At 43.6% G+C, this 72,089-nt stretch overlaps 2 protein-coding genes across 24 annotated transcripts; one reads left to right on the top strand and one right to left on the bottom strand.

Annotated features, from left to right (window-relative positions):
• Positions 1–4,112: 4,112 nt before the first annotated feature.
• On the bottom strand, positions 4,113–51,524 carry anapc1 (anaphase promoting complex subunit 1). 23 transcript variants are annotated; one of them, XM_071380291.1, is made up of 24 exons: positions 51,339–51,524; positions 50,597–50,888; positions 50,342–50,497; positions 47,351–47,561; positions 45,785–45,885; positions 44,683–44,747; positions 44,331–44,453; positions 40,703–40,858; positions 40,192–40,467; positions 38,957–39,095; positions 34,920–35,065; positions 33,492–33,563; positions 28,990–29,120; positions 26,136–26,210; positions 25,575–25,609; positions 25,289–25,362; positions 24,997–25,179; positions 24,640–24,906; positions 24,385–24,503; positions 22,996–23,235; positions 20,349–20,619; positions 19,689–19,775; positions 18,294–19,570; positions 13,897–14,339 (listed from the first exon to the last, which is right to left on the bottom strand). In XM_071380291.1, exons 2-7 carry the CDS (start codon positions 50,618–50,620, stop codon positions 44,417–44,419), a joined length of 594 nt encoding a protein of 197 aa, XP_071236392.1. In that variant the 5' UTR covers positions 50,621–50,888; positions 51,339–51,524; the 3' UTR covers positions 13,897–14,339; positions 18,294–19,570; positions 19,689–19,775; positions 20,349–20,619; positions 22,996–23,235; positions 24,385–24,503; positions 24,640–24,906; positions 24,997–25,179; positions 25,289–25,362; positions 25,575–25,609; positions 26,136–26,210; positions 28,990–29,120; positions 33,492–33,563; positions 34,920–35,065; positions 38,957–39,095; positions 40,192–40,467; positions 40,703–40,858; positions 44,331–44,416. The 23 variants fall into 23 exon arrangements, 9 of the variants coding, with proteins under 9 accessions (XP_071236400.1, XP_071236392.1, XP_071236396.1 ...); XM_071380295.1 differs by adding an exon at positions 42,844–42,963 and having other exon boundaries at positions 50,597–51,524; XM_071380294.1 differs by adding an exon at positions 42,844–42,966 and having other exon boundaries at positions 50,597–51,524.
• A 4,775-nt stretch (positions 51,525–56,299) lies between these two features.
• Positions 56,300–60,162, top strand: vip (vasoactive intestinal peptide). Its single transcript, XM_071379708.1, has 6 exons — positions 56,300–56,459; positions 57,033–57,137; positions 57,712–57,816; positions 58,280–58,411; positions 58,559–58,661; positions 59,085–60,162. Coding segments are annotated over exons 1-6 (456 nt in total). The 5' UTR covers positions 56,300–56,457; the 3' UTR covers positions 59,094–60,162.
• Positions 60,163–72,089: the final 11,927 nt, after the last annotated feature.

Below are 72,089 nucleotides of genomic sequence, written 5' to 3' on the forward strand. Positions count from 1 at the left end.
GTTGCAGGACCCTGCCCTTTGCCCCCTGCCTCAGTCTGTGTTGCAGGACCCTGCCCTTTGCCCCCTCCTTCAGTCTGTGTTGCAGGACCCTGCCCTTTGCCCCCTCCTTCAGTCTGTGTTGCAGGACCCTGCCCTTTGCCCCCTCCTTCAGTCTGTGTTGCAGGACCCTGCCCTTTGCCCCCTCCTTCAGTCTGTGTTGCAGGACCCTGCCCTTTGCCCCCTCCTTCAGTCTGTGTTGCAGGACCCTGCCCTTTGCCCCCTCCTTCAGTCTGTGTTGCAGGACCCTGCCCTTTGCCCCCTCCTTCAGTCTGTGTTGCAGGACCCTGCCCTTTGCCCCCTCCTTCAGTCTGTGTTGCAGGACCCTGCCCTTTGCCCCCTCCTTCAGTCTGTGTTGCAGGACCCTGCCCTTTTCCCCCTCCTTCAGTCTGTGTTGCAGGACCCTGCCCTGTGCCCCCTGCCTCAGTCTGTGTTGCAGGACCCTGTTCTCACATAGCTCCAACAACAGTCTCATCTGCCACAGAGCAAACGTCTACATCTGTTCCAGGGTCAGTATCACCTGTGGCAAAAAGCAGTCAACACACACTAAGAGACGACATTGGAGACATACAACCGAGAGCACATTGAAGTGACGTCAGTTTGTATTGGGGAAAAGTCAATCTATGAAAACGTATCTAACACTAATACAGCTGAATTGGGAGTGGGAGCATGTACATCAGGGCTCCACAACCTTGTTCCTGGAGCGATAACGTCCTGTAGGTTCACGCCAACCCTAATCTAGCACACCTGATTCTAAGCTGAAATTAGGTTAGTTAAAACTGGGGTTGGCGCAAAAACCAGGAGGGTATCTCTCCAGGAACAGTTGGAGAGTCCTGAGGAACATGCACAGACCACTGTTACTATTGTATGAGGTGACTTCTATGTTTCTTACATGATCAATAGCAATGTAGGTGGGCAGCATCTCAGGGTTCTCCTGAGTGACACTCAGATCGAATGGCAAAGATTAAGGCCAAGTGTTGTGTTTTTGGACAAAGACAACAAAATAGAAGCTCCATTCAGTGCTACAACAGTAAATAGAAGCTCCATTCAGTGCTACAACAGTAAATAGAAGCTCCATTCAGTGCTACAACAGTAAATAGAAGCTCCATTCAGTGCTACAACAGTAAATAGAAGCTCCATTCAGTGCTACAACAAAATAGAAGCTCCATTCAGTGCTACAACAGTAAATAGAAGCTCCATTTAGTGCTACAACAGTAAATAGAAGCTCCATTTAGTGCTACAACAGTAAATAGAAGCTCCATTCAGTGCTACAACAGTAAATAGAAGCTCCATTCAGTGAGTGCTTATCAATTGAACAATCAAAAACAGAAACTGTGGAATTATAAAATAGGACAGTGAGGAATGTTTCAATAATTGCAATCAAATCATGAGCTAAAGGTTAGAACCAATCTCCTTCAATTTCACAGTGTATTCAAAAATAAATATTCCACATGTCCAATTACATATAGTGATATCTACCTGGTGGAAATGGGATTCAAGTGATTAACAAACGGATTCACAAGGGGAGCGACATAGGCAGTATTTAAGTCTAATTTAAACCCTCAATGTAAGCTCTGTGTTACAACGTTAAGTTGCAGCTGCACCACATAGCATCCACTCCGCTAATCAACATGTCTCATGCTATCCGAGGCTTTCAGCGAAGGAGACCAAGGCAGCATCGGAGGGGAAGGTCGAGATGGCCTCTGGCTGTGGGAGAAAAAATAACTGCTACAACAACAAGGTCTGCTGATCGTGCCTGACGGAGGCACTTGACGGTTTCCAATGAGCTATTGCATCTAGTGGGACAGGGGACATGTTGACTAAAAGGCTATTGGACCATAGGCTGGTAGGCTCACAGGGAAATATCCTGTCACACAGTGTCAAGACATATTGGTTGTTTTGCCGCCCCACAGTGATGTCACGTGCACTACTTTGTGCTATACTGGGATTATATCATTATCAATATCTAAATGTCTCATTCATGCTTCTTTCTGACTGGCCAACACAGATGTTCGAGACTCATTATGCTAGCTATGTGTTGATAGTTTAGCATTGATTTCATTTTCATTGGTTCAAGTTTCACAACCTTGCAACCTTAACATACAAATGAAATAAATGTGTACTGGTATATGCAGCATGCCATGTTGACAAAGTTATGCTTGTACGCTAAAGTATCATTGAATCTCCTATGTAGCCAATATCCAACATGTAGTACTGAAGTAGTACTGATGAAGTACATGATGGCATGTAACTAGTTAAAAGGTGTCCCAGTCAGTCCAGTTTTGTGTAAACAGAGGACCAGGATGTTTGTACCTTGAATGTGCGGACTTCTGAGTTCCTGTTGACGACGTTGGGGGATAATAGATTCTTCCAGTCCAGAAGGTCGACCTTATAGGGCACGCAGCTTCAGATACAGAACACCATCTCTGGACAGAATGGACATACAACACACATACAGTGAGGGAAAAAAGTATTTGATCCCCTGCTGATTTTGTACGTTTGCCCACTGACAAAGAAATTATCAGTCTATAATTTTAATGGTAGGTTTATTTGAACAGTGAGAGACAGAATAACAACAAAAATATCCAGAAAAATCCATGTCAAAAATGTTATAAATTGATTTGCATTTTAATGAGGGAAATAAGTATTTGACCCCATCTCTATCAAAAAAGATTTCTGGCTCCCAGGTGTCTTTCATACAGGTAACGAACGGAGATTAGGAGCACACTCTTAAAGGGAGTGCTCCTAATCTCAGTTTCTTACCTGTATAAAAGATACCTGTCCACAGAAGCAATCAATCAATCAGATTCCAAACTCTCCACCATGGCCAAGACCAAAGAGCTCTCCAAGGATGTCAGGGACAAGATTGTAGACCTACACAAGGCTGGAATGGGCTACAAGACCATCGCCAAGCAGCTTGGTGAGAAGGTGACAACAGTTTCTGTGATTATTCGCAAATGGAAGAAACACAAAAGAACTGTCAATCTCCCTCAGCCTGGGGCTCCATGCAAGATCTCACCTCGTGGAGTTGCAATGATCATGAGAACGGTGAGGAATCAGCCCAGAACTACACAGGAGGATCTTGTCAATGATCTCAAGGCAGCTGGGACCATAGTCATCAAGAAAACAATTGGTAACACACTATGCCGTGAAGGACTGAAATCCTGCAGCGCCCGCAAGGTCCCCCTGCTCAAGAAAGCACATATACATGCCTGTCTGAAGTTTGCCAATGAACATCTGAATGATTCAGAGGACAACTGGGTGAACGTGTTGTGGTCAGATGAGACCAAAATGGAGTTCTTTGGCATCAACCCAACTTGCCGTGTTTGGAGGAGGAGGAATGCTGCCTATGACCCCAAGAAACCATCCCCACCGTCAAACATGGAGGTGGAAACATTATGCTTTGGGGGTGTTTTTCTGCTAAAGGGACAGGACAACTTCACCGCATCAAAGGGACGATGGACGGGGCCATGTACCGTCAAATCTTGGGTGAAAACCTCCTTCCCTCAGCCAGGGTATTGAAAATGGGTCGTGGATGGGTATTCCAGCATGACAATGACCCAAAACACACGGCCAAGGCAACAAAGGAGTGGCTCAAGAAGAAGCACATTAAGGTCCTGGAGTGGCCTAGCCAGTCTCCAGACCTTAATCCCATAGAAAATCTGTGGAGGGAGCTGAAGGTTCGAGTTGCCAAACGTCAGCCTCGAAACCTTAATGACTTGAAGAAGATCTGCAAAGAGGAGTGGGACAAAATCCCTCCTGAGATGTGTGCAAACCTGGTGGCCAACTACAAGAAACGTCTGACCTTGCCAACAAGGGTTTTGCCACCAAGTACTAAGTCATGTTTTGCAGAGGGGTCAAATACTTATTTCCCTCATTAAAATGCAAATCAATTCATAACATTTTTGACATGCGTTTTTCTGGATTTTTTTGTTGATATTCTGTCTCTCACTGTTCAAATAAACCTACCATTAAAATGATAGACTGATCATTTCTTTGTCAGTGGGCAAACGTACAAAATCAGCAGGGGATCAAATACTTTTTTCCCCTCACTGTATAGAAGAAATGAGTCAATTTTAGATCACATGTTAGGATGGAAAAAAATAGTGATATTGGAAAAATCTATAGCTACATAGCACTATTATTTTGAACGACATTATAGTGAAACTTTGACTTGTAATTTAAAACAAATATTTTTTTATTTATATAATATTTTTGCTAGATAGCGTTAGCTAGCGCTAGTCGGGTGTACCTGCACAAAAACTCTGGTGTTTTTCATCCTATAGCTTGTTTTCCATCTTTTTAAATAGCAAGCCAACATGGTTTCAGCACTTTTATTTTTGCCTGACTGGTCAAAACTTGTCTTCTCATGCTCTCTCGTCCCTCTGCAGAATATGGTGAGCAGATTGTTTTGAAACATCAAATCTCAATAACGTTGCAGTATTGAATCGCAATACATATAGAATCGTGAGAATCGCAGTACATATTGTATCGGCACTTAAGTATTGTGATAATATCATATTGTGAGGTCCCTAGTAATTCCCAGCCCCACAAAACAATATGTGCTGCCATTAACAACCATTATTGCAGAATATCACAAACTCACATCAAAGAGTATGGCCCTGATAATTTATCACCCACTGAGATTTCATGATATGAATCTGAACATTGGGCCAGAAATGTTCACAAACATACAAGTGGTGGACTTACTGAAGATGTGGAGTTCCTTTACTTCAGGTCTATGGACAGCTTCCAGTATCAATGGTCCTTTTACTTGAATCTGTAACCACATTAAAACAAGTAGGTCAGCCATTCATCTTTGAACATTTAGTTTGAAAACAATGTGAAAAAGATCCTATGATTTTCTTGTAATAGCGGAGTTTGATCATCCTAACTGACCTTTCCCTGTACTGTATTGTAATAGCGGAGTTTGATCATCCTAACTGACCTTTCCCTGTACTGTATTGTAAAGAGGAAGGGAGAAAAGCGTATCAATTGCATACATGGACACATAGCATTACTCACTTTCTAACAAAAATCTTGAAATCTCAATTTTGACATGGACCATCCTGCTTAGCAGAATGACTTTGCAGCATGATTACATTTCATTTGACCTTATTGAGGAGCTGCAGCTCAGGCAACATGGTGGGGGCCATCAGTTCCGCTGTAATCTCCTCTAAACAGAGTCCCCTATGCTCTGAAGACATTGAAGAAATGAACACAGAAACACAGCCATTACACACTAAATATACAAAAGTATGTGGACACCCCTATTTCAGCCACACCCGTTGCTGACAGGTGTATATATCGAGCACACAGCCATGCAAAGTCCATAGGCAAACAATGGCAGTAGAATGGCCTTACTAAAGAGCTCAGTGACTTTCAACATGGCACCGTCATAGGATGCCACCATTCCAACATGTCAGTTCGCCAAACTTCTGCCCTGGGGCCTCCCGAGTGGCTCAGTGGTCTAAGGCACTGCATCGCAGTGCTAGAGGCGTCACTACAGATCCGAGTTTGATCCCCGACTGTGTCGCAGCCGGCCGCGACCGGGAGACCCATGAGGCGGCGCACAATTGGCCCAGCGTCTTCCGAGTTAGGAGAGGGTTTGGCCGGCCGGGATGTCCTTGTCCCATCGCGCCCATCGTGCCTCCTGTGGCAGGCCGGGCACATGCACGCTGACACCAGTTGGACGGTGTTTCCTCCGACATATTGGTGCGGCTGGCTTCCGGGTTGGGCGAGCAGTTTGTCATGTTTCAGAGTCGTGTTTCAGAGGACGCATGGTTCTCGACCTTTGCCTCTCCCGAGTCCGTACGGGAGTTGCAACGATGGGACAAGACTGACTACCAATTGGATATCACAGAATTGGGGTAAATTAATTAATTTTAAAAAAGCTGCCCTGGTCAACTGTAAGTGCTGTTACTGTGAAGTGGAAACGTCTACAAGCAACAACAGCTCAGCCGCGAAGTGGTAGGCCACACAAGCTCACAGAACGGGACCGGCGAGTGCTGAAGCGCGTAGCACGTAAAAATCGTTTGTCCTTGGTTACAACCCTCACTACAGAGTTCTAAACTGCCTCTGGAGGCAACGTCAGCACAAGAACTGTTCGTTGGGAGCTCCATGAAATGGGTTTCCAGGGCCGAGCAGCCGCACACAAGCCTAAGATCACCATGCGCAATGCCAAACGTCGGCTGGAGTGGTGTAAATCTCGCCGCCATTGGACTCCGGAGCAGTGGAAACTGCAGCATATCACCCTGCATCCCACTGCTGGCTTGCTTCTGAAGCTAAGCAGGGCAGGTCCTGTTTGGTCCCTGGATGGGAGACCAGATGCTGCTGGAAGTGGTGTTGGAGGGCCAGTAGGAGGCACCCTTTCCTCTGGTCCCAAAAAGATCCCATGGCACTTATTGTAAGAGTAGGGGTGTTAACCCCGGTGTCCTGGATAAATTCCCAATCTGGCCCTCATACCATCATGGCCACCTAATCATCCCCAGCTGCCACCAGGAGACTCAGGTTACGTAGGGACTGTTACCTGGAGAATGGAGGTCACACACACTTTACCTCAGGGACACCCAAGTAAGGTCCCGGAGGGCCATAGCGTCACTGATTTTCACCCTTTCCTTCTAATCAACTGAGTCAGAACCGGCACGAACTGACCAGACAAGTGAACATTGGCTAATCAATTACAATCAATTGATAAATTAACTACCAGGTAGAAAAGAAAATCAGCAATACTTCAGCCTGTGAGGGTCAGAGTTGAAATGCCCTGGTCTATATGCTGTTCTCTCACTATTCTTAACCACTCATCCCAGACAATTACCACCCCACTCATTATGGTCATTGACTTTTACAGCTGTCAGTAGAAACTCTGATGGACTTCTCTCCTCATGTTACACCACCTCCCTCTTGCTATTCTTGGAATCCGCACCCAAGTCATTATGGTGATTGAAAGTCGGATACTTTAGTTTAGAGCTCTGTCTGTCATGCTATTCTAGAGCTCTAGTAAGCTGTACCAAATGTGGGTTTTTCCAGAGATTGTGCGTCTTACCGGTTATCTGTGCTGTGGGCAGGAAAATGGTGGTAGAGCGCACAGAGCAAGGTAGCGATGGCCGAGTTGGAGTGTACCTGGGAGAGGACAAGCACAGGATAACAGAGCGCTACGTCAGACTCAGACATAGCAATAAATCAAAATCACAGTGTTGATGTTAGCACATATCATAATAGAGTCCCTTTTTTGTGAATAGGTCCCATGAACAAATGAGGAATTTGCCCTGTGCAAAACAGTTTTGAATTGTTATCTACCTGACGTCCTTTGTGCTCATAAAAGCTCTACTTAAAAAATAAAGGCTTCGGTTAAGTGTGTGTTTAGGCTGGTTCAAACCATTGTGTCGGCTTGGAGAGAGAAATCACTTGTTTAGATTAGTGTGGGTGAGGGGTTGCCTCGCCGCCTCTTAAAACACCAGCTGAAGAGATTAGTTCTCAACCCACGAGCTGCCACTCATCCAGTCTACATGGCAACGGATAAAGCGAACTGGCTGGGTGGGATGTTCTGGTTTTTACTATGTGTATTACAGGGAGAGGTGAAAACAACAGCACTATTTACTACATGAGTCAGCTTGATAACAAGACCCACAAACATACTGTAGAGTAACATAATGACTGAACAGCTGTTTATTTAGCGCCACTCAAATTCATTTTCAGAAACTTGTTCCTGAACAATATTACTATGTTTCAATCACACCATTCCCTATGCTGAGACTAAGCTCACTGGTGAACTCTGTAGCTACACAAAATGAGAAGAGAAGTGTTTCACTTCAGGTTTCATGATGAGCCAGACTGACAGGGCCGTATGGTGATTGGTTACTACGCAGAATGAAAGCGCTCTCCACAGACCACATCGAGAGAGAGGGCGAGCGAGAGATTGAAATAAAGACGCCATGTGTCTGCTCCCCTCTACAATCTTTCCTGATGCAGGTGTGTTGATGGCAGGAATAGGTTGAGAATACTACAATAAGGCCATTCAAATTGCGACCTTGAAGTTGTGGGCCTGAAATTGTCCACCTAAAAATATGGCAAGTCTAAAATCAAAGGGTTTGTACAGTAAATGTTGAGGACGAGTCAGATTTAGCATCAGTAATGAGTATTGTTACGTACAAAAAGACACCTTAGTCACTGCTTGCGTAGCCCTGGGATATTTGAACTGCATTTGTTATGAAGAACACTCACGTAACAGGACTCCTCTCCCACATCTCATTATACAGTGGCAAGAAAAGTATGTGAACCCTTTGGAATTACCTGGATTTCTGCATACATTTGATCTGCTCTCCATCTTAGTCACAACAATAGACAAACACAGTGTGCTTAAACTAATAAACAAATTATTGTATTTTTCTTGTCTATATTGAACACAATTTAAACATTCATATGTGAAACCCTAGGCTAATGACTTCTCCAAAAGCTAATTGGAGTCAGGAGTCCGCTAACCTGGAGTCCAATCAATGAGAAGAGATTGGAGATGTTGGTTAGAGCTGCCTTGTCCTATAAAAAAACTAAATTTGAGTTCGCTATTCACAAGAAGCTTTGCCTGATGTGAACCATGCCTCGAACAAAAGAGATCTCAGAAGACCTAAGATTAAGAATTGTTGACTTGCATAAAGCTGGAAAGGGTTACAAAAGTATCTCTAAAAGCCTTGATGTTCATCAGTCCATGGTAAGAAAAACTGTCTATAAATGGAGAAAGTTCAGCCCTGTTGCTACTCTCCCTAGGAGTGGCCGTCCTGCAAAGATGACTGCAAGAGCACAGTGCAGAATGCTCAGTGAGGTTCAGAAGAATCCTAGAGTGTCAGCTAAAGACTTAAAGAAATCTCTGGAACATGCTAACATCTCTGTTGACGAGTCTACGATACGTAAAACACTAAACAAGAATGGTGTTCATGGGAGGACACCACGGAAGAAGCCACTGCTGAAAAACAGCAAAAGTGCACCTGGATGTTCCACAGCGCTTCTGGCAAAATATTATGTGGACAGATAACACTAAAGTTGAGTTGTTTGGAAGGAACATAATACACTGTGTGGAGAAAAAGAAAAGGCACAGCACACCAACATCAAAACCTCATCCCAACTGTATGGTGGAGGGAGCATCATGGTTTGGTGCTGCTTTGCTGCCTCAGGGCCTAAACAGCTTGCCATCATCAACAGAAAAATGAATTCCCAAGTTTATCAAACAGTTTTATAAAGATGAATGGTCCAACATTCCTCCTGGCCGTTGTGCAGTTCTGATCCGCAACTACAGAAAATGTTTGATTGAGTTTATTGCTGCCAAAGGAGGGTCAACCAGTTAATAAATGCAAGGGTTCACATATTTTTTTCCAACCCACACTGTGAATGTTTGCACGTATAATTGTCTGTGTGTTATTAGTTTAAGCAGACTGTGTTTGTCTATTGTTGTGACTTCGATGAAGATCAGAACAAATTTTATGACCAATTTATGCAGAAAACCAGGTAATTCCAAAGGGTTCGCATACGTTTTCTTGCCACTGTACATGTTGTTCCATTATCTAGGTCTGTAGCAAAACATACAATCTACATCGATACAGATGACATGTGAAAGGTACAACACATAGGCAAAAGATAGTATGAGCAATATCTGTGTAGGCTATAACCATTGGAGAGGCTGGTTGAAACATCTCACCTCCCTCCTCCCAGGACGAGCATGCCCAGGGCCATGTGGTGGGTCATAGTTCTGGTCCTCTTGTGGAGGACGTGGCAGAGCTCCAGCACCTTCAGGTTACCAGAGCCAGCCATCACCATGGACAACAACATGCTCAGACACATCTCTAAGTTATAGTGGCCCGTCTGGCAGAAGAGAGAGCAAATTGGTTGTGGTGATTTTGATGCAAACTTTAAACTTGACTTTATTCTATTGACTTATATGGACATTATGGTTACATTGGACAGAAGCATGAGAGTAGTGCAACTTACAACTGTTGCTGATGTCAAACACTGCATGAAGTTCCTTGCGAAATTTTACTGTGAAAGAAACAGAAGGGTTACAGACGAACTAGCCAATTAACTCCAACTTATTTTGAAATGTTCGCTTCTTACCAAGCAGTCGAATGCGTCAGAGTTGGCCGAGCCAGCGAAGTGGAATCCCACAGTCATACAGGTTCCAGCAATTATGTGGTCATGGGCTTGCCTGAGGACAGGAGTCGTCCCACACATCATCATGTGACTAAACACACCATCTCTGTCTCTTATATCCAGCCATGCTGAGAGAGCTAGGAAAACTTGTAGTCAGTTTGTAGTCACGCTATGGTTTTCATGTTCAAATCCTCCGAAACCACTGGATTCCCAATGTTCTCTTGGATTATGTGGATGCAAAACAAAGAAAATATATTGTGTTAGCGTTGTAAAAACTGTGGGATACTAACTAATTTAATACTGTTAATGTGTAAATTGGTCAGGCTGCAGGAAATGTCTGAGGCTTGTTGCCAGTCACATCCTCTTGGCACTGAAGCCTCATTTGAGGACCGAAACGTGTTTCCTTATTAGCGTTGATGTCATTCATTATGACTAACTACCAACATTAAGAGCCTTGGAACCAACCTCTAATGTCTATGGACATCTACACTGTTGGCCTTAAGAACCCGATGCCGAACTCATAATATTATTACCACAGGTCCTGTGTAGAGGTTTGTGCTGGCAGTGACTTGTGTCTAATGAGCCAAGGTGTTTGTTGCATATTGAGGGGTGTTACCGGAGGCACATTGCTGCTTTCGAGTTGGGCAGAATCTCATCCCAAATGATGATACACCTGGCCAGTGTCTGAGGAGGGAGAGGAGACAGTGCCAAGCTTCTATATCCAAAGTCAAATTCCACAGCCACAAAGTCAAAATTGGCAACAAAAATGTGCTTTTAGGTCTTAAGTTAAGGTTAGGCATAAGGTTAGCAGTATGGTTAAGATTAGGTCAAATTTTAAGAAGATACATTGTATAAATGGGCGGGGTTTATGACTTTGTGGGTTTAGAAGTGAGTGACGACCTAAAATGTGTGAGTGTACAGGATCAGCCATTTTACTGAACAAAAATATTAACGCAACATGTAAAGCGTTGGTCCCATGTTTCATGAGCTGAAATAAAAGATCCCAGAAATGTTGCAAATCAAGTAAGGCCCGCAACCCCCAAGGAAAATGTGGCGCCCCACACCTAGGTTGGGAACCACTGACGGAGAGCTCCGGGGGTCTGGCTCAGTGAAAAAGACAGGTCTGTACTGACCCAGAGTACACTGAGATAAGGCAGGTCTGTACTGACCCAGAGTACACTGAGATAAGGCAGGTCTGTACTGACCCAGAGTGCAGTCCAGGAGGAACATGGTGTCTGGAGCTTTCAGCCTACCCGCGATAGACCTATGAGAGGGTGAGAAAGAGGTGTTAATGGAAGCCTGAGCCTATTGTCCAATACGGGAACAGAACCAGGAAAAACCTAAAAATGATTCAAAATGACTTTTTTCCCCAGTTATAAGCTATGTGTTGGAGCGCTGGGGTCAAGATGTTCTGTGAGGCACCATGCAAGATTAGATGGGAGATTGAAGAGTCAAATCTAGTAGAACACGGCATTACTTTTCGTTGAAGGGTATCTAAAGATGAGAGTGTGGTGGAATCAATTATCACCTGTTGTTGGTCTTCAGGTAGATCATAGCCAGGGTCGCTCCAGGACAGGTGACGTCCACGTTGATGACCAGAAACCCCCACACTTGGGACATTAAGTCTCTGGTCATAGTATTCTGTTAGACCATGGTTTTGTGCCTCCAGGAAAAAATGTCATATGTTAGATGGGGATCAACTGACAGACAGTAGGCCTACAAGGAAGGAAAGTTTTCTTGCTGGTTGCTAATTGTACTTCTCCATGATCTGGTAGCTGGGGGACTTGTGTTTTTCTCTGTTGATACTGGTGTGGGTGCCTCGATGCCCTACCACCATGTAGAGCTGCTCAGATACATTCAGGTTAGTCATACCTACAAGTCGGAAGTTTACATACACTTAGGTTGGAGTCATTAAACTTGATTTTTAACCACTCCGCAAATTTCTTGTTAACAAACTATAGTTTTGGCAAGTCAGTTAGGACATCTACTTATTATTTCACTTATAATTCACTGTATCACAATTCCAGTGGGTCAGAAGTTTACATACACTAAGTTGACTGTGCCTTTAAACACCTTTGAAAATTCCAGAAAATGATGTCATGGCTTTAGAAGCTTCTGATAGGCTAATTGACATCATTTGACCCAATTGGAGGTGTACCTGTGGATGTATTTCAAGGCCTACCTTCAAACTTAGTGCCTCTTTGCTTGACATCATGGGAAAAATCTAAAGAAATCAGCCAAGACTTCAAAAAGAATTGTAGACCTCCACAAGTCTGGTTCATCCTTGTGAGCAATTTCCAAAATGCCTGAAGATACCACGTTCATCTGCACAAACAATAGTATGCAAGTATAAACACCATGGGACCACGCAGCCGTCAAACCACTTAGGAACAAGACGCGTTCTGTCTCCTAGAGATGAACATACTTTGGTGTGAAAAGTGCAAATCAATCCCAGAACAACAGCAAAAGACCTTGTGAAGATGCTGGAGGAAACAGGTACAAAAGTATCTATATCCACAGTAAAACGAGTCCTATATCAACATAACCTGAAAGGCCGCTCAGCAAGGAAGAAGACACTGCTCCAAAACCGCCATAAAAAAGCCAGACTATGGTTTGCAACTGCACATGGGGACAAAGATTATACTTTTTGGAGAAATGTCCTCTGGTCTGATGAAACAAAAATAGAACTGTTTGGCCATAATGACCATCGTTATGTTTGGAGGAAAAAGGGTGAGGCTTGCAAGCCGAAGAACACCATCCCAACCGTGAAGCACGGGGTGGCAGCATCATGTTGTGGGGGTGCTTGCTGCAGGAGGGATTGGTGCACTTCACAAAATAGATGGCATCATGAGGGAGGAAAATGATGTGGATATATTGAAGCAACATCTCAAGACATCAGTCAGGAAGTTAAAGCATGGTTGCAAATGGGTCTTCCAAATGGATAATGACCCCAAGCATACTTCCAAAGTTGTGGCAAAATGGCTTAAGGACAACAAAGTCAAGGTATTGGAGTGGCCATCACAAAGCCCTGACCTCAATCCTATAGAAAAGGCGTGTGCGAGCAAGGAGGCCTACAAACCTGACTCAGTTACACCAGCTCTGTCAGGAGGAATGGGCCAAAATGCACCCAACTTATTGTGGGAAGCTTGTGGAAGGCTAACTGAAACGTTTGACATAAATTAAACAATTTAAAGGCAATGCTGCCAAATACTAATTGAGTGTATGTAAACGTCTGACCCACTGGGAATGTGATGAAAGAAAAAAAAGCTGAAATAAATCATTCGCTCTACTATTATTATGACATTTCACATTCTTAAAATAAAGTGCTGATCCTAACTGACCTAAAACAGGGAATATTTACTAGGATTAAATGTCAGGAATTGTGAAAAACTGAGATTAAATGTATTTGGCTAAGGTCTATGTAAACTTCTGACTTCAACTGTATTAGGTTACTGCCATGCATAAAGCATACAATATGGTCTTTTAGATGAGTCCTGAGGGAAGGGTAGTGATACATTGATACCCTTTTATTATTTATCAGCCTTTTGAAGTATGAAGAGTGCTTTCCATGCAAGACTGTTTCTTTTTTCCGCCGCTCTACATAAACAGTTGATAACTTCCTGCAAAACAGTACATCATATAACATTATTACACCACTACATATTTACAACACAAAATGTTTAAAACCACCATACAACAATATCACAACGTACACTACAGGTCAAAGGTTTTAGAACACCTACTCATTCAAGTGTTTTTCTTTATTTTTACTATTTTCTACATTGTAGAATAACAGTGAAGACATCAAAACTATGAAATAACACATACGGATTCAAGTAGTAACCAAAAAGGTGTTAAACAAATCAAAACATATTTTATATTTGAGATTCTTCAAAATCACCACCCTTTGCCTTGATGACAGCTTTGCATACTCTCGGCATTCCCTCAACCAGCTTCACCTGGAATGCTTTTCCAACAGTCTTGAAGGAGTTCACACATATTATGAGCACTTGTTGGCTGCTTTTCCTTCACTCTGCGGTCAAACTCATCCCAAACCATCTCAATTGGGTTGAGGTCGGGTGATTGTGGAGGCCAGGTCCTCTGATGCAGCACTCCATCACTCTCCTTCTTGGTCAAATAGCCTGGAGGTGTGTTGGGTCATTGTCCTGTTAAAAAACAAATGATAGTCCCACTAAGTGCTAACCAGATGGGATGGCATATTGCTGCTGAATGCTGTGGTAACGATGCTGGTTAAGTGTGCCTTGAATTCTAAATAAATCACAGACAGTGTCACCAGAAAAGCACCCCACACCATCACACCTCCTCCTCCATGCTTTACGGTGGGAAATACACATGTGGAGATCATCCATTCACCCACACCATGTCTCACAAAGACACAGCGGTTGGAACCAAAACTCTTAGCTCTTCACAGTCCCTGTTGTTGCATAATGTGTATTTTTACCTTCTTTTTAAATCTGATTCTACTGCTTGCGTCAGTTACTTGATGTGGAATAGAGTTCCATGTAGTCATGGCTCTATGTAGTACTGTGCACTGCCTAATAGTCCGTTCTGGACTTGGGGACTGTGACGAGACCTCTGGTGACATGTGGGGTATGCATGGGTGTCCGAGACAGCTCGGTACATTCAGCTTGTCAACACCTCTTACAAAAACAAGTAGTGATGAAGTCAATCTCTCCTCCACTTTCAGCAATGAGAGAATTAGATGCATGTCATTAATGTTAGCTCTCCGTGTACTTGTAAGGGCCAGCCGTGCTGCCCTGTTCTGAGCCAACTGCAATTTTCTTAAGTCCCTCTTTGTGGCACCTGACCACACTACTGGACAGTAGTGTCAATGCGACAAAACAAGGGCCTGTAGGACCTGCCTTGTTGATAGTGTTGTTAAGAAGGCAGAGTAGCGCTTTATTATGGACAGACTTCTCCCCATCTTAGCTACTGTTGTATCAATATGTTTTGATCATGACAGTTTACAATCCAGAATTACTCCAAGCAGTTTAGTCACCTCAACTTGCTCAATTTCCACATTATTCATTATGAGATGTAGTTGAGGTTTATGGTTTAGTGAATGATTTGTCCCAAATACAATGCTTTTAGTTTTGATAATATTTAGGACAAACTTATTCTTTGCTATCCATTCTGAAACTAACTGCAGCTCTTTGTTAAGTGTTGCAGTCATTTCAGTTGCTGTAGTAGCTGACGTGTATAGTGTTGAGTCATCCGCATACATAGACACACTGGCTTTACTCAAAGCATGTCGTTATTAAAGATCGAAAAATTTAAGGGGCCTAAACAGCTACCTTGGGGAATTCCTGATTCTACCTGGATTATGTTGGAGAGGCTTCCATTAAAGAACACCCGCTGTTCGGTTAGACAAGTAACTCTTTATCCACATTATAGCAGGGGGTGTAAAGCCATAACGCATACATTTTTCCAGCAGCAGACTATGATCGATAATGTCAAAAACAAGACAGCCCCCCCAATAATTTGATCATCAACTTCTCTCAGCCAATCATCAGTCATTTGTGTAAGTGCTATGCATGTTGAGTGTCCTTCCCTATAAGCGTGCTGAAAGTCTGTTGTCAGCATTGTATCTGGTCAAACACAATTTTTTCCAGAAGTTTACTAAAGGGTTGGTAACAGGCTGATTGGTCAGCTATTTGAGCCAGTAAATGGGGCTTTACTATTCTTGGGTAGCAGAATTACTATAGCTTCCCTCCAGGCCTGAGGGCACACTTTCTAGTAGGCTTAAATTGAAGATGTAGCAAATAGGAGTGGCAATATCGTCCGCTATTATCCTCAGTAATTTTCCATCCAGATTGTCAGACCCCGGTGGCTTGTCATTGTTGATAGACAACAATTTTTTCACCTCTTCCACATTGACTTTACAGAATTCAAAAGTACAATTCTTGTCTTTCATAATTTGGTCAGATATACTTGGATGTGTAGTGTCAGCGTTTGTTGCTGGCATGTCATACCTAAGTTTGCTTATCTTGCCAATGATAAAGTCATGAAAAGTAGTTGGCAATATCAGTGGGTTTTGTGATAAATGAGCCATCTGATTCAATGAATGTTGTTACTATCATTCTTTATATCATTTTTTTCTGTTTCATAGTATAGTTTATTTTTATTTAGTTTAGTCACATGATTTCTTAATTTGCAGTACGTTTGCCAAATCGGTTGTGCTGACAGACTTATTTACCATACCTTTTGCCTCATCCCTCTCAACCATACAAGTTTTTAATTCCTCATCAATCCAAGGGGATTTAAACGTTTTACAGTCATTTTCTTAATGGGTGCGTGCTTATTAGTAACTGGAGCAAGCAATTTCATAAATGTGTCAAGTACAACAACATATAAATCACTACAAAACTTATTGTATGACCTTGACAGGGCTGCAGTGGAGCAGGTTGAGAGCTTCCAGTTCCTTGGTGTCCACATCACCAACAAACTAGAATGGTCCAAACACACCAAGACAGTTGTGAAGAGGGCACGACAAAGCCTATTCCCCCTCAGGAAACCTAAAAGATTTGGTATGGGTCCTCAGATCCTCAAAAGGTTCTACAGCTGCAACATCGAGAGCATCCTGACTGGTTGCATCACTGCCTGGTACAGCAATTGCTCGGCCTCCGACCGCAAGGCACTACTGAGGGTAGTGCGTACAGCTCAGTACATCACTGAGGCCTAAGCTGCCTGCCAACCAGGACCTCTACACCAGGCGGTGTCAGAGGAAGGCCCTAAAAATTGTCAACAACCCCAGCCACCCCAGTCATAGAATGTTCTCTCTACTACCGCATGGCAAGCGGTACCGGAGCGCCAAGTCTAGGACAAAAAGGCTTCTAAACAGTTTTTACCCCCAAGCCATAAGACTCCTGAATAAGTAATCAAATGGCTTCCCGGACTATTTGCATTGCCCCCCCTCTTTTACACTGCTGCTACTCTCCGTTTATCATATTTGCATAGTCACTTTAACCATACCTACATGTACATACTAACTCAATTAGCCCGACTAACTGGTGCCTGTATATAGCCTCGCGACTGTATATAGCCTCGCTACTGTTATTTTTCATTGTCTTTTTACTGTTGTATTTATTTTTTTACTAATCTATTGTTCACCTAATACCTATTTTTTTACTTAAAAATCGCACTGTTGGTTAGGGCCTGTAAAGTAAGCATTTCACTGTAAAGTCTACCACCTGTTGTATTCGGCGCACGTGACAAATAAACTTTGATCTCATACACTATATTAGGCCCAGCCTTTGGAACTTTGGTTTTCCTAGATATGGCTACTATATTGTGATCACTACATCCTTGGATACTGCTTTAAAGCATTAGTAAAGATGTGATCAATACATGTTGATGATTTCATTCCTGTGCTGTCTGTAAATACCCTAGTAGCTTGACTAACAACCTGAATCGGGGTTGCAGGCACTGGTTACAGTTTGAAGTTTTTTCCTGAGTGGGCAGATTGATGAGAGCCAGTCAATATTTAAATCACCCAGAAAATATACTTCTCTATTGATATCACATACATTATCAAGCATTTCACACGTATTATCCAGACTGTTAGCACTTGGTGGTCTATAGCAGCTTCCCACAATAATGGGCTTAAGGTGAGGCAGATGAACCTGTAGCCATATTACTTCAACAGTGTTAAACATGAGATCGTCTATAAGCTTTACAAGAATGTGGTTCTGAATATAGACCGCAACACCACTCCCGTTGGCATTTCTGTCTTTTCAGTAGATGTTATAACCATGTATTGCTACCATTTTATCATCAAAGGTATTATCTAAGTGAGTTTCAGAGATAGTCAGAATATGAATGTCATCTGTTACAAGCAAGCATTTTTAGCACTTTTCTGGGTTGCTTGATTGTTTTTAATGCTTTACTGGGAAGCTGATCAGAAGTAGACATGCTCATGTTATTTATATTGGAGCTGATGTTGCAGGGTGAGCTGCACACAGTGGTCTTCCTACTAGGGCACACTGTGTCAGTGCTAACAGTATAACTGATTCATAGGCCCATGATTACTGCATACAATCGCTGTAGGAGCAACAGAGGTATTCAGCGCAATTAGGGGAACATAAATTAAAGTTACTTACATTGCATCTGCCAACGCCCCTAGGATAATGTACATTTGATGCAGCATTATGACGACTCATTGTCACAATGGTAGGGATTAACTGAGCTGGTCTTGGGTCATTGATAAGTCCTTGTTTCTACGCAGCCTTGAAATCCGTGGACAGAGTCCAGGAGCCAAGATGATTTGGATGGACTCCGTCATTCCTGTATCTTCTGTTTCCAGAAGGTGTCAAAGTTATCAATAAAAGTGACTCCAGCAGAGCTACGGTAATCTTTAAGCCAGATGTGTAATGCCAGTAGCCTGCTGAATCTTTCACACCCACGGCCCAACGATGGTACTGGATCTGAAATTATGCTAAAATCAGTTCTTTAAAATCCATTTTCAAACGTTCCGAGCTAGCCCTTCTGATGTCGTTTGACCCCACATGGACTACGACAGCGTCAGCTCCCGCATTCTGTGGTAGAAAAGTCGGAAGCAGCCTTGTGATGTCCTGCACTCGTGCTCTTGGGTAGCACAGGGTTTTTGCCTTGGTGACCGAGATGTTTCTCACCATAGAGCTGCCTATGATGACAGCTGGTGATGTTGAATGGGCCAGTCTACCAGGCAGCCTCACGGGCTGATGATTGTGGGAGCTCTAGGGATCTGAACCAGAGGTAGAAGCCACCGGAGAGGGAGACAGAACAGGAGATGAAGACGCAGGTACCTCCGGATCCGATCTTGAATTTAGAAGCCCCTAAGGAAGAAGGCGCCGGAACCTCTGGATCCAGGGCGGCAAAGTCATTTCTGGTCTGTGTCAGGTCCAGGCTTAATATCTCCATGGAAACCCCTGTTGCCAGAGGATGCTTTCTTCGACTTCCACGGCGAGTGACGTCCCTCCATGGCTGGTTTGTTGGGTTGAGAACAGCTCCGTTCTCCAGGGATGGGGGAGGCCCCTTCGGGGATGGATCCCTGCTGAGCACCGGCCAGTCGGCTGTGGAGAGCCGACACGGCGGCGACACTTCCACCAGACCGGCGCGTGGATTCCCCAGCAGCTTGTGTAGGTTTGCTACCTGCTTGCTAAGAGTATCCACTTTGACCCTGTAGTCCTCCGCAAGAAAGCAGTTGCTACATTAAAAGTCAGCGCGGTCCACATTGTCCCGGAACAAAGCAAAGTAAACACAGCTCCTGCAGTGCTGGAAACGTTTAATAGCGACCTCCATGAGACCACCGAGCCAGCTAGGCTAGCTGGGCTTCCGTGTCTCTTCCCCTATGCGGAATCTGGCAGGACCCCGGGACAGACAGCAGCGCTCACAGCAACTAAGCCCAACAGAGCCGCAGGATCAAAAATAAAATAAAAGTATTTAAAAACAAAATGTACAAGGAAACACTGTCAGCTTTACAGTAAGGGAAGTGCAGTGTGATCTACTAGACATACCTCCAGCCAGACCATACCCAGGGCCAGCCCAAGGAGTAGGGCTCTCTGTCTGTGCAGTACTCCATCTCAGGACCAGGGGGAGTCCACCTGCAGGAAGACGCAACATCATCTATTCACTTCAATGATATTTATTGCTGCCGCGTTTCAGAGTAAACACCACATTTGTTTTACTTCAATTAAAAAAAAAACTATTTTTTTCTTGAGAAAATTTAGCTTTGAGGATTAAGCTTGCTCCAAAACGTGTAGGCAAAAAAGACAGTTTAAGGTTATTGAGCTTCCGCCCTGAAAGATTTTTTAAATTTCAGTTGTACATTCCTAAGACTGAGCATCCCTTCAGCAATCCAGACATTAAAAAAAATATTTGTTAGCTTATGTCATGGTAAAGTCAATCAAATGTATTTAAAAAAAAGTCATAAATGGTGACCTAACAGTTCCTTATGTAGGGTACATTTCTAAATGTGACGAGCACTATAGGCTATCTATATCCAAAAAGAATGTGCTTTATAAGGGCTGACATAACACATGCTAATTAAGATGCTGATATGACATGAGATGAGATTCAAAACAGTTTGTGTATTTTATAGTGGGTCATCCTCCCTGCAAATTAAATATCCCTATGGGACAACAATGTATGTTATTCGAGACGTAGTTCTTACTAACCGATCACACCTCTGCGTTGTGGCGGTGGCCCGTGTCCTGGAAGACCAGGCCGATGCCCAGCACAGCCGCCACCTGCACGTTGTGCGGTACGTCTAGCTCAGTGGAGGTGGGTGGGAGCAGTGCGGGAATGTGGATGCTCTGCAGGTGGGTGATTAACACGTCCATGTTTCTCAGCTTGGCTGCAGACACACCCAGTAGCAGCCCGATGCTCGTCATGTCATGGCAGCCATTTTAATTAGTCCTCCATGGACTTCCTACTCAGCGTGGTTCACTTGTTTAATAACAGAGCGATTATGACTTGAATGAGTGACTGTAGGGCTGAATGGGGATTGGGTATAAAACAACAAGGTTATAACAGATCACAGCTCTTTGCTCAACATATGCTGAGTGAGGACAATTTTTCAGCCTGTTCCTCTTTTTGGAGGAACCAAACTACACTGAATGAAAGTAGTTGTTTTCTCCATCATCACACAAATGACATAAAGGAAACTAATGAGAATATTTGAAAGTACTAATTTTGCATAAATCACCTGACCCTTTTCATACTTAAATCATTCAACATTCATTTTCACCTATCAAAGGCTGCTGTATTAGACAATAACAGTAACAGCAGTAGACCTTAAAAATGTCACACGTTGCTGTGGTCAAATATAGGCTTATCTTTCCTGGCAGAGGTGAAATGCTAGCAAGAATGAGAATAGTAGTAAAACTGATTACTATATATTCTAGTAAATAACCACTGATCTTCCCTGAGCTAAGAGATGTGATAGATATGACCACGTGGCCTTCTTTAGTAGAAATGAGAAAGTTGCTATGTGTCACTGCCAGGGAAAAGTCAAAGTGAAACTCTCCTCTGAGCGCACGGAGACCTTCCCACTTTCATGTGAGAAAAATAACAAGATGCTCAGAGACTAATTCTTCTAAAACCAATGCAATCTAGAGAAAGCTTAAAAACACTTAATGAGAAAAACTACACGACTTCACTCAACCCCAGAGCAGCTGGTGGCTTTACTGGCCGTTCTCAGAATGAGGACTGCAGAATGGAATTGGTTTGTGTTGAGCGAAAACGTGTGTGTGTGTGACTGACTGACTGACTGACTGTGTGTGTGACTGACTGACTGACTGACTGACTGTGTGTGTGACTGACTGACTGACTGACTGACTGTGTGCGTGACTGACTGACTGACTGTGTGCGTGACTGACTGACTGACTGTGTGCGTGACTGACTGACTGACTGTGTGCGTGACTGACTGACTGACTGTGTGCGTGACTGACTGACTGACTGTGTGCGTGACTGACTGACTGACTGTGTGCGTGACTGACTGACTGACTGTGTGCGCGACTGACTGACTGACTGTGTGCGCGACTGACTGACTGACTGTGTGCGCGACTGACTGACTGACTGTGTGCGCGACTGACTGACTGACTGTGTGCGCGACTGACTGACTGACTGTGTGCGTGACTGCGACTGACTGACTGACTGTGTGCGTGACTGCGACTGACTGACTGACTGTGTGCGTGACTGCGACTGACTGACTGACTGTGTGCGTGACTGACTGTGTGTGTGTCTCTGCGCGTGTGTGTGTCTCTGCGCGCGTGTGTCTCTGCGCGCGTGTGTCTCTGCGCGCGTGTGTCTCTGCGCGCGTGTGTCTCTGCGCGCGTGTGTCTCTGCGCGCGTGTGTCTCTGCGCGCGTGTGTCTCTGCGCGCGTGTGTCTCTGCGCGCGTGTGTCTCTGCGCGCGTGTGTCTCTGCGCGCGTGTGTCTCTGCGCGCGTGTGTCTCTGCGCGCGTGTGTCTCTGCGCGCGTGTGTCTCTGCGCGCGTGTGTCTCTGCGCGCGTGTGTCTCTGCGCGCGTGTGTCTCTGCGCGCGTGTGTCTCTGCGCGCGTGTGTCTCTGCGCGCGTGTGTCTCTGCGCGCGTGTGTCTCTGCGCGCGTGTGTCTCTGCGCGCGTGTGTCTCTGCGCGCGTGTGTCTCTGCGCGCGTGTGTCTCTGCGCGCGTGTGTCTCTGCGCGCGTGTGTCTCTGCGCGCGTGTGTCTCTGCGCGCGTGTGTCTCTGCGCGCGTGTGTCTCTGCGCGCGTGTGTCTCTGCGCGCGTGTGTCTCTGCGCGCGTGTGTCTCTGCGCGCGTGTGTCTCTGCGCGCGTGTGTCTCTGCGCGCGTGTGTCTCTGCGCGCGTGTGTCTCTGCGCGCGTGTGTCTCTGCGCGCGTGTGTCTCTGCGCGCGTGTGTCTCTGCGCGCGTGTGTCTCTGCGCGCGTGTGTCTCTGCGCGCGTGTGTCTCTGCGCGCGTGTGTCTCTGCGCGCGTGTGTCTCTGCGCGCGTGTGTCTCTGCGCGCGTGTGTCTCTGCGCGCGTGTGTCTCTGCGCGCGTGTGTCTCTGCGCGCGTGTGTCTCTGCGCGCGTGTGTCTCTGCGCGCGTGTGTCTCTGCGCGCGTGTGTCTCTGCGCGCGTGTGTCTCTGCGCGCGTGTGTCTCTGCGCGCGTGTGTCTCTGCGCGCGTGTGTCTCTGCGCGCGTGTGTCTCTGCGCGCGTGTGTCTCTGCGCGCGTGTGTCTCTGCGCGCGTGTGTCTCTGCGCGCGTGTGTCTCTGCGCGCGTGTGTCTCTGCGCGCGTGTGTCTCTGCGCGCGTGTGTCTCTGCGCGCGTGTGTCTCACCTCGGTGAAGAAGTCATGTATGTTGAGTGTGGCCAGCTTGCTGAGGTGTCCGTTGGGGCCCAGAGACATGAAGCCTGTGTACTCGTTAGCCTGATCAGGGCTCTTGGGCATGTTGTAGGCAATGCAGGCAGAGTCCACCTGGGAGGCCCGGGGCGATCTTCAGGCCTGCAGCCAACCCGTTGTGAAAGCTGGACCAGCTCGTCATGTTGGGAGGAAGGTCAATGTTCCCGCTGTTCAGATCTACCACCAGAAACACAGCATTCCATATCAGATTGTGATCAATCCTACACGCATGCATTCTCGACTTACATTCAGACCACAATCACATTGGCACCAAAGACCAATGTAAACATGGCCTGCTGGGCTCTAAATACATTTCTGCTCGGCAGAGTGATCACACACATTGCATTATTTGCCTTGCCCTAAAACACTTAACCAGCTATAATTATGGCTCCAGACTTACTGAAGTGAGCCTTTTGTGAGCTTTCTTGTGGGCTGATGTTCAAAACGCACCCAGACATAGACCTTATATAGACGGAGTAAAGCCTTTTTACTCAGATCTTCAAAGACCTTCAAAGGAAAAACAACATACTCCTGTACTTGATGCTTTGTCATAGCTAGTTCTGTTAACGTGTTTGAAGACACAGACTAGGCGTCCACCCACTCCGCCCGGAGGGGGTGAAAACAAGCTTTGGTGATGAAATTTCACTTCCTTATGTTATAAAATACATTTTACCAAGACAAATATGATTTTATTCATGTTCTTAATCGTTCTGTGGGGTCTTTCTCTGGCTTGTAATTAACATTATATCCAAAAAGTTAGATTCCGTAAGCTAATAAATCCGATAATAAGCAGCGAGCTCTGTTGACAGAGCGGTGTTGCCTTCTTGCAGTGACTTGAGGATTTTACATGTAGTGGTGGTCTTCTATAAAGTTGTTTCCGGGGGTCACAAAATGCTAAATTAGCATGACACGAGCTGAATGAAATTTAAAAATACTTTGAAAATACATTTTTAAAAACTTGGTATACACTCAGTGCTCCGTTCACATTTCACAGAGATGCGCTCGTTTTTGTGAGAAATCTTTGTAAAAGAAGAGGAAGTTCGAATTCCTATGAAAAGCATATACTAAAATATGAAAATAATTCATTGATTTAGTCACCCTAATTTTGGCCATCCTACAAGGTTATAAACTCCAATACCTTTTGAACGGATTATGATAGAGACATGATGTTTGGACCATTGGTTTTTATAGAGGATTATCTACACAATTAACATATTTTTTTACTCATTGGTCAAAATAGGCATTTTTGATTGGACACCCTACATAGACACCTCCTCTCAGACAGAAACGTACACAGGTACGAGAAAGGCCTGAGGGATGCAGTACCAGTAAGGTTGAGTTTAGGCACAGGTAGGGGCTCTGTTGACACAGGGTGGTAGGAGAAGAGAGTCAACAGGCCTCTGCCCACTGGCAGAGCCATGGAACGCTGGCACAGCTGCAGCAGTCTGCCCAGAGAGAAAGCAGAGGGAAGGAGGAGCATCAGAACAAGTCAGCACAACTACAGACCAAATGCTAACTACAGAGCAAACCTACAGTACATGCTTGAAACTAATCAGATTATTCATGGATATAGTCTATAACCTGGGCCAGTCTGCTTCTGAATGAGGTAATCTAGGATAGCTGCCATCACTTGAACTTGAACAATGTCGCTGACCTCGGCCAGGTGGACCTCGCTGAGCCTGACTGGTCGGGAGCTCTGGAGGAGATGTCTGGCCTCCTGGATATGCAGCTCCTGGCCCCAGATGAGACCTATCACGTCCTGGTTCAGATCACTCATACCAACCTCCTTATCGTCTGCCTCTGTGGTGGCTGGAGCCTCTAGCATCAGCCCCGGACCGCACACACACACTAAAACACACACACACACAAACATCAACTCCAAATCCACAAGGTTGTAAAGGATGAAGCCCAAACTATCCAATAACCCCCCAAACTCACACATACAGCTTTGCCTTTGGCCACGGTAACTTTGTGTGCTTTCTTGGTGAGGTCCTTTCGCCCAATCAACAGGCAGACAACCTCTGACCAGTCAGAGCAGGGTTGCTCTCGACACTGGTAGATGGCATCTGATGGGCAGAGCCACACCAAAGAGCATGGATTCCAGGTCTTTCAATGTGAAACCTAAACACATAACATAAATGTAACAGAGTCTCACACTAGCAAAGTCTCTATAACATAGCAACATTAGACAGGCTGTGGAGATGTTTCTAGGCCTAATGTAGAGTCTTACCTGCTGATGTTAGCCAAACAACAAGCTTTTCAGCCAAACTTTCATTTGGAGCGTCAGGCTTCATACTGCTATGTCTGGAAAAGAAACAGGGATTGCAAATGTGTAGAGTTGACAGTGAAAATTAAGTCTTAATTTGGAAAAGCATGGTTAAAACCTTGGGACAAGAGTCTAGTTCGTAGTTGTTACTATTACTAGTGGGACATAAAGCGAGTGAACCCTTCTTGGGGCTTTATAGGGAATCAATAGTCGAAGAAGGAACTGATTCAGGCTAAATGTAAGTTTTTACCTCCTCAAAGCTGCTGCAATTAGTTTTCTTCTGGCCTGTGAGAGCGAGATGAGAGATGCCACGTAGGTCAGTTGTCACAGAACAGGAAGTGTGAAATGGGTCATCAGAGAAAACAGGGGAACGACAAAAGAAGCCAAGAGGCCTTTCAGCCTCACAATCATCACCAGAATGCATACTTCTTTCCAAAATGCCAAAAATTATGTATTTGGAGACTTAATTAAAGGAAAGTTCCACCCAAAAATTATCTTTTGGTATTTGTTTCATTAGTCCATTGTTGATATAGTCCCAAAATGTTTTGCTTGTCAGCAATCAAGTTTAAGAAATATAACTTTCAAAATAGAGAAATCATCATCGTATGATGCATTTTGTGTCATATGATGCTAAATACATCATAACGGCCAAATGAACTCGAGGATGGAGACATGGTACAAATGCCTTTCAACCTCTTCAGTGACATGCATGTTGGAGGCATGTGGGCAATGTGTAAGGCATGTCACGGGGATGGTTGTTCGCCATCTTGGGGGCACACTGTTCATTAATCCGACACACACAGAAACCCACCTGGAGAGCTTGGCTAGATACTTCGAAACATCAACTGAAGTGGCATTGCCATTTCCAATCATGTACAGGGCGTAGCTGGGAGAGAAAGAGGCAGAGGAAGACAGAAACAAACGTCAGCGTCTGGTCTGTGAGAGAGAAAGCGAGAGACAGAGATAGACAGTGATGGGGTAAATAGATTCTGTAATTGCATGACAGGCTGTCAGTCTCTCAGCAGTGACATGAGTCACCTCACTTAGCCTGATGGGAGGAGACGCACAAGGCCTGGTCATCAGCACAGTCTCCTCCACCCCACCCACCTGATTCAGCCCTCCATCCGACCAGGGCTTAATTATAGTGGAGTACACACACACACACACACACACAAATACAACAGTGCGCTTTCACACGTGCACAGTCTTACTCACACATACATCCCTCTGTCTTTACACACAAGACAAATGTTTCCCTCTCTTCCTAGCATGAAGCATTATATCATAGCCATTTGACATTTAAACAGAGCATGCGTGTCATTGCTTGATGACCCCTTTTAACAAGGAGATCCTATTAGAGCCTGACCTACCATTGGCTCCACTGGGGCTAGGGACTGCCAACCAAGCCAGGGAGGATGATTTGACGTTGGTCACTCAAAATATCCAGAAATGTCTTATTGTCAAAACACTATTTATGTACCATGTCAGTCAGATTGTGAGGTCCTCTAGCTGTGCTGTAGCTAACCAAGCCAAAGGTGATGTCTACTTTCCTCACACCAAGGACAACGTAAATCAGGATTCCCCAACTGGCAGCAATAAGAATGTATATATATATATATATTTTTTTTTTAAACAGCAGCAAATCAGCTCCAAGTGATTTTAATTTTGAAAATGTGTTAAAACGTTTTCCCACGCATAATACAGAGATATGTGATCGTATACAAACGTAAGCAAAGGTCAATTTGCATACTACAAATGATTAGTATTTATGTTTTGTCCCCTTGACCATCCGCTCAAGAAAAAAACAAAATAAATTGTACCATGGCTGAATATACACTGCTCAAAAAAATAAAGGGAACACTAAAATAACACATCCTAGATCTGAATGAATGAAATATTCTTATTAAATACTTTTTTCTTTACATAGTTGAATGTGCTGACAACAAACTCACACAAAAATTATCAATGGAAATCAAATTTATCAACCCATGGAGGTCTGGATTTGGAGTCACACTCAAAATTAAAGTGGAAAACCACACTACAGGCTGATCCAACTTTGATGTAATGTCCTTAAAACAAGTCAAAATGAGGCTCAGTAGTGTGTGTGGCCTCCACGTGCCTGTATGACCTCCCTACAATGCCTGGGCATGCTCCTGATGAGGTGGCGGATGGTCTCCTGAGGGATCTCCTCCCAGACCTGGATTAAAGCATCCGCCAACTCCTGGACAGTCTGTGGTGCAACGTGGCGTTGGTGGATGGAGCGAGACATGATGTCCCAGATGTGCTCAATTGGATTAAGGTCTGGGGAACGGGCGGGCCAGTCCATAGCATCAATGCCTTCCTCTTGCAGGAACTGCTGACACACTCCAGCCACATGAGGTCTAGCATTGTCTTGCATTAGGAGGAACCCAGGGCCAACCGCACCAGCATATGGTCTCACAAGGGGTCTGAGGATCTCATCTCGGTACCTAATGGCAGTCAGGCTACCTCTGGCGAGCACATGGAGGGCTGTGCGGCCCCCCAAAGAAATGCCACCCCACACCATGACTGACCCACCGCCAAACCGGTCATGCTGGAGGATGCTGCAGGCAGCAGAACGTTCTCCACGGCGTCTCCAGACTCTGGCACATGTGCTCATGTGCTCAGTGTGAACCTGCTTTCATCTGTGAAGAGCACAGGGCACCAGTGGCGAATTTGCCAATCTTGGTGTTCTCTGGCAAATGCCAAGCGTCCTGCACGGTGTTGGGCTGTAAGCACAACCCCCACCTGTGGACGTCGGGCCCTCATACCACCCTCATGGAGTCTGTTTCTGACCGTTTGAGCAGACACATGCACATTTGTGGCCTGCTGGAGGTCATTTTGCAGGGTTCTGGCAGTGCTCCACCTGCTCCTCCTTGCACAAAGGCGGAGGTAGCGGTCCTGCTGCTGGGTTGTTGCCCTCCTACGGCCTCCTCCACGTTTCGTGATGTACTGGCCTGTCTCCTGGTAGCGCCTCCATGCTCTGGACACTACGCTGACAGACACAGCAAACCTTCTTGCCACAGCTCGCATTGATGTGCCATCCTGGATGAGCTGCACTACCTGAGCCACTTGTGTGGGTTGTAGACTCCGTCTCATGCTACCACTAGAGTGAAAGCACCGCCAGCATTCAAAAGTGACCAAAACATCAGCCAGGAAGCATAGGAACTGAGAAGTGGTCTGTGGTCACCACCTGCAGAACCACTCCTTTATTGGGGGTGTCTTGCTAATTGCCTATAATTTCCACCTTTTGTCTATTCCATTTGCACAACAGCATGTGAAATTTATTGTCAATCAGTGTTGCTTCCTAAGTGGACAGTTTGATTTCACAGAAGTGTGATTGACTTGGAGTTACATTGTGTTGTTTAAGTGTTCCCTTTATTTTTTTGAGCAGTGTAGTTGATGATCCCTAATGTAAACGTTAATTCCCTTGCAGGGTTTTCAGTTGTCAGTGGCACCCCCTACTGGAGATGTTGATATTGCAAGACAACTCTAAACTCCCACATGCATTATGTCTTGTGGGGAAAAAAGTGTATTCTACACATTTCCAGAGCGATATATATGGCTCCGTATATTTCCTTCCCTTGTCATCATGAGGCAAAGATGGACACAGTGTATGAGAATAAACAACGATGATGATAGCATACCAGCACCAGTAGTTTGGTCCTCTCACAGATGCCGGGCAGGTAGGTGCTACCTTCTCACCCTTCAGACAGCTGCTGAGCCAGCTGAACACACGGAGGCTCCGCTCTCAGGAAGCACGGACGCAGCATCTGGGCTGCAGTAGAGGGAGGGGCCACAGAGACAGTCATTCAAGTGGTCACAACAGGCTCTGCGACTACAGACTGACCATGACAACAGACATCTATCACTCGGAGTCAAACCATCCTTTCAAAATCACTAAGAGCAATACGTTTTTTTTCAATGTCCATCAGGGAGAGCAAAAGTACAGATTGATACACTTCTTCAGCTGCAGATCTCCATTAATAAACAATACAGTAATTAGCAGCGTGGCATAAGAGTAATTTAATCAACACTTGATACCCGAGCAGCTCAATCCTCATCATGAACCACCTACACAGCCAGGTCAACAACATAGCAAGCCAGCAATTGACCGTTAATTAACATAAACACATTTAGCATCTCCTGGCTCCCACACAGCCTACAAGCCACTGATGCAGACCTTTGGAGCTACATTTTTAAAAGTCCAATATATCCATTTAATGTAGCCTACACCTTCACAATAAATCCATTATTTTAGACAGGTCTAAAGAAACATGATAAAGAAAATGTATATTTCAGAGGAACAGAATAGCATACTCCGTCCTTATTTTAGGCCCTGATGTGGCCATGCCATATGGCTGTGGGCTACACTAGTTCATTTAGAAGACAAAATTTGCTTAATATTCCATGGCTTTTTAAAATTATTTTATAGTATGAAGAATACAATTGAACATAGCTGAATAAAATAAAGGATATTTGCTCCAAACGATTTCCAAGGAAGTACGCGGCTATTCTGTGTTAAGCGGTTAACAGAGAAACAGGTACTCCTATATGCTTCATTTAGAGTTATTAATGCAACTTTAGTTGTTCTATGTTTTGATTTTTAATACATTCTAAGGCTGCACGATGCAACTCTAATCAGGATTTGAAAAAAGTTGTTTCTTGCCTTACTGCACACGTTGGGCATTATTTACAAGTGATAGTATTGTCACCCATCAGACTATTCTTAATTTAATGTTGTCTTTATATATACTAAATAATACAGGTGTTAAATTAGTTTTGATTAAGAATGGACATTTATCATGCACCTGTCTCGGAACAGGGGCATGGGGAAGAAATGTCATCTACTCACTTAAATAGCGAATGGAGAAGCTTCTCCGGTGGTTCATTTTCATACCAGCCAGGTAGGCTATACTCCAGTTGTAAAGAGAAGCAATGTGCTTAAAATTAGGAAAAGTTGAGAAATAAACATAGTAGGCCTAGCCTATAGAAAGCTGATGGGATCCTCTTTTTTTTTAGAGAAGCCATTAAATCTCTTTCTCATGCAATTGCATAGCCTATAGGAATATCGATAAACATGAGTTCATGGGCTCTCATGAAGTGTTTGATTTGATTTTTCTAAAACATTTGCATTGATGTCAGAGTGATTAGAGGGACAATAGAGTGCTGAGTACCAGGCAGGCTGGGTTAGCTGTAGTGGCGTCATTGACATACAGGCCTAGCCAGGTTGCCAGATTGGTTTCTGCTTTAGTTTAGCTACTGTAACTCTTTATACAGTATGTATAGCAATGACAATGAAAAAAATAAGGATAAAACCTAGCGGTCAAACAGGGAAATGGTTCCAATCTTTTTTCCACCATTCGTTTTTCCTATAGAGGATTTTGGAAACACTTAAAATAAGGGCTGTGTTTTGTGTAGGCTTACCTTGGCGTGATGTTTTGATAACCATGTAAATCTCTTTACAAATCCCTGCAAGCTCCTGCATGTCATCTCTAGTTGACACCTTTACCAACAGGTTGTGTCAATTTAAAACTTGCACAAGACAGTTCACAGAATTGTCCATTTAAAAGAAATTTAGCAAACGTATCGATTACGACATTTTGCTAACATTAGTTAATCCAGAGATTCCAACCTTTGCCTCAATTACGCAGTCTCGTCCATAATCATCATGGCATTTGTAGTTCTTTATGATAGCCACATTAGCAGCTAATAAGCGTTTCGTTTTGGGGGGTAAATGCAGGTGAATATATTGATAAAAGTCACCTTGTCCTAGAGGGATTTACATGGTTATCAAAACATCACACCAGGGTAAGCCTACACAAAACACAGCCCTTATTTTAAGTATTTCTAAAATCCCCTATGGGAAAATGAATGGTGGAAAAAGGATTGGAACCATTTCCCTGTTATGGGTATAATGACTCATACTGTGGTACTATATCGGCTGAAGCACTAACTGTTGTGTCGACCAACCTGGTAACACTAGATGACCAGGACACTAAACAAGGCCCAAATAACAGCTAAGCAATTCAAGTGCCAGTTGATTCTACCACTTCAGCCCTTCTTTTGATGTCAGTGGGACTGCTGACGAGGCCACTTGACATACTTGAAACCTTTTAATGCCATTTTCTAATCCTGTTAATATAGACGTTTTACGAGACCATATTCATTTTGTTTCATGGAGCAGTGATTCATCAGGCATACTTTTTTCATTTAAATGTTTAACAGCTTCATGAAATTGTTGTGTTTGTTCTGAATTTAAAAGCTTTATTAAACAGATGTACCTGTGACCTGCTTCAGTTTGCGTCAACCATTCAAAAGGTCATTCGAGAGTTTATCACTCGTGGACAGACGCACGTCACAATGGGATGGTATTATGGTGTCTGTCAAAAGACTGTGGGATGCGATGACGAACAAGGAACTTTGTCCTGGAGAACTGATTTTTTTGACGATGATCATTTGGACAAATCACAATTTCGCTGGTGTTCGCATCTTTCGAATTCCAGAAGGAGAAGCACACATGCATTGACAGAGTTTTGTTTAAGGGGGGGGAGACTTCACTAGACTGGTTAGTAACTTTTCACATAAACTCATAAAAAAAAGAAATGTCCTCTCACTGTTAACTGCGTCTATTTTCAGTAAACTTAACGTGTAAATATTTGTATGAACATAACAAGATTCAACAACTGAGACATAAACTGAACAAGTTCCACAGACATGTGACTAACAGAAATGGAATAATGTGTCCCTGAACAAAGGGGGAGCCAAAATCAAAAGTAACAGTCAGTATCTGGTGTGGCCACCAGCTGCATTAAGTACTGCAGTGCATCTCCTCCTCATGGACTGCACCAGTTTTGCCAGTTCTTGCTGTGAGATGTTACCCCACTCTTCCACCAAGGCACTTGCAAGTTTCTGGGGGGAATGGCCCTAGCCTCACACCCTCCGATCCAACAGGTCCCAGACGTGCTCAATGGGATTGAGATCTGGGCTCTTCATTGGCCATGGCAGAACACTGACATTCCTGTCTTACAGGAAATCACGCACAGAACGAGCAGTATGGCTGGTAGCATTGTCATGCTGGAGGGTCATGTCAGGATGAGCCTGCAGGAAGGGTACCACATGAGGGAGGAGGATGTCTTCCCAGTAACGCACAGAGTTAAGATTGCCTGCAATGACAACAAGCTCAGTCCGATGATGCTATGACACACCGCCCCAGACCATGACAGACCCTCCACCTCCAAATCGATCCCGCTCCAGAGTACAGGCCTCGGTGTAACGCTCATTCCTTCAACGATAAACGTGAATCCGACCATCACCCCTGGTGAGACATATCCGCGACTCGTCAGTGAAAAGCATTTTTTGCCAGTCCTGTCTGGTCCAGCGACGGTGGGTTTGAGCCCATAGGCGACGTTGTTGCCGGTGATGTCTGGTGAGGATCTGCCTTACAACAGGCCTACAAGCCCTCAGTCCAGCCTTTCTCAGCCTATTGCGGACAGTCTGAGCACTGGAGGAATTGTGCGTTCCTGGAGTAACTCGGCAGTTGTTGTTGCCATCCTGTACAAGTCCAGCAAGTGTGATGTTCGGATGTACCGATCCTGTGCAGGTGTTGTTACACGTGGTCTGCCACTGCGAGGACAATCAGCTGTCTGTCTTGTCTCCCTGCAGCGCTGTCTTAGGCGTCTCAGTACGGACATTGCAATTTATTTCCCTGGCCACATCTGCATGCCTCCTTGCAGCATGCCTGAGGCACGTTCATGCAGATGAGCAGGGACCCTGGGCATCTTTCTTTTGGTGTTTTTCAGAGTCAGTAGAAAGGCCTCTTTAGTGTCTTAAGTTTTCATAACTGGGACCTTAATTGCCTACCGTCTGTAATCTGTTAGTGTCTTAACGACCGTTCCACAGGGGCATGTTCATTAATTGTTTATGGTTCATTGAACAAGCATGGGAAACAGTGTTTAAACACTTTACAATGAAGATCTGTGAAGTTATTTGGATTTTTACGAATTATCATTGAAAGACAGGATCCTGAAAAAGGGACATTTCTTTTTTTGCTGAGTTTACATCTCCCCCCCAGAACCTAATCGAACATCTGATGCAATTAAACATGATTTCTGGGTTTCGGATTGTGAAGACACAGAACATCCAGTACCTGGCCAGCTGTTGCAGGAGGCCCAGCAGTGATCGCCCCTCCGCTCCTCATCCATCTTCAGCACATACAGGGCTGGGATGTGGGGGGAAGAGCGGGCAAAGGGGTCCAGATGCAGGGCAGGGGTGGAAGAGAAAGACTGTTCACAACCAGAGGTTTTGGTAGACTTTAGACTCACAGCACCACACACACATCGCCGAACACCATCTGTCTTTGGTAGTCTAAGCACTGTAGTCCCAGTCTTGGTGTATTATATTACACACACACACCCCAAAACACACACCCCAAAACTCACAAAAGGTGAAGGACCAATATTTTGGCCTGGTCTGAATCAACCATTTCCTGATGACCTCCACATGCACTTCCTTTCTTATTAAGTAACAGCTCTCAGCCAGAGAGTGAACTCTACACGACTCCTCCCGATCTCAACTGCACACTCCCGACCCTGGGCCATGACCCCTGCCAGGATTCCATGCTACAGTACAGCGTTACTTCACTTCAGCCCATGGCTTTCTTAACGCCACTCACATTCCACATGAATTAATAATGCACAGGACAAACGGATTTAAAAAAAAGAAGCACTACAGGTTATTTATCAACCTTAGTCATCTTCACTACGTCATTAGCTTTTTTTTTTTTAAATGCATACATTAATAAATAATATACTGCACTTGGAACAGAATTTCAAATAAAATATTAAGCAAAGTAGTGAACTACAGTTAACTGCCAAAATAAAGGAAACACCAACATAAAGTGTCTTAATAGGGCATTGGGCCACCAGGAGGCCCCAGAACAGCTTCAATGCACCTTGGCATAGATTCTACATGTGTCTGGAACTATTGGACGGATGCAACATCATTCTTCCACAAGAAAATTCATAATTTTGTGTTTTGTTGTTGGTGGCACCACTCCAGAATCTCCCATAAGTGTTCAATTGAGTTGCGATATGGTGACTGACAGACACACACACTTTAAATAAAGGTTAAATAAAAGAAACAAAAAATGAAACCCCCTAGGCTCCTTTGAGACCTCTCTTTCAAAGTCACAGATCTCGTCTAGCCATGGTAGCTAAAATAATGGGCAACTGGGCATTTTATACATGACCCTAAGCATGATGGGATGTTAATTGCTTAATTACCTCAGGAATCACACCTGTGTGAAAGCACCTGCTTTCAATATACCTTGTAGCCCTCACTTACTCACGTGTTTCCTTTATTTTGGCAGTTACCTGTGTATATGAACTCAACATATTTCTGTAATCCTGTTTCGCATTACAGAAAAACAAATTCACCCAGAAGTTGACCTCATCGCTACCTTCTTTTAGTCTGTCTGGATTCAGAGCTTGAAAGTCACAGGAACTGGTGGCATTAACGACTTCCACGTACAGCATGGCCTATGGGGTGTTTTCTTTTAAACTTTTCACAAATTCACCTACAACTCCAGCACCTGCAAAAAGTATCTGGATGTGCGTATCTTCTTCAGCTTTCTGGTAAACCATACCCATCTCCTTCGACCCCGTGTCGGACGTCCGGGCCTTCTTTGGTGCAACCACTGGAGAAGGGCACTTCAAAATGGCGCTGTGGAGGGGGAACACAAAGGTCAAGAGCATGGTGGGGCTACAGACCCATTAACCATGTGATTAACAGCATAGGGCTTTCCTGTGTTGCCTTGGCAACATACCATCTGTGACATCAGCTATGTATCTAGTTCAGAGATGCGCCGGGCTTTGGTGACATTGGTGTGACCTAGATTGAGGCCCTTCTATGTACTTGGGTATATACTGTACATTCAGTAAGACTATCCTCCTAACAGGCCCTTCACTGTCTACGTTGTGTCACTCCCTCTCCTGTGAATTTCAGCACTGTTGCGACTGATGTTGCATTTCCAGCCCAGCCGCTCCGTGTTGTAGCCCATGAGAATCATGAAGCAGGTGACAAAAAGGTTACACTCCAGGTGTGCGCTAGGGCCCCCCGGGGTCATTGTAGATGTTGTACCACTTCACCAGCAACTTCCTGGCCATGTCCTTAGGCAGGATGAAGCGCACCGCCTGGAGGCAATTTGTCCCTAAGAACACCAGGGGGATGAGGAAGCATATGGAAGACGGTGCACAATGGCATCAAAAGGGTTATAACACAGTAAATGTACATTTGTATCTATCACACGCTGATTTGTATAATTGTGTTATTTATCTATTTTCAACAGCGGAGTGATTGAAATAATATATCTATATTTATTGTGCGTAATTGAAGTTCCATTGACATCAAATGACACGAAAGTCTGCGCAGTTAAGCATGAGAATCTCAAATTAGGATTCGAGCATTATTGAATATGTGTTGTAAGAAGTGTTGCCAACTTCTTACAGAATTCGCACACATACTGTTGGATTCGAGGGCTCCAGACCCCACAGTGAATTCACACACATAGGAATCGAAGGCTCCAGACCCCACAGAGATTAGTGTCCGTGCCGTCCCCCAGGTTCACCCTATCAGACAGGTAATTAACTCCACTGTAATCTTTAATTGGACATCAAACTCCAAAAGGTCAAGACAGAGAAGGAGAAATGCCATTTCATTAGACTGAGAAGTCCCGGCATTGGGATCAAATAGGCACTAATGAACAACACTATGCGGTAATTGGTAATGGCTTCACAACACAAAAGATGAGAGGATCAAAGACTAGGAGGTTCACATCTAAACGAAGCCAAATACCTTACAAAAACACACAAAAAGTCAATTAGAGTTGAAAGGCAAATACCAGTACACCCCGAGTGCTCCATTTCCTCAATTACAGTGTAAAATGATACGCTATTAAGCTTGAATACAGCTGGGTAGAAAGATGACCCATAGCATGTTTTACAAGTGCATGCATGTTCTGATGGATAACGCTGCATCAACAGAGGCTCAGAAGTCACCACCGGAAAAGTGTGTGAATCAGTCAGTGTTTCAGTATAGGTCGTCATAGACACAAAGTAAATTACCAAAAAAAAAAGACCCATCCTTAGATACCCTTTTTGTCACCCTTTTAGTGTATTTAACCCCATTACCAGATGGAGTAAAGACGTCAACCAGGAAGGAACCAAGGTTAATATAACCACCGACTGACAGAAATGGTCTTACGTTATAGCAATAACATACCTGAACACTGACTTCCATTATATACCAGCACTAGTCATTGTGCCACAGAAAACAAGGATAGAAAAAGAGCAGAATCATCTCTCCATCATCTATACCCCAATACCTCCTTTCCAACCTCATCAACATCATGTTCCAGGGCATCCCTTGTCCCCCCAACTGAGCTGGATAATCCACGCTCCAGGGACCAATCACAAGTTTTAGGCTAAATTAAGGCATGGAAATGCCACAATAACAAACAGCACCCAGAACTGCCTGGCGTGGAGTAGCTGCTGTGGTGATGTCCTCGTAATGCCTTATCCAGAGAGTGGAGTGTGTGTGCATGCTTTGTGTGTGCGTGTGCATGCTTTGTGCGTGTATGCTCTGCGTATGCGTGCACATGCGTGATTTGTGGGTGCATGCGTGATTTGTGTGTGCTTTGAGTGTATGCTTTGTGTTCGTGCGTGTGTGCATGTATGCTTTGGGTGTATGCTTTGAGTGCGCGTGTGCATGCATGTTTTGTGTGAGTGCGTGAGCTTTGTGTGCGTGTTTATGCTTTGTGTGTGTGTGTTTATGCATGTGCTTTGTGTGGGCGTGCGTGCGTGCGTATGCTTTGGTGTGCTTTTTGTGTGTGTGTGTGTGTTTATGCATGTGCTTTGTGTGGGCGTGCGTGCGTGCGTATGCTTTGTGTGTTGGTGTGCTTTTTGTGTGTGTGTGTGTATGCTTTTATGTGTGTTTGCTTTGTGTGTTGTGTGTGTGTGTGCTTATGCTGTGTGTGCGTGTGCATGAGTGTATGCGTGCAGGTGTGTGTGTATGTAGTGTGTGTGCTTGTATGCTTTTATATGTGCGTGCGTGTGTGTATGCTTTGTGTGTGTGTGCTTTCTTGCGTGTGTGTGCGTGCGTGTGTGTGTGTATGCTGTGTGTGTGTGCGTATGTATTGTTTGTGTGTGTGTGTGCGTGCTTTGTGTTGTGTGTGCGCGAGTGTGTATGCGCGTGAGTGTATGCGTGCGGGTGTGTGTGTGCTTTGTGCGTGTGTGTATGCTTGTGTGTGTATGCGTGTGTGTTTATGCTTGTATGCGTGTATGCTTTGTGTGTGTGTATGCTTGTGTGCTTGTGTATGCGCTTTGTGTGTGTGTGTGTGTATGCTTTTTGTGTGTATATGCTTTGTGTGTGTATGCTTTGTGTGTGTCTGTCTGTATGCTTTGTGTGTGTGTGTCTGTCTGTATGCTTTGTTTTTGTGTGGTTGGGTATGCTTTGTTTTTGTGTGCGTGCATGCGTGCATGCGTGTGTATGCTGTGTGTGTGCGTGCATGCGTGTGTGTGTGTGTATGTGAGTATGCTTGGTGTGTGTGTGAGTATGCTTGGTGTGTGGGTGTGCGTGAGTATGGTTGGTGTGTGGGTGTATGCTTGGTGTGTATGCTTGGTGTGTGTGTGTGTCATATGGCGAGCCAGGAGATATTCGACTGTGTGGGGTAGGGATGCCAATAGACATTTGGGGAGAGGGGGCTAAATAACAGAGTAGAACACAAAAATTAGGGGTTCTGAGTTTAGGGGAAAGTGAGTGTGTAGGTACGAGTGAGGAAGGGTGGGGTCCCCTTAGGTTTACGTCAATGTGACAGCAGGAGGTTGGGAGCACTTAAACCCAATTTTCAGGCCATCAACGCTGGATGACTCAGCTGTGTGACATCGAATCCAATGCCCAATCTCGCCACACACATTGGTTTTGCACATTGTCATGTTAACCTTACCCAGCCCTGAGGTAGCAATTTCAGGGCTAGTTCTCCTCAGCATTGTGCCATTGCTTAGCTCCTACAAAAAACTAACAGAGAGATATGGATCATTTGAGATCTACATGTCACTCAACGCTCTTGAATGTTACATATTGCTGAATAATTTTACATACATTAAGATATCAGGACATAAATATCTAATCAATATGACATGTTTTATAACCTACTCAATTGGACTTTGACATTTACAAATCTTTTCAAAAACATCTGTTAAAAGTGGTTTGCTCAGAAGGGCATGGAAATGACTGACAGGTCTGGGAGAGAAGGTCCCTTGGCTGAATGGCATGTCTTTACCGGTCTTGACAAAACTACCCCTTGCAGGTAACAATGTGGACCCAGAGAGCTGTGACCTTATTGGACCCAGTAAACATACCAGCATGCCTCTGGTGCTCAGTTCTGTTCTATACACAGGCGGAGCTTTTCTATGTTACAATACAGAAAAATGTATTAATTAGCGTCCATTCAAGAAACATTTACCCCTTGAGGTCCATGTACTCACCTCCCAACAAGCCAGACCCACACACTCATTATACCCTCCCCCTTTCATACATATCAATACACACACACACCAGGGTGACACTGCTGCTGAAGGGGTCTCCGAGGGCGTGGATGTAGGGTACAGACTTGGAAGATGTAGTCACCCAGACAGGAGGGCCCGTGGTGCTTGGTAGAGCCCCTCAGCTCTGATACAGGAGAGAGCACTGCCACCTGGCCAACAGAAAGGGAGGAGGGACAAACAGAACACTTAAATCAGCTACCCAGGACGTATGGACACAATCAAGAAGATTAGTGCCAAGTCGGGGGAACTAATCCATTTCAGCTCTACATTCTAGAGCAATTCAGGACACAGAAAGCTACAGGACACAGAAAGCTGAACACCTTGGAGGCCTGGCAGCTCAGCTCCCTACAGAAGCAGAGTGTTGTTAACCCCTCTCACAGACCATAACTGTATAGCAACCAGATATTTACTGTAGAAGCCAGATATTTACTGTACAAGCCAGATATTTACTGTAGAAGCCAGATATTTACTGTAGAAGCCAGATATTTACTGTAGAAGCCAGATATTTTATACATCTATGGCTCTTTTTCAATGCTTTTAAATCTTCCCGATGTCAATGGGTATTTGCTGTGTGTATGTACATGTATTTTTATGCAGCACAAGAACTGCCCTACAGGGACAATAAAGATCTATTTAATTGAATTCTCCCACAGATTTTACAGTATGCCCTACAATGGTTTCCATGGAAATGGCATTACAATTTTGCAATATGTTCAGGACGTTCTAATTATTTATCACACCTAATACAAATATTTCCTGCATTTAAAAACATATCGTAAACACAAGCTATATTTCCATTAACTTGTCCAGAGATTGTTTGTTGACATTTATAGTTTGCACAGAAAAAAAATAGGAAAATTGACTACTGCGGTGTGTTTCCATTTAACTATCTTTTGTCGATAAAAACAGCTGAACATTGTGACCCAGCCCTAAAAATATATATATAATATTTACAGAGTTTTTTTAAATTTGCAAATGCATCTGGGGCCATGACATCACGTGGCGCGCATAACTTCAAAATGATTTGTCAATTATCATTTAAAATCGGAAAACACAGTTTCCATCATTTGTCGCAATATGGAAAGTTTTACAAAAGAAAAATCCACCCATTGAATGGATAAAAATGGTAGATCTTTCGAAAATATCGCTTATATCTGCAGTTACCATTAAACATGTCACAATAAAAATAAATGCGACATTGACCCAGGTTTATTAGACAAAAGCAATATAAACCTGTCTACAGACCCACTAGGCCACAGAGCAGGATCCATGACACCACTGTAGCCAGTTGTGCAGAGGTGAATGTCGGACACTGGCCTGTGGGAGGAGGCAGTCTCACTCCACAGCTGCTCAATGCATAGATCAGGCACCATGGGCTTCATCTCTGGGACAAGCAGACTCGTTGGCAGTGCTGTTGGGCGAGGGCAGGAAGCTGTGCCCTCTGGGGGACATGAGTGGTACCACATGTTAAATTGCACCATTGCCAAGGAGTGTGCAGCCATGCCAGGGGAGTGGAACCAGCTACAGACATGGGTCAGAAGACAGCAGAAGGGTGGCTAGTTATGGTCAATGGTGTGGTTGTTGTAAATGAGACATAAGCTTTTGAGCATGAATGTTTGACTAAAACTGTATGACCCTGTGGGACAGCAGGCATCCTATTTATATCATTTTAATATCCTATTTGGGTATTTGACTTGAAGGCCTGCACTCTGTGGCACTCCAGGAACAGAACTGAAGACACCTGGTATAAACTCACCTGAGTGCAGCCATGCTGGAGATGTTGGGTGAGTAAGTACACGAGTGGAGGCCTGGTGATGAGGTCATCCTGTTTTGGTTATGCAGGGCGTGGCAATGGAAGAGTGAGCCGAGTGAATCCATCCTGGAGACGTTCTTCAGTTGTGTAGTCAGAAAGCTGGGTGTCAAAATAAGTATAAGTGATATTTGGGTGTCTGTGAATCCAGACACCCACCCCCCCCCCCAAAGATCAAGGCAACATTATATAAACGAAGACATTGAAAAATCATTGATTAGCCTGTTTAAGTTTACGTCCTCTTGGTGAAATTTGGACATTCTATGGCTACAAAGCGCAGGGAGGCAGGTGAGCCATGGTTGGCTTCTATACAGTGGCGCGCAATAGCATAGTCCGTGTTTTACTACGAATAGCAGCCTTATGTTCGGCGATGCGGAGTTTCAATGCTCATTTAGTTTGACCAATAGAGGCAGCCCACAGAAGCGTGAGCATGTACAGTGGGGCAAAAAAGTATTTAGTCAGCCAATTGTTCAAGTTCTCCCACTTAAAAAGATGAGAGGCCTGTAATTTTCATCATAGGTACACTTCAACTATGACAGACAAAATGAGAAAAAAAATCCAGACAATCACATTGTAGGATTTTTAATGAATTTATTTGCAAATTATGGTGGAAAATAAGTATTTGGTCACCTACAAACAAGCAAGATTTCTGGCTCTCACAGACCTGTAACTTCTTCATTAAGAGGCTCCTCTGTCCTCCACTCGTTACCTGTATTAATGGCACCTGTTTGAACTTGTTATCAGTATAAAAGACACCTGTCCACAACCTCAAACAGTCACACTCCAAACTCCACTATGGCCAAGACCAAAGAGCTGTCAAAGGACACCAGAAACAAAATTGTAGACCTGCACCAGGCTGGGAAGACTGAATCTGAAATAGGTAAGCAGCTTGGTTTGAAGAAATCAACTGTGGGAGCAAATATTAGGAAATGGAAGACATACAAAACCACTGATAATCTCCCTCGATCTGGGGCTCCACGCAAGATCTCACGCCGTGGGGTCAAAATGATCACAAGAACAGTGAGCAAAAATCCCAGAACCACACGGGGGGGACCTAGTGAATGACCTGCAGAGCTGGGACCAAAGTAACAAAGCCTACCATCAGTAACACACTACGCCGCCAGGGACTCAAATCCTGCAGTGCCAGACGTGTCCCCCTGCTTAAGCCAGTACATGTCCAGGCCCGTCTGAAGTTTGCTAGAGAGCATTTGGATGATCCAGAAGAAGATTGGGAGAATGTCATATGGTCAGATGAAACCAAAATAGAACTTTTTGGTAAAAACTCAACTTGTCGTGTTTGGAGGACAAAGAATGCTGAGTTGCATCAAAAAACACCATACCTACTGTGAAGCATGGGGGTGGAAACATCATGCTTTGGGGCTGTTTTTCTGCAAAGGGACCAGGACGACTGATCCGTGTAAAGGACAGAATGAATGGGGCCATGTATCGTGAGATTTTGAGTGAAAACCTCCTTCCATCAGCAAGGGCATTGAAGATGAAACGTGGCTGGGTCTTTCAGCATGACAATGATCCCAAACACACCGCCCGGGCAACGAAGGAGTGGCTTCGTAAGAAGCATTTCAAGGTCCTGGAGTGGCCTAGCCAGTCTCCAGATCTCAACCCCATAGAAAATCTTTGGAGGGAGTTGAAAGTCCATGTTGCCCAGCAACAGCCCCAAAACATCACTGCTCTAGAGGAGATCTGCATGGAGGAATGGGCCAAAATACCAGCAACAGTGTGTGAAAACCTTGTGAAGACTTACAGAAAACGTTTGACCTCTGTCATTGCCAACAAAGGGTATATAACAAAGTATTGAGATAACTTTTGTTATTGACCAAATACTTATTTTCCACCATAATTTGCAAATAAATTCATAAAAAATCCTACAATGTGATTTTCTGGATTTTTTTTCTCTCATTTTGTCTGTCATAGTTGAAGTGTACCTATGATGAAAATTACAGGCCTCTCTCATCTTTTTAAGTGGGAGAACTTGCACAATTGGTGGCTGACTAAATACTTTTTTGCCCCACTGTATATGATATTTGTGGTGCTACAATTAATGAAGCTTTGGATTTTGTATAATTTACCTGTTCTCGGTGGGAAAAAAACTGTAGTATTGGTCATGTTGTCACAATGTACACAGTGGCCACACGGGCCTGGGGCCAAGTGTCACGCTTCTTGGGCAGCTGCATGCTTTGCATAACAATCTGCTAAGACCAATGAGAGGGGGCAATGGTGTGAACACTGGTAGATTTGGATCACTTTTGTTTCAATACAATGGATTTGACGAGACCGCACCCCGTGGAAAAACACAAACGTGGGGGGGTTTGTCCTGGTTTCTATTAGTGCCATTGAGTAGGCTTTGACATTCAGTCTCTAGCACAGGTATAGCCCTGTTCAATGGCACTATAATCATACCCACGTTGCAGGAGCCTGGTGCGCATATCATTAGCTTTGTGCTCGAACAGTTACATAGGAGTCTTAGGAATTGACCCACCGATGTTTCGCTTAAGGTGTACCGGGTGGTTACGGTCTGCACGTAAAAGTGTACTCCTACTCTGCGGCTTGCAGAAGATAGTAGACTCCAACTTGTTTTCTTTTTTTTGTTGACTTTAAGATCCAAGAAGTCTATTTTTTCTCAACTTCTCTCTGCTGTGAATTTTAGATTGGGGTCAGATAAGAAATTAACTCAGAGAAGAGTGTCATTACCGTTCCATACCAGTAGGATGTTCTCTATGTATCGTTTTCAGGTGACATTCTAGAAATATAGGTCCCAACTCAGAAAGCCCCAACCCAAGACCAAATTAGCAATTTATATCAGTCCAATGTGGACCGATGGCGCTCAAACAAAAAGGGGCAACGTCCGTTTGCTATAGTTCGGATCAGGGTTTGATTATTTGTTACATGGGCAGTGTCCATGTCTGTCTTGCCTACTACTTACTAAAACGACATACTGTGTGCTAATCCTACTACGTAATATTTAGACATACTGTTTATTAAAAACGAATGCAGTAAGCAACAAATATCAACATACTAGGCTCACCCATCCTGAGAACGCGTCATCCCATGGAATCCCATTCAAGTCATGGTACCGATATTAATCATCATTGCACATGATATTCAAATCATCTTTAAGGGCCTTTGTTGGGAGTCACAATCAATTTGACATAGTTTCGGATGATTTGGACATGATGTGCGAATAATGCTAATATCAGTACCATGACCTGAATGGGATTTGTGCCACAAATTCTAAAACGTTAGCATTTGAAAACAGTGCCAGGGAAATAAACCCAAAGCATAGATTGCTGTGATACCTTGTCCATAGACTGCTTACAGGGTAAGAAAACCAATGTTTATTTTGTAATTTGGGTGAACTATCCCTGGCCCTGGTCAGACCAATTTAAGTCCACTCTAAGGGATTGTAGATAGACCTTTGAGTCATCACTAATGCCATGATGAGAATTCTATTCTTAAATTCCATTTATGACATGAATAATCCATTTTTTACCACTGAAAAATCATGAAGGAAGCATTAAACATTAACACAAGGGGTTGTTCTTGCATGTTATCTTACATCTGGAGTGACTGAGTGTATGCCCTGCACGGTGTCATATAACTATGGAGGGATTGCAGTTGAAGAAGACGATTTTCATGGTGCTGTCAGAGACGTATTGCACACAGGCAGCCTCGAACAGACCTGCCAGAGACACAGGAGATGAGCAATTAACAAGCCATAATGGGGCCAGCAATTAAGGTACCGGCAGCCAGCTAACAGAGCAGTCAAGGATCGCAAGAGGACCAACAGTATGCTGGCTCCAACATTCAGGTTTCAACATCGATTATAGTTTATTTGTATGGTGCTTTCCATCATTCTCTTTGCCACAATTTGTTTCACATTTGTGTTGACTATTTCTATTGAGTCTCACCTGTAGGTCTGCACACCACTCTCATCCAGAGGGTGCAGCATACTGAATGCAGTGGGAAGAGGTTCCTTGAGAACACAGAGACACAGTGGCATGTTCAAAACACTCCTGACACACTAGCATCAACTAAAAGGGATCAGAAACAGCAGGGAGTGGGTATTATGGGTTTTTTCTGTGTACTGTATGTATCCGGAAGGACTTGGAGGTGCCTCGGGTGCAGGGCTTTTGCATTCCAACAGCAGACCAAATTTAGTGGGCCACACATTAGAGACCTGTAAAAGTCACGGGACTTAATTTCATGAAATCCTATTCAAGGTGATGTTGGAGAAAAAAAGTTGGATGATCTTGTGAATCATGACTCTAGTCAACATTTGAATGGCTCACTAAAGAAACAGACAGTCTGCATTCTCATAGTATCTCTTGTTGGGGATCAAGACATGTCCCTATTTACCATGATTGTAGAATGGTGGAGTCTTACAGTCTTGTCTTAACTACAACTGGTTAAAAAAAATCTGGTCTGTAAATGTGGACCCAAACAACATGAGCTAAATTCACCCCCAAGAAAGCACCGTCATTTCCCCTGTACGTCACGACGTAGGCCTAGGTTTACTCAGTGTTTCCCGCAACTCACCAGGAAAAAAAGATATCAAATTAAATCATGTCAAGTGAATTTTGATGTGAAAAATAATGACACATACATGCCAAGGCCGTTAATTGCATGATGCTGTTTTTCATTGTAATCTGAAGCCTCTCGTCAGCTGTCAGTGAGCCAAATCACTCATTACCAATGGTTAAGAAGACAATGGACTGGTCCTGGGGAATATCAATAACTGTGTAAAACAAACATAATTACTGTCCATATCTGCTGGTTCTACTTAAGGGATTCTAATGAGGAAATTAGATGGCCAGGACTGGAAGACATGACAAAATGTACAAAAAAGGATTTCTCTAACCAATGTTCACAGTACATCACAATTCAAGACGTCATCACAAGGTAGTACATCACAAAATTTAACACGCCATAAACACTATGAACACGTCAAATGGTTGCTAGCACACATTTTAGACAACGTGCTGTTACATCAGTCAGTGATAAGGAACTCACCTGAAAGTGTAGAGGGGAGATTAAGTCCTTCGGTGTCACACTGTGCCCATTCACACAGCTCCTCGGGACAATACACACAGTCTGTTCCATAACATCCTGCTCTGGAATACAAGAAAGCAAATTAAAACCACTTCACAACATCACTGGGAAAAAGAAATGGTTAAAATGTACATCAATGAGCTCTGGAATTTAATGATGACACATCATGAGGAAGAGGATGTGGCATCCCCGCTCCTCCGCTCTCTCCACTGGCTTCCAGTTGAAGCTCGCATCCGCTACAAGACCATGGTGCTTGCCTACGGAGCTGTGAGGGGAACGGCACCTCCGTACCTTCAGGCTCTGATCAGGCCCTACACCCAAACAAGGGCACTGCGTTCATCCACCTCTGGCCTGCTCGCCTCCCTACCTCTGAGGAAGTACAGTTCCCGCTCAGCCCAGTCAAAACTGTTCGCTGCTCTGGCACCCCAATGGTGGAACAAACTCCCTCACGACGCCAGGTCAGCGGAGTCAATCACCACCTTCCGGAGACACCTGAAACCCCACCTCTTTAAGGAATACCTAGGATAGGATAAAGTAATCCTTCTAACCCCCCCCCCTTAAAAGAGTTAGATGCACTATTGTAAAGTGGTTGTTCCACTGGATATCATAAGGTGAATGCACCAATTTGTAAGTCGCTCTGGATAAGAGCGTCTGCTAAATGACTTAAATGTAATGTAAATGTAATGTAAATGCATAGGCCTACTTCTTTTGCTGAAAACCAAAATTACACCATAATGCTTGAAAAGGGCGTTAGGGAGACATTACTGGATATACATACTGAAAAAAAGTATTTTTGATAAGCTGACTAGTATCTCAATGTTGACGATGAAAACAGACATGCCATATAATGTACACACACGGTATGTATGTATACACTGAATGTACAATACATTAGGAACACCTACTTCCATGACAGACTGGTCAGGTGAATCCAGGTGAAAGTTATAATGATCCCTTATTGATGTCAAGTGTTAAATCCACTTCAAATCAGTGTAGATGAAGGGGAGGAGACAGGTTAAAGAAAGAGGTTGTTTATGCCTAGAGACATGGATTGTGTATGCGTGCCATTCAGAGGGTGAATGAACAAGACAAAAAATATTTAAGTGCCTTTGAGCGGGGTATGGTAGTAGGAGCCACACCGGTTTGAGTGTGTCAATAACTGCAATGCTTCTGAGTTTTTCACACTCAACAGTTTCCTGTATCAAGAATGGTCCACCAGCCAAAGGACATCCAGCCAACTTGACACAACTATGGGAAGCAGTGGAGTCAACATGGCCCAGCATCCCAGTAGAATGCTTTCAACACCTTGTAGAGTCCATGCCCGAATTGAGGCTGTTCTGACGGCAAAAGGGGTGCAACTTACTAAGATGGCGTCGGAGCAGAAGGCAGACGTTTTACGTGCCCCCAACCGATAGTGTTTTTTTGTTTGTTTGTAACTTATTTTTTTACGTATTTTGTACATAATGTTGCCGCTACGTCTCTTATGACCAAAAATAACTTCTAGACATCAGGACTGCGATTACTCACCACAGACCAGCAGAATCCTTTTTCTTCTTTCACGACTCTGACGAGCCCGAGGCGGAGGAAATACGGCTCCCTCGGGAACAGGCCCCGGCCCCAGTGATCTGCGTGAAGAGGAGGCGGAGAAAGAGGGGCCGGAGAGCGGGCTGCCTTCTGAGAATTCGAAGGCGATCGAATAAACCCCCACTTCCCTCAATTCTGCTAGCAACCGTGGAATCTTTGGACAATAAAATCGACGCGTTACGTGGAAGATTAAACTACCAACGGGACATACAAAACTGTAACATCTTATGCTTCACGGAGTCATGGCTGAACGACGACAATATCAACATAAAGCCAGCTGGTTATACGATGTACCGGCAAGATAGAACAGCGGCGTCTGGTAAGACAAGGGGCGGCGGACTATGTATTTTGTAAATAACAGCTGGTACACTATATCTAAGGAAGTCTCGAGCTATTGCTCGCCTGAGGTAGAGTATATTATGAAAGCTGAAGGCCACACTACCTACCGAGAGAGTTCTCATCTGTATTCTTCGTAGCTGTTTACATACCACCTCAGTTAGAGGTTGGCACTAAGATAGCATTGAATGAGCTGTATTCCGCCACAAGCAAACAGGAAAACGCTCACCCAGAGGTGGCGCTCATAGTGGCCGGGGACTTTAACGCAGGGAAACAAATCTGTTTTACCACATTTCTATCAGCATGTTAAATGTGCAACCAGAGGGAAAAGAACTCTGGATCACCTATACTCCACACACAGAGACACATACAAAGCTCTCCCTCCGTTTGGCAAATCTGACCATAATTCCATCCTCCTGATTCCTAATTACAAGCAAAAATTAAAGCACGAAGCACCAGTGACTATATCAATAAAAAAGCAGTCAGATGAAGCAGATGCTAAGCTACAGGACTGTTGTGCTAGCACAGACTTGAATATGTTCCAGGATTCCTCCAATGGCATTGAGGAGTACACCACATCTGTCATTGGCTTCATCAATAAGTGCATTGATGACGTCGTCCCCACAATGACCGAGAGTACATACCCCAACCAGAAGCCATGGATTACAGGCAGCATCCGCACTGAGCTAAAGACTAGAGCTGCCGCTTTCAAGAAGCAGGACTCTAACCCGGAAGCTTATAAGAAATCCCGCTATGCCCTCCAACGAACCATCAAACAGGCAAAGCATTAATACAGGACTAAGATCGAGTCATACTACACCGGCTCTGACGCTCGTCAGATGTGGCAGGGCCTGCAAACCATTATAGACTACAAAGGGAAGCGGAGCCGAGAGCTGCCCATTGACACGAGCCTACTAGACGAGCTAAATTCCTTCTATGCTCGCTTTGAGGCAAATAACACTGAAACAAGCATGAGAGCACCAGCTGTACCGGAAGATTGTGTGATCACGCTCTCCGCAGCCAATGTGAGTAAGACCTTTAGACAGGTCAACATTCACAAGGCCACAGGGCCAGATGGATTACCAGGACGTGTACTGCGAGCATGCGCTGACCAACTGGCAAGTGTCTTCACTGACATTTTCAACCTCTCCCTGTCCGTAATACCAACATGTTTTAAGCAGACCACCATAGTGCCTGTTCCCAAAAACACTAAGGTAACCTGCCTAAATGACTACTGACTCGAGGCACTCACGTCTGTAGCCATGAAGTGCTTTGAAAGGCTGGACATGGCTCAAATCAACACCATCATCCCAGAAACCCTAGACCCACTCCAATTTGCATACCACCCCAACAGATCCACAGATGATGCAATCTCTATAGCACTCCACACTGCCCTTTCCCACCTGGACAAAAGGAACACCTATGTGAGAATGCTATTCATTGTCTCATCTGTATTCTTCGTAGCTGTTTACATACCACCTCAGCGTTCAACATCACAGAGCCCTCAAAGCTCATCAATAAGCTAAGGACCCTGGGACTAAACACCTCCCTCTGCAACTGGATCCTGGAATTCCTGACGGACCGCCCCGAGGTGGTAAGGGTAGGTAACAACACATCCGCCACACTGATCCTCAACACAGGGGCCCCTCAGGGGTGCGTGCTCAGCCCCCTCCTGTACTCCCTGTTCACTCATGACTGCATGGCCAGGCAGGACTCCAACACCATCATTAAATTTGCCAATGACAACTGTGGTAGGCCTGATCACCGACAACAACGAGACAGCCTATAGGGAGGTCAGAGACCTGGCCATGTGGTGCCAGGACAACAACCTCTCCCTCAACGTGATCAAGACAAAGGAGGTGATTGTGGACTACAGAAAAAGTGATACCTGAGCACCAAGTCTAGGTCCAAGATGCTTCTAAACAGCTTCTACCCCAAGCCATAATACTCCTGAACATCTAGTCAAATGGCTACCCAGACTATTTGCACCCCCCCCCCCCCCCACACACACACACCACTGCCACTCTCTGTTGTCATCTATGCATAGTCACTTTAATAACTCTACCTACATGTACATACTACCTCAACTAACCGGTGCCCCCGCACATTGACTCTGTACCGGCACCCCCCTGTATATATTGTTATTTTTTACTGCTGCTATTTAATTACTTGTTACTTTTATCTCTTATCCATATTTTTGAAACTGCACTGTTGGTTATGGGCGCATAAGTAAGATTTTCACTGTAATGTCTACACAAAATCAAATCAACACCTGTTGTATTCAGCACTGGTCTCATTGTATTTTCTAGGTATTTCACAGCATTTTATGTGAAGTTTAACAGGATATCTCTAAGTGAAATATACTGTCAGATATTCACTCCTGCGTCGCTCAGAAATAATGCTGATATCTGAAACTCATGTCGAACGACTATGAAGAGCGAGCCACAAAGATAGCCGCGGGGGAATTGCAGTCAGTTGTCCCGTTTGATGTGAGCAGTGCAATAACCACCCGAACGCTGTAAACCTGCAGCTGGGAAGGTGTTCCTAATGTTCTGTAAACTCGGTGTATGTTCAATATGACATGTTTAGTTCAATTACCTGTACTACTGGACTGCCCACAGTGAAAGCCTTGTAAACATGGGAAGCGTGACTCTTGCTCCCTCTGCTCCATATGACCATGTTTCCTGCTGCATAGAGCTCCTCCTCATTCTCATCACTGTCCACACTGGAACCTTTTCTCAGCAACCAACACTCCTGTAAACATCCACACAATAGTGAAAACAACATTACACATGACTGCTGTCTGTATCATAAGGAACCACCACACAACAGATCCCCTCCCCCCAGTCTTACCCTCACCTTCTGCTGTAGTGACATCCTGGAGGGGACCTTCTGTCTGAGGACCTGAGCTTAGAGGCTTGCAGCTGCAGGTTTACAGCGTTCGGGTGGTTATTGCACTGCTCACGCCAAACGGGACAACTGACTGCAATTCCCCCGCGGCTATCTTTGTGGCTCGCTCTTCATAGTCGTTCGACATGAGTTTCAGATATCAGCATTATTTCTGAGCGACGCAGGAGTGAATATCTGACAGTATATTTCACTTAGAGATATCCTGTTAAACTTCACATAAAATGCTGTGAAATACCTAGAGAATACAATGAGACCAGTGACTTAATGTTCAAAATTAAATAACAGCATAACATGCAAGCCCCGCAGATCATTGTGAATTGCTTATAGTGCAGCCAACTAAACTGCTAGCTAGGTAGAACATGCCGAACGGCAGACAAGTAACTAGCTATAACAGCTAATGATGGCTAACTACGCAGCTAGCCGTTGGCTTGAACATACGATCAAATAGTAACAGTAGCGAATTTAGCTAGCAAAGTTACTGTCTGTGACTGTGGTCATCACCATAACTTAGTTAGCTACTAGGAGCTTGTTAATATAATCTGGATACATTTCGCAAACTTCAAGTACACATAGCATAGCGTTTAGTGTTGCATGTTTGTGTCTGGCTAACTCGCTAGCAACCATGTTTAGATTTGCATACTGTCTCGTTAGCTAGCTAGCATGCTGCAGTGGTACAGGCGCGAACCTGATAATAAGTCCTTTTTTGGCCCTTGTCTCGGAATCCTTGTGTTTTCTTTATTTGACTCTTACTTGGGTACCACGTGTTCAGCATGGTCAACATAAAAAGAACTTAAAGCAACCCCTAAAATAAGAATACACTTCCGTTTTTCGCAAGTGCTCTGACATCTTGCTGTCCTCAGGAGCTTCACCTCACTTTATCAACCAATCAAGTAGGAAGGTGGAAAGTGACGCACACGTGTCAAGTGGTAATATTTACATATTCATATTTTCAGTAATATGATACATTGTAGACAGAGAGAATGGGGAAGTTATATGAAACCTCTTTTGCTGGACAATAAGTAGGCCTATTTATTATAAGAAATTGCAATGCAAAAAGTATTCATCTCCGAATGATTTACTCTCTGGGATGCAATAGGACAAAGCCAGGTGTAAACATGCTGAACTCTTTGATATAAGCCATGTCCGGATTTTCTTAAATTTTTCTAAATTTTTCATTGTCATTGCTGCTCACGAATCCAGGTGACATAGGGACTAGAGATGGATGTGTCAAAACAATATGAGTTTAATAGAGATATTTAGGGGACTATTCCATCCCCCAGTGTGCCCGCTAAACTAGGTTTTTCTCTCTGCCAATATTCCTGTTTGTCCCGAGGTACATCACAAAACAGAGTGTGCCTTCACACCTGTTATTGAACTTGATAATTTTTTATATTGTAGTACTCACTCACCTCTGACTGCTCTCAAGATGTCTGTCTAGGGCAGGGCAAAATTGACACCTTAAGAAAGCATTTTTACAAAAAGATTTGTGAAGTATCTCTCAACATCTGTGATAAGAATTCCTTCCACATAAGTACTTCCTCTGAAAGCAACTGTTCTTGTGTGGCAGTAAAATCTGTAAAGTGTGTCTGGAACAACCAGAAAATATATTCATATTAAATTCTACTGTACAATTATTTTGTCAAAGGCATGAGAGAAGTTCACCTGTGAACACTCTCCTGCTCTCTGACTGTCACAGATAGACAATATCCAGAGAACCAACTCCTCAGAGAGTTGAATGACATGCCTTAAATACACTATTTATCTTGTTAGTATCGAAGGAAATGCAAAACATGACTCTACCTCTGAGATCAGCCCAGAAAGACAAAGATGTAATGTGATTGGATCTGATGACTTAAGGTCCCAGGGGCGTTGTAGGGTGGTTTGTGCCTTTGATTACTGGACTAATGAAGCACTGAGACCATTACTGGGCATTAATGTCTTCCATGTGGCTTGAGACACAAATGTATTTACAGAATTAGTTAGGATGCTATGAAGAGCTATTTGCTTAATTGATCCATTACAGGGATTTCAACCTAAAACAGGACTGTGATTACAGGTCCCCCAGGGGCCCAAAATAAGGTGTAACCTCAGCCTACAGTGTGTGTTGTATTTGGGCCCATTTGGAAACCTAAGATCAAAGTTATGGTTTTGTATTGCCTAAATGCAATATTTTTCCAAATCAGTAGCTTATCAAAGTTGAGATCTTGAATGAAATGGGGATTTTTTCTTTAAATAAAACAAAGTACACAATTTAGAACATACCAATGATCTATATTTGTAAATGTTCAATTTCCATGTTCAATTTGCCCTTGGTTTGCCAGTGAAAGGGAAAATGACACGTACTGTTCATGGTCTCCACTCTGAAGAAAATTCTCTCCCTCAGTCTTGATTTATTGGACCTAGTTTTGCCATCTAATTTCCTCTATAACCCTCAAACTCAACTCTGGACCTCGAAGCCAGTTCCACTGCATTTGTTTATTTTTCCCCTCTAATCAAGGACTGATTTAGACCTGGGACACCAGGTGTGTGCATTTCATTGTCAGGTAGAACAGAAAACCAGCAGGCTCCGGACCTCATAGGGTAAGAGTTGAGTACCCCTGCCCCATAAGATGATCCAATACTCATAAGATCCAGGTGGACCTTTAACCTGGTGAGGGAACCCATGAGATTGGTGATAAGGTCATCGACTGGGTCGTGAGTTCCTCAAGCAAACTACATAAAACTGACTCACCATGAAGGCCATGTCTGTCATATTAGACCCTGGCCTGTAAATCAGTCTGTCAGTGCCAATTTGGCAACAAACACATCTCCAGTGTTCAGTGGACAGATAATCTAAACCACAATAGGCTCTAACAAGCTGGGGTATTCCCCAGCATCCGACTCAGGGCCAGGTATTTTCTGTTGCGTATTCTGTCCATTAGGTATTGAAGCGTGATGAAGGATTAACTGTATTGCTTGCATAATGTATAATGATATTCAAGTTTCCATTTCAAGTTTCAAGTTTTAATGTCACATGCACAAGTACAGTGAAATGCCTTTCTTGCAAGCTCTAACCCCAACAATGCAGTAATCAATAACATTGTAATACTAAAAATAACAAGGTTGAACAAAAACACACGCGATATGAAAATAAGAAATAGGAAGAGCACGATAAAGTAAGTAAGCATACAGGGTCAGTTCCAGTGCCATATTTACCGTGTGTTGGGATACTGGAGTGAAAGAGGTAGATATGTATAGGGGTAAGGTGACTAGGCATCGGGATATATGATAAACAGAGTAGCAGCAGTGTATATTATGATTGTATGTGAGTGGGTGTGTGTGGCTGTAGAGTCAGTATAACGCACACTGACACTACAACACACATACAAACACTCACTCCATCATTTGCTCACACACACACATAATATTATTAAATTATGGACTGAGTGTTTGTATGTGGGTTGCAGTGTCAGTGTGTGTGTTAGGAACCTGTGAGTGTGCATAAAGACAGTGCAAAAATAAGAATAAAATACAAAGGTCAACTCAGATAGTCCATGAAGCCAAAATGTTACCTATTTAGTTAGCTATTTAGTAGTGTTATGACATGGGGATAGAAGCTGTTCCGGAGCCTGTTGGTGTCAGACTTGATGTACGGGTACCGCTTGCCTTGCGGAAGCAGAGAGAACAGTCTATGGCCTGGGTGGCTGGAGTATCTAACGGTTTTCCGGACCTTCCTCTCACACCGCCTGATGGCAGGGAGCTCGGCCCCAGTGATGTACTGTCTGCAACCCCCTCTGTAGTGTCATGCAATCGAGGGTGGTACCATTGCCATACCAAGCAGTGATTCCACCCCCCCGATGGTGTTGGAGTCATGCGTGGCGGAGAGGACTAAGCACCCACCCCTGTGGGGCCCCCGTGTTGAGGGTTCGCGTGGCGAAGGGGATGTTGCCTACCTTCATCACCTGGGGTCAGCCCGTAAGGAAGTCCAGGATCCAGTTACAGAGGGAGATGTTCAGTCCCAGGGTCCTAAGCATGTGACGTGATGCTGACTGGCGTTATTGCTGGATGGCTGAGAGTTAACTTCTAATCTAGAGGAATTTAAAAGGCTGTGCATCATAACATCAAAATTATGGTTTCATCAATGTTGTAGTTTCTGTGGATCTTTTAACTGTCTCATACATAGGAACTTGTCAATTCTGCACATTCCTTCAAAATAATACATACATTTCCTGTATAAGGAGTCCTTACCAGACTCTGTTTCAAATCATCGCTGTCAATTAAATGAGCATGTTCCCCAGTCCTTTGTCCCTAATCAACTTTATGTTTGGCATGATTACATTACAATTGTGATTAGGTTTCCAGAGGCTCCTGGTTGAGATAGGGCTATTACAACCACCCAGTCTTGGAGATATGAGATGCATTCAATGAGACCCAACACTGAGAATCAGTACAGCTGAATTAGAGTCCAATGCTGATACTGAATCCAGATGCTGAAATACAACACTGTGGCTCAATCCTGAAGCATATCACTCAAATTAACCAGAGTGTCAAACAAATTATGAAACACATTGGTCAGTACTTGAGTTTTGAGATATGTTCTACATGGATTGATCTATTTTCCCATGGAACCACCAACATTCCAGCACAACAGCCATCCAGTCTTGCATCTACCAGACTAACATTACGATCACAAAATCTATAATATTAATTCTCTCTGGGAACAACTCTGTTCAATGCACTCTCTAAAATCAGAACATCTGTGTGAATCTTTATCTAGTTAAACCTAATGAGGAGATGATGAACTTGTATGTGATTTGTTCTGGTGAAATGGAAGTGGGCCTATACTCACACGCGTGTATATTCCATGAGAGCATCTGACATCTGTATCAACTGAGCCTTTCATCTGCATTGAGTAAGGGAATGTCAACGTTTAATGTCCTTATATTGTGGGAGACAATAGGCAGCGGTGGGACTAAGGGTGGTTAGGAGAAGAATAGAGTGATATAGAGAAAAAGATGATGAGATGGGAGAGGTGGAGAGAGGATGTGGAACAGGAGAAAGGGAAGGAGATATTGGTGCTGAAACTGATAAGAGGATTTATGGTTTCATGTAGTTTGTTTTTCTTCATGTCTGTCATACAGACACTTCGCAACCATTCAGAGGGAGTTATAGTCCAAGATGTCACATTGTGTATAATATTATATTTACTTTGCTTACTAAATAGAAAAAATATATTTTTACTGTTTATTTCTCTTAGGCTGCTACACAGGCAGCCCAATTCTGATCTTTTTTCACTAATTGGTCTTTTGACCAATCAGATCAGCTCTGAAAAATATCTGATGTGAAAAGATCTGATGTGAGTGGTCGAAAGACCAATAAGTTGAACAAATATCAGAATTGGGCTGCCTGTGTTTACCCCTATTAGGCCTACCAATGCAAGTGGTACAGCATCTAGGGATAACATAAGTTGAGTCAACACCTATGATATGCAATAAGTCATTTTTGTATGAGCAAAATCACGTTTTACCATAGGGCTGGTTCTGCTGAGCATGCGAACAAGCCAATGACGAACGTATCAATCCCAATGGGACTTTTATGACGTATCAACCTTGATCAAATCTGTCTGCCCTCCTGCTTGACTAAAAGTATTCAGAAGTATAAAACGAGGGAAGGGTTGAAGGTATAGAAAGAGACTCTGATAGTTGAAGAAGCATCTGAGGTTTTGAACAGTGTTCCGTGACTTCTCCAGGTGATACAGCCACAAAGCGTTTCAAGACCTTGGACAGCACCCGGTACCCGAGCAGAGCAGCGGATAATTTTGGCAAATGTAAGACTTTTTCCAATGATGCTATTTGTTTGAGATAATTATGCTATTTGTTTGATATTATTTTCAGTTAGGCTTCGCATCATATTCTAATTGCATAGGCTACAATGTGTTTTTACCTCTGCAATCAAGCATAAACATATTTGGATTCATTAGAAGTAATTCTGTCCATCTTCTAGCAAATTAATAACTTGAAATAGTTATGGATTCCAATTATAAGATTGATTTGTGATTGGCAATTGTATTTGAGGACAAACAAATGCTCATACAAAGGTTGAAACCAAGTCCTAACTAACTGGATACGTGCGCAATTGGACATTTGCGCAAAACGTAATTTTGTTCTGGTAGCACTGGCTAGCACAATCGGCAAACTTGTTTACTCATGTGGTTTACTCTTATTCCTTTACAATACAATAAAAAGAGAAGGTCTTGAGTAAACTTTTTTCCTGTGCGTAAAGTGGTACCGAATAACGAGGCAAGCAGGATTTTGAGAAATGTAGTTGTTTCACATTGACTATAAGAATGTAGGCTATGTGAAAGCAACAGTAGTGAATAAAACCCTATCTCCCTTTACAGGTATAAAGCGATGTTACAAAGGAACGGCTCCCAGCTCTTTTTTCTAATAGCCCTGTGCAGTGTGCTATATTCCCGGACTCAGTGTTTGCCATATGCATCTATGAGGTAGGAATAATACCGCTATTACTCATTTAAAGATGTATTATTTATGTGCAAGAGGACATGACTAAAAGAGCATCAATAGTTACTTTTGCCAAAGAGTTCAAGAACTGCAATATACTAATTTATATAACGTTAAAGTGTTCTAACCTATTCTTACTCTGGGGTTAATTAATAAACACGATGATAAACAATTAATTAATTAATCGACTATATCCTAGTACAAAGCTACTTTCTAACAATAATATTTAAGTCTTGAGAAATCATGTTTTATGTTCTGTCATCTAGGCTACTTTCATGTAGGCCTAAATGGATATTATGTTGAAAGCAATGAATAATTAGTGGAACGTGGTAATTTCTTCCAATATAATCTTGGATGTTAGCATACCCAGAGAGGATACAAAACAACGAATTTAAAAGTGTCTGTCCGTCTCATGACAACAAATGTTATTTTTGTATTGTCTAAGAGTATCGACATAGGCAAAACATTTTACCCTAATGTAGCCTTTTGGAACACAAACCCCCGTTTCAGATTTTTGCTACACACGGTGACTAATAATCTGTTTTAATCTGTTGACAGACCGACGAGACACGCAGACGGTCTCTTTACTAGTGGATACAGCAAACTTCTTGGACAGCTATCCGCGCGGCGGTATCTGGAATCCTTGATCGGAAAGCGAGTCAGGTAGGCTCTATTTTATGCTTTTCGTTCAGATTATCGCGCGGAGTTTGGTTTCCCTATTTAACGCGAATAGAGCGCCTTTCAAATTCAAACAATTTTAACAGTATGATAACTTTGATATTAACATATTTTCTGAAGCATTCAGGTTTATTGAAAACATTTATAGAGTCAGGAATGACAGCATGACAGAAATATCTATTCCATAAAATTTTCTTCCTGTAACCTATTTCTGTCATTTTATTCTCAGTGAAAACCTTTTGATATATCCCTAACAATGTTGTATTAGCATATCTGCCTTAAACTGTTAATAACCTAATTTGTTGTAATTTTAAGAGATTTGTCATCTAAATTGTGATCTACTTATGGTTTAAATAACCCTATTGGATAGGTCCAGTATAAGTCATAACAAGGTTAGCAAAAGTCTCAAAATGATGGACTAAAATGTGTTGTGGTTCATTTGTCACAGTGATGACATGATGGAAGACCAGGTACCAGTGAAGCGCCACTCAGATGCCATATTCACAGACAACTACAGTCGCTTCCGCAAACAGATGGCTGTGAAGAAATATCTGAACTCGGTTCTGACAGGAAAGAGAAGGTGGGAACAAGCACAATAATAGATTGTGTGTGTGTGTGTGTGTGGTGTGTTTGCGAGTGTGCATGCATGTGTATGTCAGGATGTGCATGTACGCAGGGTCTCTCCCCAGTATGACAGAAGTACAATGTACCCTTCTTCTCTTTTCAGTCAAGAAGACCCTCCCATGCAAGAAGAATCCAGAAGTGAGCCCTCGTTTCAAGAGAGCTATGATGACGTCAACGTAGATCACCTTCTCAATAACTTCCAATTGGTAGGTTCAGTCTCACTTCTCCCCCTCCATTCCCATTCAGTTTCACCCCCCCCCCATCTGTGCGTTCAGTTGAACGCCCTCTCCATTGGGTTGTTACTGTGGTGGTCATTGCGTAAACAGGGTATTCAACACAGTGTGGTTGCACTGCTACCATAGAGACAGCAAGACCTGATATCTGTATAGTGGAGTTTAGTGGACAAACATAGCTGCATCTATTTTGCACGGCTAACAACATATACCCATAGGAATACTTACATTTTACAACAGGAGCTCAGCTAATGAAAGCTTATGGGCAATACAGTAGAATGTTTCCACTAAATGAATGCCCTCATCACGTCTTCTCATGATCTGAAACTCTGTATTCTGATCAATAATCAAATATCTCTCCCTCCATCTTCCCTCTTCTTCAACTGTCTTTTTCAGCCACTCTGAAGAAGAGCCACTGGTGTGACGACCTCAATCGTCAACCTCATCGATCTACCATTCAAAACAATATTTAAGTTCTTCAACAACGGGCTAAAAGTCATGTGTGGTTATCTCTACAGTATAAAGTGAATGTTTACATTGTATATAAGATATACTAAAACAAAAAATATTGGTCTAAAGATGTAGGCCACAGTAAATATTATACATGTCCACCTGGGATTAGATAGATTTGCTTTGTCCAGGACTCTGTAAATGGTAGTTCAATAAATGCATTTTAAACAAGCTTTATACTGCTATAGAGTACCATCAGCTTAAACAGAAGAGGACCACATTTAGAGCGGCTATGATGCATATAATCACTTTATATCCATGTGGAACAACGCTATACCTTGTGCAAAAACTTACCTAGAGCATTTAGTTCTGTGAAACCGTCCACCAAATAAAAGATGTCCATTTATTTTTCAAAGCTGAGTAATTTTGTAAGTAAATATTGATGTTGATTATTTATTTTCATGTAAAAAACAAACTTGTTGGGAGAAAAGGTATTGCTAAGTTACTTACAAATTACATCACAAACTTACAGTTGCACTCAACACGTGCTTTGATGACCTGCTCAGCTGAATGAAGATGGGAAACAAAGACTATTACATTTGATTTTATGAATATCAACTTCATAGCATTTGAAATGAATTGATCAGTTTCATGCCAATGTGACAAATTAGCATGTTATTTGCTATCAAATCAGCACAACACAGAGAAGAACTTTAAAGCAATTACCTTCTCAGTCTCAGTTACACAGTGGAAATATTCAAACTAGATAATGGCAGGGATCTCATTTAAAAAAGTATTATTCACTTCAAAGACATGAGACAAAGCGTAGAATAGCAGATAAATATTAACATGAATTTATGTCAACGGACATACTGTAGATAAGTCATATACTGTATTTGAATCATCATAGTTATGAGAGGACTGTGACAAAGATGACTGAGAAATTGTTTCCACATAATTATTGGTACATTTTCTGAACTAATGTAACTTCGAATATATTCAGTGAATAAAATGACGTATACTTGTGCAATTGTTTTTATGTGTGATTGCCATTATTGAAGGGTTGAACTGGCATAATGAATAACAAAGAATAGCCTTGGATTTTACGTCTACATTTAGCTTTCAGCTAGAGCAATTTATAACAAAAGGGACCTGAACAGACATGACATTCGTGTACACCTCTATTCTCACCGATACGCTTACAATTTCAATTGCAATGGCCATATTCAATTTGCATTATGAAGCATTGATATATTTTGGTAAAAATCTGGTTGTTATTTACAGTTACATAGTAAGTATATTGATCAAAGTCAAATTGTTTTTGTATTATGCATGGGCCTCAGACTTACTGTGTACAGTAGTATGTATGTTACAAATGACACAGGAGTGTGTCCACCTCACTGTAGGTTCACCTCTGTTCAAACCCTCTTGTAATCAGTGCCAGGGCTAATTTGATGGCCTTCTTGGCCTCCTAACAAGCTAAGTGTAATAATCGGAGTGAAAAGGACTGTGTCAAGCCATGTCATTGACTATACTGCATTGTACATTGCACTTAGTTCACTGTATAGTTTCTGGCACGTTATAAGAAGATCTAATATCGTTCCTCCTAGAACAGATTGTGCTCTCTTCTTTGACAAATAAAAAAGTGTGGTAACACTTCACTTGACACCCAGTGTCATAACGCATTATGACACGCTCATAACATGTCATTTACACCTGTTGTGACATATATTGCGTTATTTTATGGCTGGTTATGACACATACATATGAGTGTCATAACACACATTTATTCAAATGAGTTTTTCCCCTGTCAAGAAGTTTCCTTTTGTTTGAAAATGAGTTCTTAAATCCTTTGTTGTTGTAATGAATTCTTTACAGTGATATTTTTTTCATAATACTTTAAATAACTTGTAAAAAATGCATTTCATGACACTGTCATGAAGCATTATGACCATCCTGTGTCACTTTACTTGGACTAAGAAAATACACTTTATGACACTGTCAAGAAGCATTATGACCACCATAATCGTATAAGCCAGATAGGCCTATCACGTATATGCCCTTACGTCATTCATCAGTCAGAAAAGAGGGTGTCTTGTCCTGCTCCTGAAATCTGCTCCTGCATTCATCCCAGTCATCAGCAACAGAGCATTGGGGTAGGTGCATGTCTGACACCAGTGTGTGCGCAATTATGATGATAATTTAAATGGGTTAATTTTAAACATACTGTTGACAAGTAGGCTATGGTGTAATGAAACGTTTTGCCTTGTGTGGTAGGTTTTGTGGGCTTTTTTTTGGTTGTCAGAATCAGCCATAACATAACTACTGTGGAAGGTTTTGTGGGTTTTTAAACTATTATGAGGGGGCCCTAACCAGCAATAAAATAACACAATATATGTCACAACAAGTCTAAATATATGTGTCATGACAGTGTTATGACCATATAACAGGTTAAGACAAGTTATGTCAGCTGTTATGACATGGTTATGACCGTGCCATAACGTGTTATGATGCTGGGTGTCAAGTAAAGTGTTACCAAAAGTGTTCACTGACTCTCTTACATGAGGATGTTAAGTTCATGACTAATATGAACAGAAAACACTGTCAAATTTCCTACATCATGTTGAGATGAATGCTCACTATGTTGGAATCAGTAAGCCAGTGTGAAATCGTGCCACAAAAGTCATGACTCAGTATGTTTACAAGTGTCGAAATGGCACAGGATATTTGACTCATAAATGTCATAAGCAATGTGCTGGGAGGGGGAGTCCAAATTAAATTATATTATTATTAGCCAAGACTTATGTGGGATCCCAAATGTAAAAATAAGTCCAAATCACTGTCAACTTGCATCTATGTCAAAGCTTTTAATGACCAGGAAACAGCAACTCCAACAATAAGTATAGCTAAATCAAATGCAGAAGTGCTGTGCAGATTTTCTTTTGACCAGATAACATCCTAAAACCTGTTTTACATCATCTTTTCGGTGTCACCAACAACCACCTTCTCTGAAACCAGGGCAAACAGAAATATTTGAGGAGACAGGATGCTGATAAAGTTTGTGCACGGCCCCATGCATCTCAATTTGTCACATCACATTCTCATCATTGCTAAGGTGCTTTGGGCAAGGCAAATCACCATGGCGGTGACTAAGGACAGCAAACAAATACACAAAAACTTCCAGTTGAATAAAGTGGTCAACCATACACTCTTAGAAAAAAGGTGCTATCTAGAACCTAAAATGATTCTTTGGCTGTTTCCATAGGATAACTCTTTGAATAACCCTTTTTGGTTCCAGGTAGAACCATTTTGGTTACAGGTAGAACCCTTTTGGGTTCAATGTAGGACCCTTTCATGTAACCCAAAAGGGTTCTATGTGGAAGCAAAAAGGGTTATCCTATGCCTAGAACCCTTTTGGAACTCGTTTATCTAAGAGTGTAGGGGCCTATTCAATCAATCCCCAATAAGTAAAACATGTGTGTGTGTGTGGTGTGTGTGTGCGCATTTGTGTGTGTGTCCACTCCCCATTGTAAAGCAAATGATATGTGATTATTCCCTGCATTGTGGAGGCCACACTCATTAACTGTCATTACTGTTGATCTTAATGGCCCTACAGGCCCTCTGAGAGTAAAAAAAAGAGTCTCAAGGACGGTCAGGTCCAGCATTTTTTAAATATGATGATTGATTGCTCTCACTGGCTATGGTCAGTAATTGGAAGACTACAGTACCACTAAAGCGACCCATCCTTATCTTAAATTGACAAATGGACAGTGTGTGTGTGTGTGTATGTGTGTGTGTGTGTGTGTGTGTGTGTGTGTGTGTGTGTGTGTGTGTGTGTGTGTGTGTGTGTGTGTGTGTGTGTGTGTGTGTGTGTGTGTGTGTGTGTGTGTGTGTGTGTGTGTGTGTGTGTGTGTGTGTGCCTCTGCATCTAATATATCTATGCATATGCCTTTCCACCTAGCCCTCCATTCTCACTTTCTTCTCAATGCAGGGAAAAATCCTGTGACTGCCATCCTGAAAAACGTACCCGTCCAATGCTCTCAACATACACTACATACAGTGTGTTCGGAAAGTATTCAGACCCCTGCCCTTTTTCTACATGTTGTTACGTTCCAGCCTTATTCCAAAATATATATATTTTTTTAAATCCTCATCAATCTACACACAATACCCCATAATGACAAAGTGAAAACAGGTTTTTAGATATTGTTGCAATTTTATGAAAAGTAAAAAAACAGAAAAACCTTATTTACATACTGTAAGTATTCAGACCCAAGAAATTGAGCTCAGGTGCATCCTGTTTGCATTGATCATCCTTGAGATGTTTCTACAACTTGATTGTAGTCCATCTGTGGTAAATTCAGTTGATTGAACATGATTTGGAAAGGCACACAGCTGTCTATATAAGGTCCCACAGCTGACAGTGCATGTCAGAGCAAAAACCAAGCCATGATGGCGAAGGAATTGTCTGTAGAGCTCCGAGACAGGATTGTATCAAGGAACAGATCTGGGGAAGGGTACCAAAACATTTCTGCAGCATTGAAGATCCCCAAGAACACAGTGGCCTCCATTATTCTTAAGTGGAAGAAGTTGGGAACCACCAAGACTCTTCCTAGAGCTGGCCACCTGGCCAAACTGAGCAATCAGGGGGAGAAGGGCCTTGGTCAGGGAGGTGACCAAGAACACGATGGTCACTCTGACTGAGCTCTAGAGTTTCTCTGTGGAGATGGGAGAACCTTCCAGAAGGACAACCATCTCTGCAGCACTGCAACAATCAGGCCTTTATGGTAGAGTGCCCAGACGGAAGCCACTCCTCAGTAAAAAGCACATGACAGCCTGCTTGGAGTTTGCCAAGAGGCACCTAAATGACTCTGACCATGAGAAACAAGATTCTCTGGTCTGATGAAATAAAGATTGATCTATTTGGCCTGAATGCCGAGTGTCATCTCTGGAGGAAACCTGGCACCATCCCTATGGTGAAGCATGGTGGTGGCAGCATCATGCTGTGGGGATGTTTTTCAGCGGCAGGGACTGGGAGACTCGTCAGGATCGAGGGAAAGATGAACGGAGCAAAGTACAGAGAGATCCTTGAAGAAAACCTGCTCCAGAGCGCTCAGGACCTCAGACTGGGGCGAAGGCTAACCTTCCAACAGGACAACGACTCTAAGCACACAGCTAAGACAACGCAGCAGTAGCTTTGGGAGAAATCTCTGAATGTCCTTGAGTGGCCATCCAGAGACCAGACATCTCTGGAGAGACCTGAAAATAGCTGTGCAACGACGCTCCCCATCCAACCTGACAGAGCTTGAGAGGATCTGCAGAGAAGAATGGGAGAAACTCCCAAAGGTGCTTCAACAAAGTACTGAGTAAAGGGTCTGAATACTTATGCAAATGTGATTTTTTAAATTTTAAATACATTTGCAAACATTTCTAAAAACCTGTTTTTGCTTTGTCATTATGGGTTATTGTGTGTAGATTGATGAGGGGAAAAAACTATTTAATCCATTTTAGAATAATGCTGTAACATAACAAAATGCGAAAAAATTCAAGCGGTCTGAATAATTTCCAAATGCCTTTCCACCCCAGCCCTCCATTCTCACTTTCTTCTCAATGCAGGGAAATGCTGTTATTGTCAAGTGGAAACGTCTAGGAGCAGCAACGGCTCAGCCACGAAGTGGTAAGCCACACAAGCTTACAGAACGGGACCGCAGAGTCTTCTGTTGCAACACTCACTATCGAGTTCCAAACTGCCTCTGGAAGCAATGTCAGCACAATAACTGTTCGTCGGGAGCTTCATGAAATGGGTTTCCATGGCCGATCAGCCGCACACAAGCCTAAGATCACCATGCGCAATGCCAAGTGTCGGCTGGAATGGTGTAAAGCTTGCCGCCATTGGACCCTGGAGCAGTGGAAACGCATTCTCTGGAGTGATGAATGACGCTTCACCATCTGTTAATCTGACGGGCGAATCTGGGTTTGGGGGGATGCCAGGAGAACGCTACCTGCCCCAATGCATAGTGCCAACTGTCAAGTTTGGTGGAGGAAGAATAATGGTCTGTGACTGTTTTTCATGGTTTGGGCTAGGCCCCTTAGTTCCAGTGAAGGGAAGTTTAAACACTACAGCATACAATGACACTCTAGACTGTTCTGTGATTCCAACTTTGTGGCAACAGTTTGGGGAAGGCCCTTTGCTGTTTCAGTATGACAATGCCCCCGTTCACAAAGTGAGGTCAATACAGAAATGGTTTGTTGAAATAAAACCTGACTGGCCTGCACAGAGCCCTTCCCAGAGGAGTGGAGGTTATTATAGCAGCAAAGGGGGGACCAACTCCATATTTAATGCCCATGATTTTGGAATGATATGGTTTTAATTTATTTTATTTTATTATACCTTTATTTAACCAGGTAGGCTAGATGAGAACAAGTTCTCATTTACAACTGCGACCTGGCCAAGATAAAGCAAAGCAGTGTGACACAGACAACAACACAGAGTTACACATGGAGTAAACAATAAACAAGCCAATAACACAATAAACAAGTCAATGACACAGTAGAAAAAAAAGTCTATATACAGTGTGTGCAAAAGGCATGAGGATGTAGGCAATAAATAGGCCATAGGAGCAAATAATTACAATTTAGCAGATTAACACTGGAGTGATAAATGAGCAGATGATGATGTGCAAGTAGAGATACTGGTGTGCAAAAGAGCAGAAAAGTAAATAAAATAAAAACAGTATGGGGATGAGGTAGGTAGATTAGGTGGGCTATTTACAGCTGCAGCGATCGGTTAGCTGCTCAGATAGATGCTGTTTAAAGTTGGTGAGAGAAATAAAAGTCTCCAACTTCAGCGATTTTTGCAATTCGTTCCAGTCACAGGCAGCAGAGAACTGGAAGGAAAGGCGGCCAAATGAGGTGTTGGCTTTGGGGATGATCAGTGAGATATACCTGCTGGAACGTGTGCTATGGGTGGGTGTTGTTATCGTGACCAGTGAACTGAGATAAGGCAGCGCTTTACCTAGCATAAACTTATAGATGACCTGGAGCCAGTGGGTCTGGCGACGAATATGTAGCGAGGGCCAGCCGACTAGAGCATACAGGTCGCAGTGGTGGGTGGTATAAGGTGATTTGGTAACAAAACGGATGGCACTGTGATCGACTGCATCCAGTTTGCTGAGTAGAGTATTGGAAGCTATTTTGTAGATGACATCGCCGAAGTTGAGGATTGATCGGATTTGTTGCGAAATAGAAAGCCGATTCTAGATTTGATTTTGGATTGGAGATGTTTAATATGAGTCTGGAAGGAGAGTTTACAGTCTAACCAGACACCTAGGTATTTATAGTTGTCCACATATTCTAGGTCGGAACCGTCCAGGGTGGTGATGCTAGTCGGGCGGGCGGGTGCGGGCAGCGAACGGTTGAAAAGCATGCATTTGGTTTTACTAGCATTTTAGAGTAGTTGGAGGCCATGGAAGGAGTGTTGTATGGCATTGAAGCTCGTTTGGAGGTTAGTTAGCACAGTGTCCAGGGAAGGGCCAGAAGTATACAGAATGGTGTCGTCTGCGTAGAGGTGGATCAGGGAATCGCCCGCAGCAAGAGCGACATCATTGATATATACAGAGAAAAGAGTCGGCCCGAGAATTGCACCCTGTGGTACCCCATAGAGACTGCCAGAGGTCCGGACAACATGCCCTCCGATTTGACACACTGAACTCCGAACCAGGCAAGGCAGTCATTAGAAAAACCAAGGCTATTGAGTCTGCCGATAAGAATACGGTGATTGACAGAGTCGAAAGCCTTGGCCAGGTCGATGAAGATGGCTGCACAGTACTGTCTTTTATCGATGGCGGTTATGATATCGTTTAGTACCTTGAGCGTGGCTGAGGTGCACCTGTGACCGGTTCGGAAACCAGATTGCACAGCGGAGAAGGTACGGTGGGATTCTAAATGGTTAGTGATCTGTTTATTAACTTGGCCTTCGAAGACTTTAGATAGGCAGGGCAGGATGGATATAGGTCTGTAACAGTTTGGGTCTAGGGTGTCACCCCCTTTGAAGAGGGGGATGACCAGCTTTCCAATCTTTAGGGATCTCGGACGATACGAAAGAGAGGTTGAACAGGCTGGTAATAGGGGTTGCAACATTGGCGGCAGATAGTTTCAGAAAGAGAGGGTCCACATTGTCTAGCCCAGCTGATTTGTACTGGTCTAGGTTTTGCAGCTCTTTCAGAACATCTGCTATCTGGATTTGGGTGAAGGAGAAGCTGGGGAGGCTTGGGCGAGTAGCTGCGGGGGGGGGGGCGGAGCTGTTGGCCGGGGTTGGAGTAGCCAGGAGGAAGGCATGGCCAGCCGTTGAGAAATGCTTATTGAAGTTTTCGATTATCATGGATTTATCGGTGGTGACCGTGTTACCTAGCCTCAGTGCAGTGGGTAGCTGGGAGGAGGTGCTCTTGTTCTCCATGGACTTTACACTGTCCCAAAACTTTTTGGAGTTAGAGCTACAGGATGCAAATTTTTGCTTGAAAAAGCTAGCCTTTGCTTTCCTGACTGACTGTGTGTATTGGTTCCTTTGACAAGCAGGTGTCCACATACTTATGGCAATGTAGTGTATCTTGGCAATGACTTAGCTGAGTGTTGGTCCACTCTTCCTAGACCAGTTTTATACTCTAATGATAATGTTAGTGTGTGGTGATTCAGTCTTGACTCTCAAGGGATCAGTGTTTGGTAAGGGAAGGGGCTGCTGATTTCAGGGGGGAATAGTGCTGTTTCCTGGCCCCCCCCACTCCTGTTTCCTGCAACATAATGTTTGTGAGAGCATTGGGTCAACCTGTGGCTGGGCGAAAGGTGCCAGTCACTCCTTATCAGTGTCACATGGTCCAAAGCTTCGTCCTACACCAACCCACAGGTTGTGTCTGGATATGTGCATCAACCACTGTTTGTGATATATGATGTGTGTGTGTGTGTGTGTGTGTGTGTGTGTGTGTGTGTGTGTGTGTGTGTGTGTGTGTGTGTGTGTGTGTGTGTGTGTGTGTGTGTGTGTGTGTGTGTGTGTGTGTGTGTGTGTGTGTGTGTGTGTGTGTGTGTGTGTGTGTGTGTGTGTGTGTGTGTGTGTGTGTGTGTGTGCGTGTGTGTGTTTGTGTGTCACCATCACATACTGAGAGATATGAGGTCGAGAGAGAAGCAGAGAAGAGAGAATGGTAGCGAAATGGTTGCCTGGCGAGAAAAAGTTGGGTCATTGTACAAAACAAAGTCATGAGCGATTGGATCGTCTCTAATCAATCAGAGTATAAAAGCCAGTGATGTGATTTATGATTAGTGTTGGCCCAACCAGTCGGATTCTGGGACCAATCAGAATGGACAGAATGTGTTCGCCACAAGATGTCGGAGAGGAAAGCAAATCCAGACTCTTGGTGGAGAAGAAACAATAGTGGGCATGGCGTTGGGCCGACGCCATGGTGGGTGGGTAGTCAGCTTAGCAAAATGGCTCTTTGATGGGAAAATTACCCAATCAAAGAAACAACATTACCAATGTTCTAGTAGAGTAGAAGATCTGTAGGTCACAATGCCCCCTCAGCCATCCTACAGAGGCATATGTTCAGAATTCCTCTGGGACTCATGAAACTGTCCTTCAGACTCATTGGCGGCTGGGTTTCAGTGTCTAACTGCTCTATAAGTCCATGGCAAACTTGAAAGTCACGACCTTAATGAATGATAGAGGCATCTAATGGCCAAAAGTCCGTGTTAGCATGGGCAGCGCCATTGAGGGATTCCACCATTTTAATGTAGTAGACTTGGTGGGACTTCCAGCTTCATTGGCTGATCCTTCCTGGTGACTCTGTTAGAGTCATGTCCAACCGAGTCATCAGGAGGGATCAGCCAATCGTGAAGAAGAAAATGTCCTACTTCAAAATGGAGATAGCCTCAATGCTGTCACAGACTCTATAATGGCACAGATACAAAGATGGTCAGAATACATACATTATATCTACCTCTGCATCTTTGTGGACGCATGGAAGGTATTGCTGTTATGTGGTACAGAAGACGCTCGCTGCAGATGTTGACAAACACAATTGTGGAACTTGCCTGATTTGTCATGGCAAAAAAAATTGTGAATATCTGAAAATTGTCAGAATCAGATCAATTAAAGTAAGTTACTGTAGTATACCTTGTATGACTCATACACGTCTCGACTGTTGACTTAAACAGGGTAGGTAAACACCTGATTGTGTGAAAGTCTGATGACTTCATTTGTGAGGTTTCGTTTGGAGAAGTGTCCCAGTTTTGCTGGAGTTCAATAAATCAGATTAATTAATGACCCATGTGAATATCTGTCCTGGAAAGGGCAGCTAAGAGATGTATCATCTGGTGTGCTTAGAGCACAAATGGCATCTGACACATTCTCACAGTCAAAGGCTGTCTCCTTTCAACTTACATTAATTCCTGTCCATGTTAGCTGGTTTCACGGAATTCCAACCCTTTTTAATACCCTGAAGTCACAAGATGCACTGAGAAAATTAAAGATGTGATTTTAGAAAATGTTAAAATTCAGGATGGGTGATACTCTACTCACTAAATCTCTACAACTGACTTTACGATAAGGACCTATCAGGAACACATCAGAAGTGGGTCATACTAAAAATGTCACATTTAATGTCAGAACTATTTTTGGCCTAATAAGTCAAATAACTGTTCACAACTTGCTTGGGCCAAGAAACACAAGCAATGGACATTTGACCGGTGGAAATCTGTCCTTTGGTCTGATGAGTCCAAATTTGACATTTTTGGTTCCAACCGCTGTGTTATTGTGAGACAGAGTAGGTGAACGGATAATCTCAGCATGTGTGGTTCCCACCGTGAAGCATAGAGGAGGAGGTGTGATGGTGTGAGGGTGCTTTGCTGGTGACACTGTCAGCGATTTATTTTGAATTCAAGGCACACTTAACCAGCATGGCTACAACAGCATTCTGCAGCGATACGCAATCCCATCTGGTTTGAGGTTTTTTAACAGGACAATGACCCAACACACTTCCAGTCTGTGTAAGGGCTATTTTACCAAGAAGGAGAGTGATGGAGTGCTGCATCAGATGACCTGGCCTCCACAAGCACCCGACCTCAACCCAATTGAGATGGTTTGGGATGAGTTGGACCGCAGAGTGAAGGAAAAGCAGCCAACAAGTGCTCAGCATATGTGGAAACTCCTTCAAGACTGTTCGAAAAGAATTCCAGGTGAAGCTGGTTGAGAGAATGCCAAGCGTGTACAAAGCTGTAATCAAGGCAAAGGATGGCTACTTTGAAGAATCTAAAATATATTTTGATTTGTTAAACACTTTTTTGGTTACTACATGATTCCATGTGTTATTTCATAGTTTTGATGTCTTCACTATTATTCTACAATGTAGAAAATAGTAAAAATAAAGAAAAACCCTTGAATGTGTGTCCAAACTTTTGACTGGTACTGTATATTAATTATATTTTTCTCCTTTATACTACAATCTATTAGTGGAAGAAAGGGGGAGGAAAAGTGTTACACTTACACTGCACAAAATATAAACGCAACATTCAACAATTTCAAATATTTGACTGAGTTACAATTCATATAAGGAAATCAGTCAATTGAAATAAATAAATTAGGCCCTAATCTACGGATTTCACATGACTGGGAATGTCAGGATGGTGTATTGGAGGCGAAGTCAAGTGCAGGAGAGCAGATATTAAGAACAGGCGCACTTTTATTATAGTTCCAAAAAACGAGAGCACTACATGAATCAAACGCGCTCAAAAAACGGAACATAAAAGTAGAGCGCGTAAACTAACACCACCTAACATGAAAACAATTACACACAAAACATGATGGGAAACAGAGGGTTAAATACAATTAGCTTCATTGGGGAAATGAAAACCAGGTGTGTATGGAAACAAGACAAGACAAATGGATATACGAAAAATGGAGCGGCGATGGCTAGAAAGCCGGTGACGTCGATCGCCGAACACCGCCCGAACAAGGAGAGGGGCTGACTTCGGCAGAAGTCGTGACAGGGAATACAGATATGCATCTGTTAGTCACAGATACCTTAAAAAAAGTAAGGGTGTGGATCAGAAACTAGTCAGTATCTGGTGTGACCACCATTTGCCTCATGCAGCGCGACATCTCCTTTGCATAGAGTTGATCAGGTTGTTGATTGTGGCCTGTGGAATGTTGTCCCACTCCTCTTCAATGGCTGTGTGAAGTTGCTGGACATTGGTGGGAACTGGAACACACTGTTGTACAGGTCGATCCAGAGCATCCCAAACATGCTCGATGGGTGACATGTCTGGTGAGTATGCAGGCCATGGAAGAACTGGGACATTTTCAGCTTCTTGGAATTGTGTTCAGATCCTTGCGACATGGGGCTGTGCATAATCATGCTAAAACATGAGGTGAATGGCACGACAATGAGCCTCAGGATCTAGTCACGGTATCTCTGTGCATTGGAATTTCCATTGATAAAATGAAATTGTGTTCATTTAGCTTATACCTGCCCATACCATAACCCCAACGCCACCATGGGGCACTCTGATCAAGGTTGACATCAGCAAACCGTCCGCCAACACAACGCTATACGCGCTGCCATCTGTCCTGTACAGTTGAAACCAGTATTCATCTGCGAAGAGCACACTTCTCCAGCATACCAGTGGCCATCGAAGGTGAGCATTTGCCTACTGAAGTCAGTTACAACGCCGAACTGCAGATGAGCTTCCCTGAGACCGTTTCTGACAGTTTGTTCAGAAATTCTTTGGTTGTGGAAACCCACAGTTTCATCAGCTGTCCAGGTGGTTGGTCTCTGACAATCCCGCAGGTGAAGAAGACAGATGTGGAGGTCCTGGTCTGGCGTGGTTACACGTGGTCTGCGGTTGTGAGGCCGGTTGGAGGTACTGCCAAATTCTCTAAAATGTTGTTGGAGGCGGCTTATGTTAACA

Source organism: Salvelinus alpinus, chromosome 32, assembly GCF_045679555.1.
Source record: "Salvelinus alpinus chromosome 32, SLU_Salpinus.1, whole genome shotgun sequence".
Taxonomy (NCBI): domain Eukaryota; kingdom Metazoa; phylum Chordata; class Actinopteri; order Salmoniformes; family Salmonidae; genus Salvelinus; species Salvelinus alpinus.

Coding starts and splice junctions, on each gene's coding strand:
- anapc1 (XM_071380291.1), bottom strand. CDS start 50,620: ATGTCACTACAGCAGAAGGTGAGG. Junction 47,562..50,341: donor TGGGCAGTCCAGTAGTACAG/GTAATTGAACTA, acceptor TATTGTCCAAAG/ATTCCACGGTTGCTAGCAGA. Junction 44,454..44,682: donor AGTGGTGTGCAGACCTACAG/GTGAGACTCAAT, acceptor TGTCTCTGGCAG/GTCTGTTCGAGGCTGCCTGT.
- vip (XM_071379708.1), top strand. Junction 57,138..57,711: donor TTGCCATATGCATCTATGAG/GTAGGAATAATA, acceptor ATCTGTTGACAG/ACCGACGAGACACGCAGACG. Junction 57,817..58,279: donor TTGATCGGAAAGCGAGTCAG/GTAGGCTCTATT, acceptor CATTTGTCACAG/TGATGACATGATGGAAGACC.